Here is a 67,345-nt window from a genome sequence, read left to right as displayed (position 1 = left end):
GGGTGCCAGCCTAGTAAAAGCACTTTTAAAAAGAAACAACTAAATGCACTATGAAGCAAAATAATAAGTAGAATTCGACACATTACAAATAAAACACCAAACAATCTTATTAAATCAGCACTTAGATGCTAGAGCTGAATGCATTCAAATTAGATCTAAAGCTTTGATATTGCAGTCTCAGCAGACGTGTGAATTCCCTGTTACAGGTTCCATCACATGAAGGCTTTTTGGATGGTTTTCTAAAGATGCTGTTTCACCTCAAAATCACCACCCAGAGCAGCCCAAGGACATCTGCATTGAGCCAGTGGATAACTTTATGGTACGTGCCTTGACTCTGTGAATGTGCTGCCATCGCTTGGTAGGAGGGGGACTGGAAAAATGGGATGAGAAGGCTGGGCTGGAGTTCAGATCATGTGGTTTATGCTTCTCTCCATGGCAGGAAGTGGCTGGTGGTTGTTGCATGAGCCTGGGGAGCCCTGTCTGTGGATGTTTGTTTAGAAACACAGTTGCACCAGTAACACCACAGTGCTAGGTCAGTTACAATGGAATTGGCTCCAATGGTTTCCTTTTCAGCTCAAATGTACTGCTCCAAACTGACCTGTCCTCTCAAACCCTAAATCAGGCTGTGCCCACTCAGTATTTTCCAGTGCTTTTAGGAAAATCATACTTTGACTGATGGAAAGCAGAGCTGAGGAAACCTGTGTGGACTGAAGACCATTAGTGTCTTCCCCTCTTTCTGGGACACAAGAATGTGATTCGTGAGGCTGTTCCTCTCTGTGATGAAGAACTACTCAGAAACAGGACAGTCCTGATAGTGCTGATGGGCAGGAACTGAGGATAAGGCTGCTAGTGACTTAGGAACAGAAGGAAGGAATGACCTAGATTTAGGCAAGATGGTTTCTATAACAAGTATAAAATACTCATCCAGGCTCATTCCCTAGTCTTCTATTCCCCAATTTTCTACGGTAGGTCTGTATTCAACACTGTAACTGTGAGCCTATTGTACCTTAAGTGTTTTCATAACTTCTTTGAGCAGAAGGATGCAGACTTTGGCTGTGATTTTATTTGGTCCAGCTGGTGAACCTGTCCTTGGCTTGTCAGGAGACAAGGGAAAATGCTCTATTTAGATCAGTAGAGATCCTTCAGGGAAGGACTGTGACATAAGACATCTGGTTACACTTGGAATGCTGCCGTGAAAATCACGCTTATTTCCCTAGACAAATCTCATCCTTCATCCTTCCCTCCAATTCCCCACATGTAAAAAAAAGGATAATATTGCCTGATCTGTGGATGTTGGGAAAATGAATCCACAAGTACTTGCAGGGCACTCAAATGCTGTGGAAAAAAGCTCAAAGAAAAGCCAACCAATAAAGAGAGTGATGAAGAACACAGGCCAATGTAAACCATTCCTTGGCCGTGGTACAGCTCCGTTTTAATGACTCATGGTCTCGTGCAGTGTAAAACAACACCTCGCTTTCTGATAGAACAATAGCTTTATGTTGCATCCTGCATCCAGTGCTCCCAGACACGCACAAGGAAAGGCAGTTTTATGTTTTATACATGTTTGCTTTTCAACCTTCAGAAAGATTTAAGGGGGGTTTATTCCAAATCTGCAGCAAAGCCAGTGTTTCTTCCTGAAGATTAGTAATTAGATCCTGTGGCAGCACTTAAATATTTTGGTGATGGGTCCTTTAAAAGCATCTTAGATTAGATAGTCAGATAGGAATGCATGATAATAAACTGAGCAGACAGGGCCATGTGCTGAGTTACTCATTATCACTTCAATCCAGGCTGAATTGTGTGAACATGCCGACACTAAAAAGGCAGAAAAGTAAAGTGGGCTTCTTAAAAATAATGTTATTTTTTGCTCTCCATAATTGATTATATACACATTACTCTAGAACAATCCAGAAGACAGGACAAGGAATATGTCATATTATGCTTGCCTGTCTTTTGCTGGCTTCCTAAAATATTGCAGGTTTGAATAGACATGATGATACTCTGAAAGTCTAAATTATGTTCTATTAAAAACTTTTTAAATGGGCCCTCCATGAAATAGCAGCTCTGACGGCAGCGAGGCAGGCTGTGTTTCAATGGATGTTAGTGGGAGCTCTGCTGCCTCCAAACACAGGATTGGGCACTTGTAGAGTGGAACCTGATCCCAGAAAGGCCCTGCAGGATGCCATTCACAGTTATGATTAGAAATGTCCCAGGAATGTGTGGAGAAGGATGAGTGCACAGCCTGCCTGAGATAGTGCCAGCATGGTCTTCAGCTCTCTCCGGAGGAGCCAGATGGCATTGTCTCTTTTTCCCAGTGATTTTGATTCGATAAGGTTGCCTTTTCCATGTGCTCCCTCAGTCTGGCTGCAAAGGACCTGGGAGAGGGGGAACATCTGACTTTACTCTTTGCTGTGGGATTCTCTCAGAGTTTGCTGCCGACCCCACTCCCCAGTGCTGGCATCCAGTAACCTACTGCAGCACTCCAACAGCACAGGGACACCACGCAGGACCTGCTCAGCCTGACAGCCAAATTTCCATTCCCATGTTTTTCCAGGCTCTCTGGCAGCTAATGAATCTCTACAAGAGGTTTTCCTTCCTTTTGTCGGTGTAATACATTTAAAGCCTTGAGATCACTGTACAAAGACCTAACAACACTGCAGCACTAATAATGTCGTTCTGAGGGCTAAGTCAGCCAACAAGTTACTGGCTGAGTATAATTTCTTTGACTATTTGTCATTATCTCCAAATATGCTTTGATTGCTTTTTTCCTTGACATGCAGACTTGGTGATTTGTCTGACATGCTTTGAGCTTTATTTAGAACGAGCCTTGGATTAATTGAATATCTCAATTTTTAACTTAAATCCTGTTTTTAGAAAAGACTTGCAACTGCAAATTTTACCAGAAGGTGGAACTAAAGCTCCATCTCCCAGCAGCTGCTCCAGCATAACTGACAGGCATGTACTTAAAAGCCTTGGATTCAGTTAGTCCTTTCTCTCTTTCTCTCGAGGCAGCTGCTGGAAAGAACTCTGTCTAACATTGCGAGTAGATTAATTATTCTATTAGATCTGTTTAACCAAAATCTAATGTTCTGAACATCATATTGGGTCTGAAGGGACTTTTAGTACTTGTTTAAAATCATGAAGATTTTATTATTCCAGATACTTCCTGAAAAAACCCTTTTTTTGTTCAGTCTTCTGGTGCTTTAGCTTCTCAGCAGTTAGAGTTTATCAGGCAGAGATGTGACTATTTCTAGTAACACAACTCAGGGAGCTGGTACTTTTAGTGGAGTGTTAGTACATTTTGCAATGAATTATTGGGTCATATTATTCCATGAGAGCCCATTCCAGAGGCACTGATCAAGATGCAGGCCCCGCATGTGAGGTTGTTCCTTTTCAGCTGTACACAGAGTTCTCCAGAGAGCTGTTAAAGCAAAGAACAGCAACAAAAAAAGGTGTGTTGCAACTTTCCCGAGGTCACAGTGCTGGCAAGTGGCAAGAATTGCATCCATCTCCTGAAACAGAGTTGTTTTCAGACAGCACTGTGCCTTCCCAGGGCAATTATAATTTACTAATTGTTCAGTTTAGCAACAGATCCATTATCTGTCCCTCCTGTTTTTTCCTTCTCTCTCCCCTCCCTTCACCCAGAATCTCAAACCACAGCCAATTCTGTACCTCTTTTTGGGGAAGAGAAGTACTCAGAGAGACTCATAGCCTTAAATGTAATGGAAACATTTGCTAATGAATGAGCCCTCGTTATGCGTGTTACAAGGAAACACTTAATTGACAGTGGCCACCAGATAACAGGGTTTAATTAATAAATCTATGTGGCGTCACATACACCACAGGAAGGGATTACAGGGGTTAAAGTGTCTGCCTGGTGGACTTTTATGGAAGAGTTGTGTTGCCTGTCTTTTAACATGAATAACCCGCGTGTCTGTGACCCAGCACTTGCAAAGGGAGGGTCAGTTGGTTCTGAGAACACAGCAGCTCCGTCTGGCTGTTTGAACATGGCTTGGATGGCATCTGAAGCACACCAAAGGCACATTTGTTTTATTGCCTCTTCAGCCAGCATCTGGGTTCCTGTGCTGCTGTCTGTCCTACTGCACACACGGCCCTGAGCAGGACAAACAGGCATCTCAAACTCAGCAGTTAATGACCGGGTCATTAGTGCCTCAGACAGGCTGTCAGCACCCACCTGCCCAGCGGCAGCAGGTTCCCAAAACAGGGACTTGATAACTGTATTGATAAACTGATGAAGCTCTGCTGACCTTCCTCTACTCGTACAGTGACTCCATACCCAATGGGGAGCAAGGCTCCGGAGATCCCACTGCAGTCTGTTGGGGAGGATGGATTACTGTCACTCTGACCTGCAGAGGGTTCTCCATGTTTGCAGTATGATGTGAAAAGGTCACAGAGAGTCCAGAACTCCTGATCAGTCTGGCCTTTGATAATACTGGAAGGTTCCATGCCAATGGCAGGGGGTGGAACGAGATGGGCGTTTAAGGTCCCTTCCCAACCCAAACCATTCTGTGAGTCTGTAATTGTCATCCTCTTCTATTTGCACCTCATTTTAGACCTGGAAGTGTTTGGTTGTGACAAACAAAGGGGTAACATTCACAACCACCAGCAGCCCAGAAACACTCACCTTTAGCCACTCTGCTCCTGCTTGGATGCACATCACTCTCAGAAATCCCTGCAGAGGGGACAGAAAGCAGCAGCTGCCCACGTGAACCTTTGCCCAGGAGAGCTGAACCTCCCAATATCAGCTGGCCAAGCCCTGTGGAACCAAACAGAACCAGCCTCATTCATCCCAGCCCATGGGCCAGGCAGCACATCTCCTGTTCTTGTGCATGCAAAGTGATAACTGGGCAAGAGGGGAACAAAGGCTCTCTGCCTGAAGTGGTGCCTCAGACACAGAGAGCTCTTTGGGACATGGCAGAGTTGTTTGTTCTCCTGCACACAAGGAGCATCTTGGAGAAATGTGGCCATACCAGTTCTGCTGAGAACAATTAGGGACAGAAAACCCTTTAACCTGCTCTTTGCCTTGCCAGCAACCAGCTGTGGCTTACCAGTACAACCCCAGTCACCATCCTTTGCCTGAATGAAGATGTCATTGTCCTGCCTTTAGTATAGATATTAAAAAATAAATAAATAAATCACACTAAGTTGAAAGGAGCAACTTTTCTCAAGGATGCAGGTCTTTGTTGTTAACCAGTTACTTATTCAACTAAGAAAACAGTTGGACCATGGAGACCTAATTAGCTGGTAATTATTCTCTAGCTTTGCCTTATCTGGATCACAAGACAGATCTTTATCCTCTATCAGTAAAATCCCATTGCAGGCAATGGAACAGGAATAATCTGTTAAACTGGATCCTGTTCACAATCCCAATATTCTGGAAGAATGGGGGTTTTCACATGCAGGTCCGCAGAAACATCTCACTGCAATTACTTTATTACTATTAATCACTACCAGGCTATGAAGGAGTAGTAGTAAGTTGAAAAGAAACTTGGTTTACTATGAAAAATTGTGTATTTTGATTTATTCTCTAGCTGCAGCGGAATCATCTCTTTCTGTTCTCTTAATAGGAGACTTTCCATAAGCCTTGACTCTTCTTCCATGTGTTAATGTACAGACCTACTTTTAATGCTTCTGTATTAATATTCTTCTGGACTTAGAGCTACAACTGTGGAAACCATAATTTTCTTTAATACACAAAGCACAGAATAGGACACAGAGAAGAATTAAGACTAGGGAGTCTCCAAGTGCTCCCTGACCCCCATAGCTCATAAGGAGATTTCCTGCCTACAACAGGGATCCATAGCTGGTGAAAATAAAATTTTGTGTGAGCTAGAAAGACTTCAGAAACAAAGTCTTAGAACATTCTTCTTTCTGTGCTAAAAAATACACTAACGGGAAATTTAGAATTGAGAAAAAAGAGCTCTATATAACAAAGGATGAGCTATAATAATATGCCCTTACTATAAGAGCTTGGACCTTTTTTTTTTCTTCATGGCATCCTTCTAGGCAAACATTGTGCAATTATAACTTATATAAGCTCATTTTACATTAACCTTGCCTATTTTAACAGTTAGAACACTTTATTTTCAGTTGCTGAGATTAATATTGAGCTACTAACACAATATAAGCAGCAAGCAGAACTATTCCAGCTCTCTTAGATGGTCCTGTGCCCTTCTCACAGTGCAGAGGGTACTTAGCACAATGACCCCTAGTTAGTGCTTGCAGGTGGAAGTGCAGGGACATGGACATCTTACAAAAAGGGGAAGATGAGCTTTCCTTCAGTTTATTTCTTTTTTTTCTTCTCCTCTGTATAGCAGGAAGAGTTTCACAGCAAAACATGAAATCGTCACTGGGGAAGGAAGGTGTTGCCCCAAAACGAGAGCATAAAATGGAGCTAAGCCATGAAGAATTTAAATGTAAAATATTAGTGTAGTTAAGTAGGAGCACATCTGGAATATGAAGAAATGTTAATGGTAGATTGGTGGCAGACAGGGAGCAGGAACAGGCTTTCAGGCTGGGTCTAGAAACCTTTCTTCCCCGTGTTAAAGATACTCTTCAATTGCTGCTGTTGTTTCCTCCAGCAAGAAAAGTGGAACTTTGTCTGCCCCGGGAAGTCTTTGAATGGGTGGAAGGCAAATGAGAACAATTCTGCCTTGCAAACAGACACGATGAGGATCTGTGCAGTCTGGGTTAAGCCCTGAGTGAAAGACACTGCTCAGGTACCAGCTGAGACAGCCCTGATGCTCCCAGGAGCAGTAAGATCCCTGGCAGTAGGGATTAAAGTCTTTCAGAATGCCATGGGAAAAGGACTGGGGAGAGTGGGCAAGGAAATAGGTACTGGTGAGAAGAAAAACAGCTCAGGGTCAAGCATAAGGCTGAGACTATGAGCAGAAAAATGGGACAAATGAGTTAAGGGACCTGGGGGTGCTCCTTAAATAAGGAGATTGGACACCCTGGACACATGTACCAGTTGTTTGATGTTCTACTCCCCCCTTGCACTGATAACACAGTGAAAGCTCTGGGGCTTAACTATTGGCACCAGGGTCTTAACAGCTACATGTATTTGAACGTCCTAATTACTGGGAATGGCAATGGAATTAGAGCTGATTCCTCCCTGTTCCTCCCTGGCTGGTTTGTCTGATCCCGAGGCTGGGGTCAGGGCCTGTCTCTGCGTGGAGCTGAGATTACCCAAAAATCTGTCTGTGTTGCAGGGAAGGGAAGTGAGGCAGAGCCTGGAGCCGAGCAGTGGCACAACCTGATGGATTGCAGATTCCTGTGAGTGCCTCGGTGCTGTTAAGCAATCTAGAGTGTGACAGATTTGCTTCCAGAGCAGCACTGGTGCAGTCAGGTTGTTGTTCAGAGTCAAACCTTTTAGTCCAGGGTTGCTCTGAGGGTTTCAGTGTTCTGAGCAGTTCTGACTGAGCTGGGGCTGAAGAAGCTGAGTGCTCTGCAGGCAGACCCGTTGTCGTGCAGAGTGTCCTCTGCAGCATTCCCAAACCCCTGGAGCTGGATGCTGGCTCCCAGCTGATGTTGAAATACCCAACTGCTGCAACCCAGGCAACAAATCCTTCTGGGAATGGCACAGTTCTCCAGCTCTGGCGATGAAATTGATTCCCAAGCTGTTCCACAGGTAAGGATTCTGTGACTTTGTGGAAGGTCGAGGAATGACACAGAGCATCATAGGGAGCTAAATTAGGCACTTTTAATAGGAGAGAGACTCTCTCCTCTGTGTTTCAAGCCCCAAACCCTGCCTTGGCTGGCTTCCACGCACACAGCCAGTCCTCTGCCTGCTCCTCAGGAGGGTAGATTTGGCCAGGACCTCTGGAAAGCACTTCTCACTGTAGCTGAGGTTTTCCTCTTTCCTTGTTTAGAAGGAATTAATCTATTTATAGGCATGATCAGGCTCTGCAACTCTGTCCTTCCCTTAGCACTGGGCAATGAAAGTCCTGGCTTTACCTGTGGATGCAGGAATGCTACAGTTAATTTTGGTATGTTCTGTTATTTATTGAGTCCCAGAGCCCCTGTGTCTCCTTGTTCGTCCTTGTATTAATTAAGCACAAGTTTATCTACAGCAGTGAATTGCAGCAGCACAGCACCTGGGCAGTGAAGAGCAGGTCCTGGGCTGTTCCAGCATACTGGGATAACTGGGCTTCTGGCTGGCAGCTCCTGCTCTCTGCAGCCTGTTGGGAAGGGAAGCCTGAGCAGTTCCTGTAGGACACTCAGCCCCTGGGCTCTCTGGGAATGGTGGTCCTGGTTTCTCTTGGGTGACTGTGCAAAGATCCATGGGCAGGTTTGGAGTGGGATCTTGCAGAGCCCAGAATGATGAAGGCTGTCTAGAAACCATTAATAAAGATCAGAACTTGATGGCATCAATAACTCCCTTTGGGCTTCTTGCAGGCTGAGATAGTGGCAGATTGTCAAAATTACTTAACATCCTGGAACACCACCCATTCCAGTATGAATAGGTTTCTTGTGTACAGCTCACATGACCCTGGTGTTTTCCTGGTGTCTCTATGGAGACTGGAGACATTCTTCTGGTCTATTGGTTGGGGATCTTTGCTGCTTTCAGGTAAATTGTCTTGTAGAAAAAAAAGCGCAGAGATAATCCTCTGAATAATGAATAAAGCATCAGTCACAGAACACCAAAACATCCTGGCTGTTTTATAGAAGGAGTTGCAAATATTTTGATTTTTCCTTTTTAACACGCTACCAGCTTGGCAGAGATTTAGCAATACTTGTGCAAAAAATAATTGGCCTTAGGCAAAGCTGGATGAAGCAGTGAGCATTCACATGTGGATCCTCATCCAAATGAGGCTGGAGCATGGATTAAAGAGTGAAGCAGTGTTAGATTTGGGAAGCCTTCCCTGCCAAAAATTGGGGATGCTTTTTGAAAGATGTTCCAATTCCAAACACTCTTATTCTCATGAGATTAGATACTTCCCCTCACCATTGGCTTCAGTCCCTCTAGAAGAGTAAATTAAATGAGATTTTTGTTACCTTGGCCATATTCAAACAGTTGTCTCTGTTTTCACGGGCATTCTGGAGAGGACAGCAATGTGGGTAGGAGGAAGATGATGGTTGGGTGCTTCCTTCCCCTTAAGGGTGGGTTGTCACAGCAGTGTGGAATTCACTGGAGAAAGGGGGCAAACACTGTTTATTGTCCCATGAATATTTGGGATGACTAGTAGGGGACCCGGTGCTTCTGTCTTGCCCAAACAGAACCCTCAGGTGGCACAGAATGCTCCTTTGCATTCCTGGTTGCCACTCCCAAACTCCTTAGCCCTAGTTTATACGTCCAGAATGTAGCCTCTTAGCCATAGCCTGGAAAAACAAATCCCACTTGCTGAAAGATGGGCTCTGTTCCTTGGCATAGCCTCTGGTGTCTGCACAACTCCCAGAAAATGAGAGACACCCCATAAATATCTCTTTAAATGCCCTCAGTTCTGCCAGTGGGTCTGTCTCAGGATCCATAGTGATTTATTACTTCTGGTTTGGTTCCTTGGTGCCCTCTGTAGTGGCCCAGCAACGCCCTGGGAGCTCATGGAAATACTCCAACTCCAGTGCCAGAGCCTGGTTGGGTTTTGGTAGCAGTAGTGCCTCGGGAAGGAGAAACTGCTCAGGTGCTGCTTGCCCTGCAAAGAGGTAACTGGAAAAAGTTAACACAGTCTCACAGCCCCCAGTGTGCTGTGGGGGAAAAAATGAGGTCACAGAGGAGAATTCTGGGATTCAGATTCTGCTCTGCCTGGAGAGGACGTGATGGTGAGTGAGGTCTGGCTTCTGTCCCAAGCATTAACAGAGGGAAACTTTGCCTCAGTTTCTCTGCATGTAGATCTGAGGCCATATTGAGATCTCCTTTTTAAGGGATTTTGCAACTGTGTCATGAGCCTGCCATCAGCACTGATAAAAATGGTTATTAGCTGTACTATTACTTTAAATCAGAGCATCTTTTAACTAATTTGGGGACTGGCCAGTGGCTCCAGTCACATGATGAATACCCTTATACTCTATTTCTAGATGATTCAAAGTTGGCTCTAGGCAAGAGAGATTAGGTTTACGACTTGAGGCAGAGCAGGAAATAAAACAAAGGTGTCCCAATTGATAGTTCAGCTGTCAGTATGATTTTATTGAAGAAAGTGACTCAAGCTTTGGTTTATTCTGAGCACATCAAGGACACCTTTGTAGTGTTGCTGCCCTAAGCCCATGGCTGTCCATTAAGGGACAAAACCTGCTGGTGGAGCCAGGAATGGTTTGGAACCACACAAATGCTGCGGCACAATGGGGGGGATAGGGAGTAGGAGGAGAATCAGTTGGACTTTACAGGGGAAATAATGTAATTGAGTATTTGAGACAGCTTTGGGGGCTGAAAAAGAAATTCAAATGAAACTGATGGACTTGGAGCAGTCTTATTCCATAGTCACTTAGGCCAGGAGTGAAATTTGGTTGTAAAGATAAGCTGGGAGCAAAGAGCCCCCTGAAGGTGATGGGGTGTGTGAGCTTGTGCAGTTGCTGCTCTGCAATTTCTGTTTCCTCGGCTGCCCAGAGGTATCATCTTCTCATCTGCAAAGGGGCCAAGGTAAAGTTCAGGGCCAACAAACACTTCAGTTTCTTTTCCATCCTCTGCCTTTACAAGGCTTTCCAGGAGATGGGGAGGAGACCCTGCTCAGAGGTGCCTTTCTCTCAACGAGCATTTCTGTCAGGGGAATGTACAGGGCTAAGGGTTCACTTAGCCACCCATCAGGTGGCTTTGCCTTCTATTTGCATGTGTGGGATGTTTTACACTGTCCCTGGCTTAAAGAAAACATCTTCCTGGGCAATGCCCTTTTCTCTGGCATGGGGCAGATACTCAAAACTCACTTTATTTATGTGAAGCAGATGCTGAGATCTTTTAGTCAAAGGGATTTTAATGCACTGAGACCTTTCACGCTGCGAGGACAAAGCCTCTGGATTCCCTGGAGCGAAGTACTGGCCCAAATCGTGCCTTCCTCTTTCTAGCCACACATTTGATTTTTCTATACTAGATCAAGTATCAAGCCAAATATCTTGCTGAAAAAGGCATACACTTGAGATCAGAGTGTCAGTGTTTAGCAGGATTGATTATGTCTGTACAGATCTGTTTCCAAAGGTGGTTGGATTTCACTGGAAAAGGGACTTTTCTAGTGAAAAACGTGGTAATGTCAGGGGCTTGTGAAAGGTATCTTTGCCCTTTCGATATGGAAACAGGAATTCAGACTGAGAGTCAATGCACTTTCAGGTCTGGCACTTTAGTTTGTTCTGTCCATTCTGTCAAAATGGGCTTGCATCTTGAATTCTTGTGGAAACTGGTGAGCTGAAAACCCAACAGACAGAATTCTTCTCTTTAGGCAAACAATCCCAGTGTGCTCAGCAATGTACAAATACAGCAGCAAGTGATCACCACCAGCTGACTCTGCCCTAAGCAGAGCCAGGTACTTGGGTGCTACCTAAACCACAAATTTAGTAATACAGCAGCAGCTTAATTCCTCTTGCTTTAATCACTGTCTCTTATGGTAATGGTTGTGCTGGGACTGAACAAGTCAACTCAAAGGTGCTTAATCATTTTCCCAAGATGCGCCACACCTGTGGGTCTCTGGCACTGCTCACAAAGGGCCTGGTAGCACAAATTGACTCCAAATTAAAACTACTTGTCTCCAGAAACCCCAGTTTAGAGAGTCTGCTGCCGTATCTCTCCTGATTGAACACAACTGCCCTCCTGGACAATCTATTTCCAGCTCTCTGGTGCCGGGCTGACCTCCCCGTTTTTCCTTGGAAATGACTTGTTACTGACTGACAGGCTCACAGCAGTGCTATTTTCCTCCCCAATTCTGATTGAAAAAGTGCTTTAGTCAGTGAAATGCAGGATTGTGTCCCTTGGATTAATTCCCTCTTGGAAAAGGGCAGAAATCCTGGTCCCTGGCTGTCCGGCTGCCGTTTGTGCTGTGCAGGTGCCGGCCTGGCGTGCACAGACTGCGTCAAGTCTGCTGCCCTCCAAACCTTCCTGAATGTGCCTTTCACTTCCCAGCCTCCCGTCCAGCCCCAGCTCTCAGCCACAAGAGAAACCTCAGGGAGAAGAACTTACCAGCGAGGCTGTCCTACATGGGAATAGTCCTGGGACTCCAACAGCTGCTCCGGGTTTGAGTCCCCTTGGCAGATGTTTGCTATTCCAGCCACTTCATTAATTTTGGAAACAAAACCCCTGATTATTCCTGACCAAAGCACCCCTTTTTGATTGACAGCCAGTGTGTGTTTCATACAACATAACCCACCGTATTGCTCTGGCCACTTACTTCTTTAAAAAACATTAATAAAAAGAAATAAAGTGTCTAGAGATGTATCAGTGTGGGCTAATGCCACCTGCCAGTTCATCTGCTTGGGCTCAGGTGAGGGCATCACATTTCTAGAGTATGGGCAGAGGTGCCAGCCACACACCTCTGGATATTCAGCCCTTTGGATGTGAGAAAGAAACATTTAAAGACAAGCAGAGTCTCTTGTCCCGCCATCACTTGTGTGCGAGCTCGGTGAGCCCATGGTTTGCTTTCCCTCTTGATTTCTGGGCTGGATCTGGTCAAGCTCCTGGAATACTCTGTAGGAAACATTCCTCTGCTGCATCATGGCAGGTTTTGCAAAGGCAGGAAAAGCAGGATAAATGTGAAGTGGGGGTAGGGGGGCTGCAGCTCCTGCCTGGACCCCGAGGAAACACAGAGCAGTAAAATGCCATTCAGTGCTGCTTTGGGGCTTAAATCAGTGGCTTGCTCAGGCTGTTGCTTCTGAAATATTCTTTGCAATACTTATCAGCAAGTACTAATTGCTGAAGTTAATGTAGCTGGTAATTACTTTGTTTCCTAAAAAAAAGAAAAAAAAGTGTCTGAAAAAGGCGAAGAAAATGTGCTCCTGAAATGGTTTATGTCTGAATGAAGAGGTGAGTACTCATAAAACTACATTAATAACGAAGTCAGTTCATCTGCTTAAATATCCGTAGTTTGTTTAGGAATTAATGCAGCAGTTTAAGTAATTTTTTAAAAGTTATATCATCATGGACGAGAGACATCCTTGAAAACCTTAGTTGTTATTATTCTAGTTAAATTCCTGATTGTAAGATCACTTTAGTTTCTCAAAATAAAATGAAATAAAACCATTTCCAAGCAATTTATTTTAAATGAGAATTTTGTCCCAACGGTTTAAAATGAGCAAAACATTTTGCTTTACATTTCTTTTAATATAATTTTCTGTGCCGTATTTTTTAAAAAAATGTAATGAGGTTTTAAGAAAAAAAGTTTAATGGATATATCGAAAGTCTGATATATCCTTGCATCTGCCTTCCAGTTTGGACAGTGTGTGGACAATGCAAGTGTCTTATTTTGATTTTGAGTCTCTATAAATGAGAAACTTTATTGCTGAAGTTAAAGTCAAATGAAACTGTGAATTGAAAAAAGAAATAGTGCTTTTACAAAAGAGGTTAAAGATAGCTTATAGTGTTTTGAAGGCTTTTAAAAAATACAGTTGAAAAAATAAAAGTTGTTCAAATCATTGATGAAAGTTTGAGATGGTTGTTGCCTTTTGCAAAAACAGATTGAGTTTTCTGTTAATAAAATAAGAGTTTGCTGCCATTTGGATTGCCAAAGCATGAGAACTGAAGGACAGCTGATAACTTTTTGCAGATTATATTTAAATCCTTGTGTGAAACCTGCAAATAATATTGGGGGGGGGGGGGGAGGTGGTAAATCTCCATAATGAGCCTCTCTTTACCCATTTAACGTTTGTGAGCTGGCCGTGGGTTCTGGAAAACCTGTAGCAACCAGTTAATCCAAGGATTCCTCCCGATACTCCTTTCCCTGAGTAGGGTGTCCTGGTGATTCCTGTCGGAGGCCAAGGAGACGAGAAATAAAACTCAGACCTCAGCCTGGAAGGAAAACTTCTTCCAGAGGGGGAAGTCTCAGCACCCCTCATTAGAAGGGGCGGAAAGCTCAGCTTTGCAAATATCCAGCTGAACTAAGCAGGGATCCACCAGAGAATCATCTCAGACGCGGGGTCCCAGTAACGCTGCTCCGGAGAAAAAGATCTTCTCTACAGTGCTCCCACAAGGCACCTATAAATAGGTAAATAGGATTTTTTCTCCTCTGCCACTCTCCAGCACTTCGCGGCTCGGGAATAGGTTTGGTGCTGGTCGGGGAAAGCTGTCAGGGCCGGGGATGAGGCACTCTCCTCCGGCAGCCCGCATTTTAATTTTTTTTAGGTAATTACAGTATAGAGAACAGGAGGAGGGGGAGAAGAAAGGAGAGAAGCAAAAGAAATAAAGAAAAAGAAAAAAGAAGAAAAAGAAAAAAGAAAGAAGCCAGCCCCAATCTGGAACCTTTCACCAAAAGAAAAAAAAAAAGCCAGCCACACACCCCAGTATCTTAAAATAGCGAGCAGGGAGGGGAGAGGAGCGGCGGATCCTCCCAGCCCGGCGCAGGGTAACAATGGTGCTGGCGGGGAGCAGCGGGCGCCCTGATTGACAGCCTGAGCCTCCTAAAAAGGCCGCGGAGCGATGGGAGAGATGCTTATCGGCGGCTTTATATAGCGGGGAGTCGGCGGCGCGCAGGGCGGCGGAACCGGCGGGCACAGCGCGGGCACAGCGCGGGCACAGCGCGGGCACAGCGCGGGCACAGCGCGGGCACAGCGGGACGCGCTCGGGGCGCCGGGCGCCCATGCGAGCCGGGCGCGGCTCTGGCCGCCCCGCAGGGGTCCCGCCATGCACGGCCAGCCCCAGCCCCAGCCCGGCCCGCAGCCCCCGGCGCGGCTGCCCGCGCCCGGCCGGCCCAAGGCAGGCAGGAGGCGCTACAAGACCTTCATGATCGACGAGATCCTCTCCAAGGAGACCTGCGACTACTTCGAGAAACTTTCCCTGTACTCCGTCTGCCCGTCGCTCCTGGTCCGGCCCAAGCCGCTGCACTCCTGCGCCGGTAAGCGCGACCCCGGCGATGCCGCAGCCAGGATGCGGCGGGCGCGGAATCGGGGGGCTCGGGCGAGCTGCTCCTGCATCTCATGCATTCCCCCGAACCCTGCCTGAACGAAGCCCGGCTTCACACCCCATCCCCACGGGAGGGATTGCTCCCACTCCCTGGGTTTGCCAGCGCAGGGATCGTTGTTAGTTACTATCGGTAACTAACAGCTATCGGTTAGTTACTATCAGTTTTTAGTTACTATCAGTGTGCCGTGGTGGGGTTCAGCCTAATCCTCGTCGGGGTGTTCACTGGAGCCAATACATACCCAGGGCTAATGATCACGAGTTAAGGAGCTCTGCAGGAGTCCAGGTCTTGTAGAAATCGTCCTTCATCTTATGCTCATTGAAACCTCTGGTAGTTTTTTCATTACGTCTGAGTAAGTACAAAGAAATTAATAGAAATATTGTGAAAGGAAGAAAAAAATCTATAGAGGCACAGTTTTGCTACCCTAAATTCTCATTTCCTTTGAAAGAATGTAGGTTATTTCTAACAGCAAAGATGGGAAAATACTTGTAAAGATTTTGCGAACACCACAAATAAATACACACAAGCGGCTCTGCCCTGCACAGGCAACACGATGAGCGATTGCGTCTTGACCATGGGCATTATAAAATTTCACAAGCAGACTGGTCTAGTGTGCGTGTTTAAAAATCCACATTAAAAATAAAAATAGTATTCTTAGAATGCATTCCAGATTTTAAAAAATATTTTTAAAAATCCCTCTTTCTGCTGAAGCAGGCAGTTTTCCTGATTTCTGTTCTTCCCATAAGGCCACCCTTCCAGTGGTGACACATAGCGTGTCAAGAGAAATGAGACGATGAAACTGCAACTTAAAAATACATTCTTCAAAAAATCTTAGATACTGAAAAATATTTGTAAAGGACTAATTACCAATAAAAATAATATCTATTTCAAGGTCACAGAATTCTATTTTTCTTCTTTCTCTTTGCTGGAAAAAGTTCATTTTGCCTTTGTATTAGGTTGTGTTTAAAAACTCAAGGCCTGTACTTTGGCTCAGGTTCGTTGGTTTGGTTTGTGGTCTTTTATTGCTGAATATACATAAGAAGGATCTTTTCAGCTCTTAGCAGAGCTGTGCTGATAGAAAACTTGCTGTTAGGGTACCCTAAGAGTTTGAGAAGTAGAGTAAATCCTTGGTCCAAGCATAAATCTTCCTTCAATCTCAATATTTATATTGTAAATACCAGTTATTAGAGATCCAGAAGGGATTAGGAGGCTGGATCAGAATTAAGACCCATGATGACCAGCTTTTGGAAAGAAATTGCGTGAGCAGTGTGATCCTCCACCAACATGTATTTCTTCCAGCCGATCTCTGCGTGACGTCCCTTGCCTTCCCTAACTAATTGCTGACATATTTTATAAAAGAACCAGTTGTTAATCAAGATATTGCTGACAAGGGAATTTTTGAGAGCTGATCTCTCGCTACTGCGTAGTGAAATTCAGTGCTTGGCCAGAACGTGCCAAAGGGGTTTGGTGTGTGGCAGTGACGCACAGAGTGCCCGATTCTGCCTGCAGACCTCAATCCATGTGGGCAAGGAAAGATGCTTTCCTCTCTTTCTGTAAAGAAAGAGGATGAATTAGAAAAGAAAGTCCCTTTAGCACCCAAAAGGAATATTAACCTGGATATGATCAATGTCCAGAAGCATGTACAACTACCTCGGCATAAAATAATACAGTCTGAATGTCACCTAATAGATCCTTGGGATTTTGGATGGGTGAGGCACTCCCCAGCAGCTGGTTTGACACTCACCACCCACCATGGGGAAAAAAGGAGAGAAATTTTTTAGATACATAGTTCTTCATCAAATATAGCAAGCATTGTCTCTGCAAGAGTAATATATATTCAGTAAATAATCACTAATAATCCTCGTATGATTCAGCAGTGGAGTCAGAGTGATGCCAGTGAGTCTTTTGTGGTTACTCTTCAGTTAAAGCCTTATTTTCTCGTTGTGCTTGGGATCTTTAATGAATTCACCCTCAAGGTTGTGTTTCTAGCCCAAGCTCTGGCCTGTCCCTGTGTCAGGCTGGATTGTGAATATCTGCTTCTAATGGACTAAGCTCTATGGAATTGCAGTGCCTGTGAAGTGAAGTACAGAGAGAGATTTGCTTGTGGGATTAAAATCATAGAGGAAACCTGCTACCAAAGTCCACACTTCCAAACTGTCAGATTCTAAGGTGTATAGGCACAATTAAAAGTCTTACAAGTATTAGGCAATGGGAATGGTTTTTTTATGAAAGGAAACTATTGGCTAAGAAATGGATAATACCACAAAAGATACCTGAATGTGAAAGAATTTGAAAAGTACAAAATAAAACTAAAATAAAAAACCAAACCCACAAAGACCCACAGAGTGAAAATAAACAAAAAACCCCCTCCCAAGCTACTTGGGGACTAAAGGCTGCAGAAATATAGCACTATAGAAATACTGTATTGCACTTAACTTACTGCCTGAATTTCCTTTGCCTCCAGAGTTAATCAGGAAGGGAGTGAGCACTTAGTTTCTTCATGATCTAAGAAAATGAATCTTAACCTAAACCACAGAGATTTGTTACTGTACCATCGTAGCTGGGACTTGGGAGCATTTGAAACAGCTATGAGTAATGAGTTACTCCAGCTGAACATCTTCTCCGTGGCTTTTTCTCAAGGCAGGAGTCAGGGTTTGTAGGCGTTTTCATGGGCTAAAGAGTTAATATTTCTTTCATCTTGGGTGAAGTCAGAGAAGACTGATATGCCTTTATAATTTATTTGGAGCTGAAAGACATAAGACATTGTACGTGTGCAGCATGTGTGTTCAACAACATCCCTGGTTAAGTGAAGAGAGATCAGAAAACTTTGGTAACCCGATAGAAAAGAGTTTTTCTTTTGGCTGTGATGAATTGCTGAATATTTAACTGGGTGCAGCTGAATTGGAACAAAACAGATTTGTCAAGTAGAGGCAGAAGGAGGTGGAAGAAGCATTTGAGACTTTTCTGGTGCGTCTTGGGGTCGAAGATTGACGTTTTATTTGTGAGTAGCGTTTGTGAGGTCTCGTGCAAAGCTCACCAACGTCGCCGGGGAGATTCCTATTGAAGAGAGGTTGGAATAAGCCCCAACCCAGTTTTGGTTTTTAGAAAGAAAACTGCAATTGCCTGTGAAAAGGTTCCATCATTAGTTTAAAGTTTGGTGTATGAACATGTATTGTGGTGTTTCTTGAGCCAAAAAAACAAGGCTGAACCTTGAATACCAAATCTATAATGAAATGCTAGTCTGGGTTCAGAGCCATTATGATTAAAATTAAAAAAAACTAGAAATATTTTCTGATGGTGATTAATGCCACTTTGATTTATGATTTTTTGGGCTGTGATGGCTGAGTGAAAATACTATTTACCTTGTTTCATGATATTTATATTTTTATTGGCTTTTCATATTATGTCACAGTTAATTAATTTGTAGAAGTAACGATACAGTGTTCATACGCTTGGTTTGTTACAGTGATTGCTGACAGCTGCTTTTTGACCTAGCAGAGTCCTATAGGAATCATTTTTCAAGTTGCCTTTATATCATTTTTCAATTAAAAATATTTGTAGGCGAGCCTATTCCTATTCTAGTTTGTTTCCTGTATTTTTCATTATCTTGCTTTAGCGATAGATTTAAAATCCTGTTGCCTTATTGGTAGCGTTGGGCATGATAAAGAATCAAAGGACACTGTCAGTGTGCGATGTTACAAGGTCAAATTAGAAAAGTTTCTTATTTATCACAGGAACTAAAATAGTTTGAAAATGAAAACCAAGCTGGGGTGTGGAGGGGAGCTGTGTGCCATCCCTGGTCTTAGTGGAATTTGTGACATTGTGTATTAATAATCAATAATACTGGTCTTGGATGGCCTTTTTAAACTCTCCAAATGAACTGAGATGGCTGGATTAAAAAGAATCACATCGCCTTCAGTTGCAGAGTTCAGTTATTTCAGCAAAGTCGGTAGTACAAATTGTTGTCTGTGCCATGTATTCATTTGTACCAGGCCCTATTCCAGAACTTATAAAAAAAACTCAAATTTGAATGTGTCTTAGTGATTTATAATTTAAATCCTAATGAGCAGCAGAGTAATTTATGTCTATTCTACGCCAAGGTTTTTTACTAGTCCATATCTCAGGTAGGGCTGATTTCTCTTTAATTGCTATACCAGAACACCTTGCAAGGCAAATATATACGTGGGATCAGTGTGGCCTTGCTTGTTCCTGAGACAATTGTCTGCTGAGACATAAAATATTTACCTATGTTTTAGGGGAGTTGTGCTGAAGAGGATTCTACTGCTCTATGTACATTTAAAAGCGCTGCAACTTCGGGAAGTGAACTTAAGTTTGTCCACTTGGTTTTTTTCGTTTTTTAGAAAATTTACTACTGTGCTTGCTGGTCTGTGCAAAAAGTTTCCTTTAATGACCATCAATAATTATTATTATTTGCTCCCTTGAAATTATTATTGGGATTTTTGGTTTGGTGATTGGATTTTTTGGTTTGTTTGGTTTTGTTGGGGGTTTTTTTTGAGTTCAAGACGTTCAAGATTTGTGTGATTGGGATTTTAATGTAGGCAAGTGTTTAGTATAGAATTGCTCAGATCTTGTATTCTTCTCTTCCAGTTCTATGTCTGTCTTCTGTTGTTTTATCTTAGGATGAAATTTTGAGCTGTCATTTTCCTCATTTAAAATGATATTTTCTGGATTAAACTCAGTGGTACTTGCAGCCGCTGGGGCCTTTGGAGAATCATTACTTGGGAGATAAAGTGTGAGCTTTGGTCCTTCTGGTCCTCACCCAGTCTCCTCAGCCTTTTTAGGAAACCATGGTGAGAAAGTAGATTTTTTTGTGACTTAAAATAGCTCAGTTTTTATGCGAGACCTCACAACAAGATTCCTTCTGATTCTCTTCCAAAAGGTCTTGATATGGCTTGATGGCAAGGCTTGATTTTGCTGTGGGACATTACTGAATATTGATGTAGAAGCCATTTCTTTTGCTCAAATACTTGCTGAACCTTTTCCTTTAAATTGAACAGATATTGTTACAATTCCTGGGGGAATTCCTGGGGGAAGGCAGCACGCTTGGGAAAGGAAAAGGGAATCCACATAGTGCGTGTGTTCCAGCACAGGGAAAAATGAGATGGCATCCATTCATCATGTTTCCAGTCTGAAACATGACAGCTGGATAAATCCCATTGAATAAAGCTGATGTGCAGTGGTGGGTGCACCTTCTGCCAGACTCCCTCGGACCTGAGTGTGTCCCGCGTTCCCTGCGCCGGGCGCCTGAAGCTGGGTTTGGATCGTCATCCCCAGGACACCGCCGGGAATGCAACGGCATCCCAGGCAATGGCACAAGGCCTCGGAAAGGGTTTTGCTCTTGTGCTGTGTGAAGTGATTGCTCAGGAGATCTACATGTCTTAAATAGCTCCCGAGTCCGTGAAACACCTGTATCCCAAAATGTTGAGGAAAGCAGGCCAAAATGAATCTGTGTGTTTATACAATAGGTGCCAACCTAAATTGCAAAGCTGAAACTGTCTCCATGTAGAAATCTGCATTGCTGCAAGGCTGTTTGGGATTTTTGCTGATTATTTGTGCAAACATATGAAGAAAAAAAAGATACTTTGAAAACTGCCTGTATTTATTTGGTTTAGCTTACAAAGATCAATAGAATTCTATAGGTGAGTAGCAAGAAGTAAAGGCAAAACCAGAAAGGAATTTTATTAATCCCGAGAAATACAAAGTGCTTCCTCTGTAGATGTCTTTGATCCAGTATTAGTGAAGCTACTGAGTATTTTTAATAGATATAAGATAGTTCAGAGACAACATTTCTGCCTAGAGATGGCAGAAGGTGCAGTCACAGTTACACTGCTGTCTCTGAGCATTTCTCTGAAAACCCAGAAAAGTCAGGATTTGCTGTCAGGACTGTGTCCCTGCTCCTGTAGTGGGATTTATTCAGCTGCAACATTGGGAAAAATCTGAGTTTTCTCAAATTCTCCATAACTCTCTGTCCATTTTAGCCCTACAAGGAAAAGCCTGTCTGTGGACGAGGAGCACTTTATCAACCGAGGTAAATAAAACAAACCTATGGACTGAAAGTGGATTCCTCTGTAACTGCTGTAGATTGGGCATAACAGTTAATTTTAAAGAGCTTAGTGTTTTTCAGGGTGGCCACCTTGGGTTTTAAGTGTTTTGATGTCTTTAGTAGAAAACCTAGTTCAGAAATGCCCAAAAATGGCATATGGGGGATAATAACGGGCTGGGTGGTGATAAATAGATACTTGGAGAAGTGCCTGTTAATTTTCTTTGCTGGATTATATCCAGTACTAGACATGGCATTTCAGAAGGAAACTCAGATTTGAATCTGGATTTGAAAGCAGATCTCACTTGGACTTAGCAGACAAATCTGGCTCTAAAGAAATTTCAGTGCTAGATATTAAAATATCTGTAATAAAGACTTACTTTTGCTGTCTTATCTCAGTATTGTTAATAGCGAATAAAAGGAATTAATGAAAGGCAAAACTACAGTGAACAAACCAGAAGATCACACCCCAGTGATTGCAATAAAACCTACTGTGGCAAGTAATCAGCATTGTGGTTGTGGTTGGGCATGAATAAGCATTGTGGAGGAATGCTATAATGGGAGGCATTAATGAATGTGGGATTCCACTGGGAAAATTGACACCTACGCCTCATTTTCTAAAGCTTCAAAGCTGGCACTGGAAGCACAGTTTAAATCCATCTGCTCAGTGATTTAGGTTTAAATGCAGCACTTCCATAAGAATTGTCCTCCATTTGGCCACTGCTCATGGAGACTGTGCAGCGCAGACCTGGTGCCATTATTATTTTGAGGACTTTTCTTTAACTTGCTGCTCTAAAATGCTGGAAAAGACCATCTCACCCTGTAGACTCAATGACCCCCAGCACTGCTGCCTTCAGGACAAGCTGGGCATGAACAAAGGCAAAAATCCTCACTGGGGAAGGTGAGGAAAAGGAATGGAGAGTGTTTGGAGCTGATGTGTTGTGTAGAGCTCCTATCATCCCACCAGGCTCAGGGAGCAGAGCAGGGCAGTAACTAAGGAGACTTTGTGGTTTTTCTGCTGTTTCCTTGTGCTGAGCAGTCCATTTATTTCCCATCTGAGCATGGGGACAGACAGCTCCCTGCATCACAGCCCTGTAGCGTGTGGATGGGAGCGTTGATCCACCTTCAGGAAGGATTTTCTGCTGATAGGAGTGGAGCAGGTTTGGGTGATGGAACAAAATCTGTGCCTTTCCAGCTCAAAGCCACTTCCATGCCCTCGGTGGAGGCCTCTGAGGAAGGAAGATTTGCGTGGAATGCGCACAATGGATGGCAGAGCTGGAATTGATCTTCACATCAGGAACCGAGCTCTGGAGGCGCTTGCTCAGACAGTGGCTTGAGTTGTTTCTAAATCCACTGCTGGGTTTGAGAAAGGCTCTGCTCTCGTTGCTCAGATGATTTAATTGCTTGATTCTGCTGATCTGTTTCTTCTGCTCAGCCCTTGGTAACTTGTCCAATGTTAGATGTGACTGCGGCCCTGCTTGGAGCCACTGGAAACCTGGGTTTGCATTTGCAGGCCATGTACAAAATCTCATCACATCCAAGTGAAAATAGGAGAAGTCAGAAAAATTGGTGGTTTGGATTGTTGGTAGATTGAAAAAATAATCATTATGTGTCCTTTTCAGTTCAGAGCAAACCAAAATGTTATAAATTAAGCTTGACAAGGGAGAAGTTTAAAAAGTGTGTGTATGTGTAAGATCAGAGAAAATACTCGATCAGGAATAAAATACTGAAAACTTATCTTCTAAAGGCTGAAGCAAAACTTTATAGCACTTTCCTTTTAATAGACATTTGGCAAAGCAATGAAGTTGCTTTCAGTATTGCAAAATTTTATTTATTTTTCTTTTTCAAGGAGAGAAAGTTACAACCAAACATTTTCAGTCATTTCTATGTAAGAATTGCTCCAGCTGGATTGCAGAACCCAGGACATGTAAACAAGAGCTTCACTTGCTAGGAAATAACAGTTCCTTGGAAAATTTGGGATGTATTTTGTGATCTCAGTTGTATTTGTGTGAAGTCTGTAATAGAATAGGATCACAGTGACAAGCTAATGGCAGCTGAGCAGTGCAAGTCTGATGTTATCCATTATTTCTTGGGTTCCCAGAATTGTGGGAGAATTTAGCTGAGAGGTTTCTATCCCAGAATTCCCAAAGCTACATTTTAATGACATCTTTAAAAATACAGAGATTTGGTATTAGGACTTGGCTGACACAGGAATACTTAATATTTTCCAGTTTCCAGTATTTTCCCTTTTCCTTTAACGCACCTTTACATTTTGACCCATTCTTGGCCAGAACACAGCTCAGAACAGCACCCTGTTACCAGCTGCAGGTATTTCAGGTGTTTGGGAACAGCTGAGATCCATTTAAGTGACTACAGAGAAGGGTAAAGAACAATCTTTCAAAAAAAGATCCCCATCTTCCCAAACATGGACCCCGGCACTGATATTCAAAATCTTTGGACTGCAGGCAGCACATCCAGAATATTTAAGCTCTGTCTAAAACACAGAGCCTGAAAGAACCTTAACAGATAAATCTGCTTTGTTTTTCATTTTCTGTTTTAAAAAATCACACCTTTTTTTTTTTTTTTTTTTTTTTTGAGTGAGAGGAAAAAAAGCAGTTTTCCAGAACTTCCTATACAACAAAATTACAATTCCCTTTGGAGATGTGTTGACAGAAAATTTACGAATATATGGTCTTTTTCTCCAAGCAACAACCTTCCAGCGACCTTAAAATGTGTTTGGATGTGTATGTTCAGGTCTTATCTTGTAAATTCTTTGACATGCCAGTGGTTTCTATTCATGTAGCTCGCTGTCTGACTACAGCAGGATTACTCATGCAGAGAAGGGATTGAATTGGAAGTATTTATATTTGCCCTGTATTTTGGATAACCTGACTACTCAGTTTTTGGATTTTCATCAGAATAAGAGAGTTTTCCATGCAGTCACTAAGTCAGTTTTAAACACTTGGCCACCATTTGCCTTTGAATATTTCTTTTAATGATTATTTTGCAAGTCACAGAGCAGTTAAAGGCTACTTTTCCTGCCAGTGCAAATTTTTGGGTTTTTTTCAAACTGGGATTTCAGCTTACAGGGTTGAATTTCATTTGAATTAAATTTTAATAGACATCTTGAGAACTAATGTTGGAGCAACAAGTTCCTGTACCTTTGAGTGTGCAGGTGCCTATTGCTACATCCAGTGTAGAGCTGCCTACGTTGATTCATTAAAAACCAGAGCTCTGTTGTGTAAGCACAGAAGGATTGAAGCTTTAATAAAAACACGTCCTTTTCTTTTAGAAGACAGAGAAATGTGCGTGATATGTTTGTGGTTACTTAAACAGGGTATTCTATGACAGATTAACCTGTCATCTTTGAAATAAAATTAGCAGTGGTGGTACTTTATTACGGAAAACATCTCCTTGCATGTCGCACATAACATGATATGCCTTATGGAAGGCCAAGTGCTCTGGGTGGTGTTTATTCCTGTGGCTCAACGAGGAAAAATATGAAAAGGCCCCCTGAAATAGAAACCAGTAACATAATCATTGATACAATAAAATGGTGAGAAGTCTGAAGCAAATGGGGGGTTTTTTCGGCCAAAAAAAATTAGCAAGTGTTTGTGAACACATTTCATTTCACCTTCTGCCTGTTTTGTTCCAAGCCTCCTCTTGACAGCTTTGCTAACAGTTCATTTTGTTCCTGTGGTGACTAAGCTGTGGAGGAGCTGATATTTGGAGGTTTCTGTGCATAGTACCAGGCAGTTTGGGGCTCAGCTGTGTTGTGCTCATGGCTTTCCTCAAGCAGGTCTGGTTTAGGTGGCTGCATATGGTGAAATTCTCCACTGAGGGTTAAGAAGCTGTGCCAGAAGTTAAAAGGGTTGGTTTCACCTTGTTGCAATAAATTACAAAGCAATCATAAATGATAGGAAGGAGTTTGATGAAGTGGGTGAGGAACAATTGATGGATTATTTTAGTTAAAATTACTTAGAGCCCAGTCCAACTCCCACTGAAGTCAATTAAATTGTAGCTGGATCAGGGCCAAAATGAGTCAAATTCAATTATGCCTTAACTGTAAACATTTTAAAGCTCATCACTGTAAGGTAGTTCAGCACTTAAATTGCATTAAAACAAAAGCATTTATGAAATCCCGACTGATTTTATTTTATTTGTACAGCCCTACTGAAAGCCCTTTTTCTTGTGGCTGCAACAGAGACCTCTTTGGCTGGTGCCTAATCCCCAGAGCACTGGTCTGTTGTGAAGAGATGTCACAGCCATTGATACTGTAGATGAATTTGCCCATCACAGACTCGCTGCTGAAGTGATTGCATCAGAAGAGGCAGCAAAGATGACTGAAAGGAGATTGTAGAAATCCCACTGCTGTTTCATCTAATTGTCAAGATTTAGAGAGCTTACTTGTGTAAGTATCAGCTCATAAATTAATGAAACTTTTTCATGAGCTAATCCCAGAGCTGGAATGCTTATGGGTATTCATCTGTTTCTCAGCTGAACAAAGTACAGCATCCAACATATTATTTAAAAAGAAATAATCTACATGATAAAAAGGTGGATTTATAAATACATTCAAGTATGGTGGTGTTTTCACAAAATTGGGCAGGTTATCTTTTAAATCATTATTGTCTTTTAAATTGTGATTCACAGGCTTCCTTTAAGACAATTTATGTATTTTTAATACATTCTGGATTGATTCTTTTTGTTCTGTCCTCAAAATTTTTCCTTCCTGTCCATTCTCCAGCAGAGCCAGGGAGCAGCTCCAAGTCGCAGATGTAGGGTTTTCCTGGCTTGCATTTGTCTGACTGTCTTGGGAGGTCAGAGCTCCACATCCCAAGTGCCATCCCATCAAAACCTTGGGTTATGGCAAGCTGTGCAGACAGCAGGGAATGTCTGCTCGCTGGGATCATTCCGTGGGTGAACTAAATTCATCTCTGCACAGATGATCTCCCAGTCCATGCCAAGTGCTGAGAGCGCTTCTGCAGGTGTGGGATTGGTCTGGCTTGGCTTCTGTCTTTGTAGCAGTGGTGCGAAAATGAAAGATAGGGCCTGATCCTGCTTTTAATGGCATGACATCACTTTGGCTCTGTGAGGTTCTTTGTGGAGGATGGAGGTGCTGGACACGTGTGGAAATGGAAAAGATGGATTTGACTGCATGCCCGGCTGGCACAGGAGTGCGGGAGTGTCTTATTGCTGTGTACCTGGCTCCATGGACTGGGTTTTGGTCTGGAAAACTCAGTTTGGCAAATCATTTCCTTTTCTTTTGTGCTCTCACAGTTTTTGTAATTGTTTTTGCCTTTCTGTTTTCCATGTTTTCTCTTAATAGCAGGATCAATTAATAGCTTCCACTGTCACATTCTGCAGAGCTGGCAACTATGAAAGAGAAATCTGGCCTTCGGAGAAGGGGAAAAATTATACCCATCCAACAGCTTTAATCAGGAAAAGGGACAGAACTGTGATAAATGTTAGTACAGGACTTCTGTGGCACATACTCACCCAAGGAAAAATATAGTCCCTTTTCTTCCCTGTCACTGAGCAAAACCACTACCATGAGAGCAACAAGACACTTTCGTAGCAATTGGTGACTCTGTGGCTTTAATATGTTTGAAAAGGCTGATTTCTGTGATCCAGGCCTTATTTCTCCCTTTTCAATATTAGCACAATTAGTCATGATAAAACTTGTAAAAATGCATTAAAATCAGTTGGCAGCTTTTCAAAACCTGAGCATTGCTGTTCCCTCCTCACAGACACTGCTCAGCACAGCCTTGGCGTGGGGGTTTGACTCATTAACTCACGACTGAGCTCAGCTTTGGGGGTGCCTTTGAAAAAGCAAACCCAGCAATAAAGTTCTTACCTGCTGGTGGTTTTTATCTCTGAGCTTCCACCCACAAAATAAAACTGGTGCTTTCCTGTAGTTAATTACAGGATAGAAAATCCTTCTGGCAATGAAGGATAATGAGAACCCTTTCATTCATCACAGTGTCTCGTTGGTGATTTTGGTCGAAGAAAACCCTTCCTTTAGAAGAAATACCTTGGGAAAACTCCTGATATTTCTTCTACTTCTAGGAAGTAGAGCCAATGCTGAATTTCTGAGTATTTCAGGTGTGATTTTGAGGGTTGCCCTGTGCAGGGCCAGGAGTTGAATTTGATGATCCTTTTGAGTCCCTTTTAACTCAGGATATTTTTTGATTTTAACTCCTTGCTGATGATTTGCTGGGACATATCCCACTTTACTCTGAACCACTCATGCCTATGAAGTATTTACTGAGTATTTCTTACATATGGAGTAAATTATAATGGAATTGCTGCCACCACCCATTGCTGTAATGTTAATTAACTGAAAAATCCACCCAGAAGAAAGTTAAGTGTTCATTTCCAGTACCTGGTGTGTAGCTTTGGTGTAATTTGAAATGTGATGGACTATTAATTTGTCTTCTCAAAATGTTTGTTTTCCCCAAAGTCAATCATGGGTCATTTGCCTCCAGTAATTGATACTAACATTGGAAATACTTGTCCAGTTGATGACAAACTGAAGTGTTTGACAAATTACCAGCTCTGGTTAACCTGGGGCCAGTTTACACCTCAGGAGAAAATTCAAATACACACCTCATCTAGATTTTCTCCATAAGAATTTTCTTCATTCAGGTGTCTCACTTGTTACAACTATCAGTAAATAGTGAGGCTTAGGTATTTTTGCCTGCTGCATATGATGTCCAAACATTGCTTTTCTCAGTACCTCTTGATTTTCCTCCTGTCCTCACTTATTTTCTCCTTGAAGTCAATAGAAGTTTTGGGTGTGTAGAAAAAGAAAAGGAATTGCATCAGACTGCAAATAAATTACCATTTTCTGCTGAGCATTCATTTATCTGGCAGCTTGGGACACACCGTGTTGGGAGCAGGGATGTCTGAGTGGAGCTGGGTTTTGCAGAGCCCAGAGAAGAGCTGAGAGCTTTGCAGGCAGCGCTTGGTGCTTGGGCCATCCCTACTTGGCTTTGTCCTTGACTTCATGTATGACATGGAGCCAGCTGAATTCCTCATCCTTCCCATTTTTTAGAGAAAAGTGGTGCTTCATTACGCATTTGTGCCAAGTATTTTAAAATTCTTTGCTAAGAAATGCAAGAGAAGCCCAAAGTCATATGGCCAGTGGGGACTGTGTATGTGTAATTGTGTGTGTGTAACTGTGCTCTTCATGAGTATTAATTAAGTACAAATAAAATCCTGTTGTTTTCTCCCAGCAGAGAGAATTCTGTAGGAAGGAACAGACTTCTCCACAAACCACTTTAAGATAGGTATTTATTACTTTGCAAGAGTTTCAACTCTTTCATCACCAATTTTTATCCATCCTTTGGTTCTTACTGGGGTTTTACACCCTGTCTATGCCCTGTAGGGTTCTTCAATTTGCTCTTTCACTGTCTTCCTTCCCTTATCTCCCCATGAGCTCTTTGCTCCCTCAGCACAAACTGCACCTGAGAACGTTCAAGTTCAAGTCGAACTTTTGAACCCATGATGTCAGGTTGGTTTGGAATTAGGCAAAACCAGTTTGCCCATCCCTCGCTGTAAAAGGGTTAATCCTCTAAACTATTGAGAGACAAGGGCAGGGAATTATGAAAGGAGCCCCTGTTTTATAAGCATTTGTATTGCCAGTGCTTGAATGCCCATAATAAGCAGGTTGTGCTGTGATTAATGACTGTGTTTTACATGCTGGCGATGGATGATGTGTCTCATTGGAGAAGCCATTTATTTTTATTCAGGCTCCTCACCCCAGCAGCACTGGAAATGAGATGTTAACGTCCTGGTGGGAGTGTGTTTCATTCTCAACAAGTTAATGAAACGTGACCCACTGAGAGGAGAAAATAATTTAAATGGTGCCTTTTCCTTGCCTCTTTTTAATGTGTGAGAAGGCAACTTACAGGATTATTTTTTCATACGGGATTTTTGTTTTTCCTTTCAAGATTCTTACTTTGTTCCCTCCAAATTGGAAACAAGTAGGAATGTGTTGTCATTCTGAAACTTAATGCATTTGGAAGGAGAAAGCTATTCAAATGCCTTAAACTTTGTTTTCTTAATTTATTTTTAATAAAGGACCGAAATAATTTGAAATCTTTAGGTATTTGAGCCAATTTTTATATCAGATTATAAGTTCCTTATTTTGCTGCAGTTTCAACTGCACTCTTCCCTCCACTTTGTCATTTTGTACGTGTGAAGGATGTGGTGGTAGAGTGTTTGTGGTGGTTGGAATACACAGAGTAGACACAGAACTCATCTTTTTATTAACCAACTATATCTTTATATCCATATGGATTCAACGTTGTATCCATCTAACATCAAGGCTTTAACTTCTGTGGAATGGCTTTAAGAAAGGAGGAAAAAGACTCTAAAAAGCACTTTTTAATTAATGGGAGAAGATCTATTTCAAGGCAGCGAAATGGGCTGCAGCGTCCAAGCAAATCTTTCAAAAGCTCTACATAAACTGAAAGTCCTTGGGTCTCCTTCCCAGCAGAACTCCTGGGATGGAAACTGGGACAGCTGTGGGCATGGCATCAATACTTCAACAGAGAGGAAAAAATGAGCAGGATGTTTAAAAAAAAAAATTTAAAATTGAAACCGTTTTTCATATATATGGTTCATATTAAGGCTCTTGTGGCTCTAAGAGTATAAAAGCTCCCTCAGAACTATCACACCATTGCTGAGCAGAGCAAACCAATTCACGTGATGGGTCAGCAGTGTTGGGTGTTTTCACCACAGAGCAGTAAATGCCAATAATTGCCTAAATTCTCTGGACAGCTTAATAACATTCCAGGTGGGATACAGCCCCTATTTCAGAGCTTAATGCAAACACTGTCAATGTAAAGATTTTGTCTGTTTGCATGTGGAAATGCCAAATCTAAGATGAGCTTCATCCCAGCAGTGCCAAATCAGTCTGGTAGTGGTGAGATTTGGGAGATACATAAAATATTCCCTGCAGAGTTATTTAGATCAGCATCATGTTAAAATTGGCAGCCACAGCTGATCCTGGGCAGAATGTCTTTCTTGGGTGAGGAGAACTTTAAAAAAAGTTGAGCTGGAAAAGGCTATTTTTGTTGGAAAAGCCACACGGTGCTGTTATTGAAGGAGTTCCCGTGGAAACACTGCTGCTTGCACAAGAGCAGGACACATGCATTGCTTCAAAATTAACATATATATTAATGGCACATTAAGGAATTTCATAATCGTATGACACAAAGAGAGTTCTCAGCACAGCGCTCATGCAATCTATTAATGGGCAATGTCTGCAGGGAGCTGGGAGCTAACAACACCCTGCCTCCCCACATGGCTGCTGCTGAGTCCTTTCCAGGCCATACAACTGGTGGGGTTGGTGTTATCTCCCTTGTTTTGCATGTGGGGAAAACAGAAGTCCAGTGGGGTTCAGGCAGTTGGCTGAGATTGAACATTAAGGCAGTGCCAGGGGTGGAAATACTGGGCCTGAGGTCGTGTTTCCCCAAAATCTACACCTAAGTGAACAGAACTTCATTCTTTTGGTGCTTTATGGGACAGAGTAAAGTTGGTGAGAATGTGACAATATTCCCATCAGCCCAGAGCTGTTTCCTATGCTGGTGGGAATGATACCCCCGCCCACGTGTGAAGGGAAGAAAGGGCTGTGTTGCTTTTTGCCTATTGACTTTTATAACTGGCATTGGAATGAGATTAGGAAGCCCCAGCGTCCCTGTGGAACACAGCAACACCACATTCCCCAGTGACAGGGGCTGTAGGGAACTCAGAGAAGAATCCATGGGTGATGAAACCAGAGGTGGGTGATAACCAAAGCTTTGACTCCAAATTTTAGATTGAGGGAGGGTTCTCCATCTGGATCCCTAAACTTCCCACTTGGATCCCTAAATTTCCCACCTGGATCCCTAAATCAGAGCGTTTCCAGGGGCATGTTTGTAGTTCTGGATTGGAGCTGTTTGGAACAGTTGTCCTGTTTAGAACAGTTGTAACATTTCTGCCCATAAGGGCATTAATTCACAATTAATGCTGAATTTGAGCACCGTAGAAACTTAATTCCATCCACTATGACTAATTAGGGCCTTACCTCCACCCAAAGTCCAATCTAAATTTGTCTGGAGATGTGGAAACCGTGTCTCCTTGGCTGACTTCCTATCAGAATGGAAAAAAATCACACAGATCAATGTTGGACATGAATGAGGGTTTGCATTTGGAGATCACTGAATCATGGAATTCCAGAATGGTTTGGGTTGGAATCTCATCCAGTTCCAGCCATGGGCAGGTATCATGGTATCCCGCAGTGGTGGGGAGGAGGAGAGAGATCCAGCAGGCAGGAATTGTGCAGCAAGATTGATTCATTTAATTATTTTACAACTCTTTTATCGACTTTTTTCTTCATGGTCTAATTGGTCAAAGGATCAGCCACCCCTTGGAGTGATTGGCTAAAATCCTAAAACATCCACTGTCAAAATATTTTCCTACTGTACCATAAACAAAGCTCTGCAAGGTCGCAGGTGTTCATAGCTTATAGAACTCTGCTGATATCTTCTGTGAGAGAGAAAAGTATCCCACGGGACTGGAAAGAAGCAAGAGAAATTCTTGCTAGCAGCATATTTGTATCCACAGGCAGGGACACCTTTCACTATCCCACGTTGCTCCAAACCCCATCCAACCTGGCTTTGGACACTTCCAGGGATGGGGCAGCCTCAGCTCCTCTGAGCAAGAGGAGGTCAGGACAGCTAGAGCTCACCAGCTGGAATTTCTGTCTCATCCTTCTGTCAGGGCTTTGCTATGGACAGCCTGGTATCTGGGAAAACGTTGTCATCACTTTTCTGGACCATACCTGGTTTCAAGCCTCCAACGTGCTTTGCAACTCTGAGGCTGACATTTTGCTCATGGAACTGCCTTTTCTGGATGTGTCCATTTGGGGACTGCCCATCCTTGAGACATTTTTCATCTTGTTTTTGAGATTAGATGAATTCCTGTAAGAGTGAAACTCACTTTGTGTTTCAGCTGAAAAACCCCAATACGCCACCGACCCTGGAATGAAGACACTGGGTCCTGGCTCCCATCAATCAGTTTGCTGGGAGACTGGGGTGTAACTGATGGGAGCATCCACCTCCCCATGTCCATATGGGACACTCACAGCTGCAGGAAGAGGTGGAGATGGAGCCATGACTGAGGGTTCTTACAACATCTTCAGCTCATGACTGACTTTATATAATACGGAGAGTCCTGAAGTCAAGGAAGCTGCTTTGGGAATGAAGTTGCCAGCGCTGGTTTTTATGTTGCAGAATGGCTGGCAGTGAAAAGTTTCTGTAACCTGGAAATCCAGCTGTGTATTTTCCCCCATGCAAAAAGTGAAAGCTTAGCTGTCCTCGATTCATTCTCTTTTGGTTAAGATTGGATCTGTGAGGTGACATGGGTGTGCTGTTACTTGATGTGAAGAGGATAAAAATAGCCATGCCCTGTGCTCATGGAAGCTGTGACATAATCAGCTTATTCAAACAAAAAGATCAGGTTTGGAGGAAATCCTCTTCCAGGGTGCTCTAGATTCTGTTAACAGGGTTTCAGCTTCCTGGAATAATACTGGGATGTGCATTTTGCTTGGCTTTGTTCCCTGTACGTGTCTCTCCTCCTTACCCCAGCCACCAGAGCTGGGTTAAGACCACTGATCTAATTGGCAACCACAAAGGACAAGCAGGCTGTGAACAAAACCTGCTCGTGTATCAGTTGCATCCTTCTAAATTGCATTGTTTGTGCAGCTGCTCAGCCAAATCATCCACAGAGTTTATTTTTGTCCATAGAGGAAACAGAGATGGGTTTTCTCTGTGTTAGGGCAGATGCAAGATCAAAGAATCATATATGCAGCTCAGAGAGACCAAGCTCTCTGCTGAATGTGTCCTGATGGGGGAAAAATTAATAATAAAGCAACCCTTGAGATTGTAAGCCACAGCTCTAAGAGGCAGAGGCTTTGCCTCTATGACAGGTCTGTTTCAGGTTAACACTGGTACTTGCTGAAGTCCCCCTTTCATTTCAGTTGGGAAGAAAAGAGAGAGATGTCTGTGTATTTTAAACACTGATCCACTATTCTCCTGAGAAGGAAAAAGCGTTTTCCAAAAGATCCATCAGGCAAAATTTACACAGTCTGGTGTTGAGAAACAATTGCACTCTCTTTCTTCCCATGTGTCACTCAGCAACATGTTTTAGAGGCTCGGGGCAGGAAGAGGTAGTGATATTTATGGCCAGCTTTCTGCTGCAGCTCACACAAGGGTGGGCTTGAGAAACCTGAAAAGTGCTTTTGTGTGCATGGCCAGTCAGCTGGCCAAGGCTGGTGTTTGCTTATGGATGCAGTGACAATAATTAACAGAGCAGGAAGTGAGGGACTGATTGATTTATGCACCCATGGCATTATGTGTTTGAACTTGGACAGAAACTGTGAAATCCTGAGAGAAGGCACAATCATTTGTCAGATGTGTGAGGATATAAGAATGGCCATAATGTGTTGGCCCAAGGTCCATATAGACTCAAAGCTTTGGCAGTGGCCAGGGAGAGATGCTCAGGGAGCAGAACAGAGCACAGGACAGGACTTACCCTTTTATCAAACTCCACCCTCTCAGCTAGGACGAGCTGTTTCTCCATCAAAGTCCAAATCTTGCTCCTTGACCAGTGACACCATCCAGACAGAGGAGTCGGTCTGGCCTCTCCCAGTGTCCCACTATGTCTGGTCATGTCTGTCATTGGTAAACTGTTGCAACTTAAGCTGAGACACCCTGAGAGTTTTGGCATCTCAGTGCCAATTTCCTCCTCCATCCCCAATAGCCAAGACCAGAAACTTCCTGTAAATGCACTCCTTAGAGCTGTTCCATTCTCTCATCCTTTGGCTGCTCCACTTGTGAAGTCTGGGTGCAGTGGGTGATGAGCTCTGGTGCTGACCCTTCTCAGTGATGGAGGGAACTCTTGGCTGAAGTATTTAACATGACTCCGTTCAAAAGAAAGAGTTACAAGCTGAAGTTGGCTTAGTGGAGCCGAAGTGTCCCTTGGTGCAGATCTGGGCAGGCAGCTGGTGGATTGTATCCCAGGAACTTCCCTGCACTGCAGGAGTGCTGTTGTTTATGGAGATGTGCTGGTGTTTCCTTCTCTGGGATTGATGTGGTCTGGGCTTAGAATTCCCTCTGAGTCCAAGCAATAAGGGTCTGGAATGGAGGTTCCCTTCCAAACCTGCCTTCCCTGGGGAGCTGTTTGCAGTCATGATGGCCTTGGGCCCATGTATCCAATAAATATTAGGGCAGATCTGCTTGTGTTCAGAGCACCTCCTTTCCCACTGAGTAGAATTTAAAGGAATCATTTGCTAAAGATGAGGAGTCTCAGACAGAGTTCCTTTTGCTTAGCCATTGACAATGAGCAGGGCCTCTCTGAGTCATGCTCAGTTTGGCTGGAGGGGGTGGGTTTGAGTCAACGGGGGCTCCCATCAAAAAGGCAGGTTGTCCTTTGAGTACGTGAAGCAGAATAATTCAAAGTACAGAAGTGGTGTCTGTTCTGATTCATTTTCTGCTGATGAAGCCACAGTGCCATTACATTTGCCACAACGAATTTCTTGAGTGCTGGCCAAATAGATTCTCTAAATGCTTCTTTAAAACAAAATAAATCTTCTTTATATATAAATTTTCCTCTTCACTGAGGATCTGACAAGGTCCTGGCACACTCCTCTGCTTCACTGACAGCCTGGAAGAAAGGCTGCTGTGTGCAGGGACAGCAGCCTATCACACCAGGTGGTGCTGGCTCGTGTCTTTCCAGCAACTGGGAATAAACTCGGCAGCTGGGCATTGTTATCCCAGGATATCCCAGTGATCGCCCCAGGACACCACAGCCAGGCCTTCCCACTCCAGCTTCAAGGTGCATTGCTACCTCCTCCCCCGCTGAACGCCCCGAACAAAGCCAGTTTGTCAGAATGGTGATCACCAGCCCTGCCAGAAGATCCCTGGTGCCATTCTTCAGGGATCTGGCATTCCTGGAGACACTGATGCTCTAGGTGAGTTTTGGATTGTGTTTTTAAGATGCATAATTGCCCCACATCCAGCCCTGTCCAAGGCAGTGTTCCTGTGGCAACAGGGAGTGAGACAAGTCTTGTTCAGGGAGGCTCCCAGGCTTCTCAGCTGTTTAAGGCCAATTACTTACTTAAACATACAAAAAAGCACGATATGAATATCAACTATCATTAATAAGTAAGGATTAATTATTTTTCTGTTGGTTTTTGTGGAGACCTGCAGCATGCACGCCTTGCATCATTCAAACTTATTAATTGCTGTTACTATGGAGAAGTTATACAGCAACTGCTAATGGGGACAGACTTGAAAAGGAAAACCTGGATCCTACAGCTCCAAGAGCTGAGGAAATTTCCCCTGTGGCTTTGAAATTGGGCTGAACTCAGCCACAGCTCCAAGTGTCCCAGACCACAGGGAATGGAAGCTGGAGCTGTGTCCAGCACCAGTCATCCCTGGGGAGTTGGACTGGGATTTGCAGAGTGGGAGATGCTTTGAGGGGGAGCATCTTTTAAGTCATCCTCTAGCAACATCAGTGTGTTTGTTTGCAACAGATTTAGCTAAAAACCTGCTCCCCCCAAAAAAGTGATTGAAGAGAAAAGGAACTGTTCTCTTAGGGAAGTTTAAACATGACTCCTGGATGAGCCCACATTTTCTCCCATCTGAAAATCTGAGGTCAAAAATTGCCATTTGATCAGATGCCAATTTTTTTGCCCACTCCCACTTGGCTCATATGGAGGTATGGACTCCTGAAGAACTGGCCTTCAGTCAGAATGCCTAAAAAAAGGTTCATTTTAGCTGTGCTAAAATTAGCTGCACTAATATCCTTTTTTTTGTTTTATTTTCTGTTTTCTTTCTGTGGGCCCATGCGGGTGAAATCCTGGCTCCACTGAAGCTGATGGGCATTTTGCCATGGACATCAGTTAGGTCTGGATTTTTTCACAATGAACAGAAGCCATTTGCTACACTTTTTGCTGTGTTGCTGAGTTGCATTTAATGTCTGCAAGACTCATGGTCCTTGTCAGATTAATAGAGTTACTGAAGTGGCAAAAGAGTCTGGTGTGAATGTACCTGCAGTCTTTGGTTGAGGAGCAGTTAAACTTTGCTCCAAGGAACCTCACTGGTGCTATTTTGGAGTACCAGCAGTGTCTGTTTGTATTCCAGCTCTGCACTTAAGATTTCAGGGTTGATTGCTCTGCTTTCCTGTAGTTTCCGTGACACAATTCCTATGGAAATTTTGTCTGTGTGCATTTGGGCTGAGTCTTGAAACTATTTCTGGAAGCTTTCAGAATGTCCCAGAAGTGCCCTTCGCCTCTGCTCTTATGCAGAGACTTAACAACTTTGGATACAACTGATTTCCACATGTATCCAAAGAAAGAGAGCAAGTAGAAAAAGAAACCAAACCAAAGACAATTCTCCTCTCCCAAAACAGGGCTAACTCTGTCACTGAGCTTTGAGGTGCTGGAGAAGAAGAATGGCAACAAAGAGCATTTTCAAGCACTCCCAGTTCCAGGATTTCCATTTAATGTCCAATAGTCACAGAAAAATCTGCTTATAGAGCTGAGCTCTGGCACTTGTAAAGGCTCAGAGGATTATCTGCAGGTTTTCCAGCTCTTCCAATACTGAAAGAGGTATAGGAAATGTAAAAGAGTATCTGAGGGTTGTCTTACAGAAAGACTGGAAAGGATGAGAAGAGAATCAATGCCTGAACTAGTTGATACAAAGGGCTTCTGACAAATTACCTGTCTCCACCTCTCTGGCCAAGCTTTGTTTCTAGGAGTGCTAGAAACATCTAATTCCATACTTAGGTACCACCTCTAGGCTCCATTGCCTTGCTCAGGGACAGCTTAGGGAGGCTTTGTTGCTGTGGCTGGACTTCCAGCTCCGAAGGACCGTCTGTGCCAGTGTGTCCCAAGGGCTGCTCCGTGCACATACACGGACTCACGGCTGGGAAGTGCCAAGCTGCCAGCACAGTGATCACAGCCTCATTAGCCCACCTCTTCCCAGGCCATAATTGGCTCAGGAGCAGTCATCCCCTGGCATGGCTCTGCTGCTTCCCATTCTGGTGACAGTGGAGGGATCTGTTCCCACCATGCTGCATGGCAGAAACATCACCCAGGTCCTTTTTTAAACTTGGGATTCAAGTGCTCATGACAGTGCTCCTGTGGGCCAAGCATCTTGGAAAGGGCTGGATCAAGGATGTCTGGGACACATGGAAATTCCCCTCAACCCTCTCCTAAGCACTTGTTCCTGGGAGGATATGAATTTTTCTGATACATGCACAGCCTGTTGCTGTTCTTCCCTTTCCTCTTGCCTTTATTTATGTCTGTCTCAGGGTGCTTGGTGGAGCACAGCACTGGTCTTGGGAAGAATCCAATGCCTTCTAATAACTTCTAATAGTTAATAAGGAAGAGTCTCCCATGTCTGGGGAACTTCTCAGTACCTAAGCCTGGTATAAATGGAGCAGAGAAGGTTTAAATCCAATGTCACCAAAAATAGATGGGGTAAGGTCTAACCTGAGTGCAAGAATTGCTTTCCTGCACTCAGTGGGGTTTCTAATAGACAAGAGGGGTGCTGCAGGTCCATGTGCTGCCTGAGGAAACTCAGCAGAGGTACACAGCCCTTGCACAAGGGTCAGGTTTTGTCTCTGGTCAGCTTTTGGCAGCTCTGGCAACCATGAGGCAAAGTAGCCCATTCTGACTGAGGGGATGTCCTGTGTCCTGCAGCACACTGTGAGTACCTGGACGTTGTCTTTAAGCACTTGGCACTTTAAGCACTTGTTTAAAGCACTTGGCTCCTGGGCCACAGTGAGTTCCTGGACTGTACCAGGTCCCTGCTCAGCTCTGGATGCGGTGGTAAAGTCCAGCTGAGATCCATGGAATTGGTATGGTTGGAAAAGCTCTGCTTTTTGGGATCTGTGGTGGAAAAAGTCAATGTAATGCCCTCCCCACTAAACAAACTGTGTGTAGTTGAACTAAAATTCTCAACGTTTCCATGCTTCTTTTATTTTCCTTGCTCCAATCAGGGTTTGCTTATTCCTTTCAGTAGGCTGCCTCCTCCTTCAGCAAAATACAATTCTTTCCTAAATGAACTCAACTCCTTCTTGGTTCCCTTTGTTTTGACACTCAGGAGATGAGAGATTTATAGACCTTCCTGAGTCATAAATTCATTTTCTTTCATTATTTACCTTTCACTGCAGCCCATTCTGAGTGAGATTTCATTCTGCCTCTGAGCAGGGCTGTCCTGCCAAGAGGAGCTGATCCATAAATCTTTCCTTCCTCTTTCTTTCTTGCCTTCCAAAACAACATTTGGAAACTGAGTTTCCCTGGGAGGAAAACTGTTCTTCCATTGCCGGCAGTCAAACCGCGCAATTAATTAGTGCTTTCCCTTTTCCTTCTATTCTGTGTCTGCTGGGCTTGAAATTAAGCCAGGGAGGAGGGAAGGAGGGGGTAAATAAGGGGAAAAGATTTGTTTGAAGTATTTATTTTTAATTACAACTTCTGCAAGGTGATCTGGTGCAGTGGTGGTGTATCCACTGTGTCTTACGTTGTGGTCAGAAGAAGTTTAAAATAAGTTTCTTAGAAATGTCCCAGCAGATGAGTAGAGATGGCTTCAGGTTGGTCTTCTTGATGTAACATCTTCTTGGTCTTGCTGATGAAAACAAACGAGAAGAAAAATCTTTGGATGCATCAAATCATGATACATTTGTAGCAGAAATATTTGACATATAATTAGGAAACAGGAGTCCAGACTTCTCCCAGACCTGTGTGGCTTGAGTAAGCCAATTCATGCCAAGGTGGAGTGGGCAGTGCTTACTGCAGACCTGTTATTCACTGTACAGTGGCTGCCAACACTGATTTAAATAGCAAAGCAAAATGTTTTCAGATCATAGAAAATGCTCTGCAGATCCAGTATCTATTTTATTTTTAGCCCTTGGTTAGTTCTAGCAAGAGTGGCCAGATGTTTGCTTTCTGGGGTGGACAGAAATAAGAGCTTTCTTGCTGCTTGAGATTATTCAAATCCTTAGAAAAGAACTACAGGAAAAATTCTGTTGTTTAGGCAGCACTCCTTCAGTTGTGCATGGTATGAAATATGGAATTATGCTTCTCAAGTATTTGAGAAGTATTCAGCAGCAGAGTGAGGCCGAGACTACCCTAGGCTTTGAGGTGATTAAGATTATTCTAGTAGATAAAACTGGGACTTTTCTGTAGAAAGCCACATAGTAGGGGACCACTGTCCCTGTGAAGAGCAGTGAGATCTCCTGAGTCCTAAACCACTGGTGATTTCACCATTGGAGTGTGGGTCCTCTTGACAGTTTTAGATGGAAATAGTAAAATGCTTTAGGTGTGTTTCTGGGGTAGAAAATTCCTCATTACCTGGTTTATGTGGGCAGCTTTTGGGTTTTCATGTGCAAAAGAGCAGTGGTTCAGAAAAGGTGCTCACACATCAGCACAGGTGAGAACGCATTTAGTGGAACCATTGTGAAAGACAGGAATGGAAAAGAAAGAGCTCTTCACTCCCGTTCATCCCAATCTGGGAGACAGTGCATGTTCACAACAGTGCTGAGCAGACAAGAGCTGCTTGCCAACATTTAATTTGTTGAAGATCAGGAAATTATTCCATTATTACAATACCATGTCAGTCTAGAAGTACCTTTGAGCTCTGAGGGATGTGAAGTTTAGATCTTGCCTCAGATTTCGTGGTGTTTGGAAGGCAAGGCTTTATCAGGGTGAGAACTGTATGGATGGTTTAAGGGGAGTCGTTAGCAGTGTACCTAGAGACAATGGACTGGTTCAGCTTCAGCTGCTTTGAACTTTGGGACAACTAGATCTAGAGCAGGACACTGAACTTGGGCTTTTTTCTCTGGGATCTGAAAGCTGACTTGTGCAATGCAGAGGTCAGTTATTTCTGGTTTGCTCTGCATGCAAGGGGCTGCTAAAGCACTGCCCCCTTTCTGACCTGTAGCTTTCCCCCCAAAATATCTGCAGCCTTGAACCCCATGCCTTTTCTAGATGCCATCCTTATTCCTTACTCCATGCCACAACCATCCTGTGTCCTCACCAAGCTGAGGGCACAAAGCTGAGCAGTCTTGTATAAGCTGGGCTGATCATGATGCTTTCATTACTTACGATGGTTTCTAAAAGCACTGTCACAACTGTTGGTGTCAAACCATAAGCAAAGGTTTCTCTTACAAGCACAAATGATAAGCAAATACATGACACTTAGTGTCAACAGCCTCACAAATCTGTTCAGCACCTGGAGCTCGAATCAGCTTGGCAGTTGTGAACCACAACTTGTGCAGAAGCAGCACCGCGGTTTCAGAAGGGCTGTAAATAAATTTGTGTCCTGACGTGAGCACCAGAAATAAGCATGTGCTGAGCTTTTCTGACTGTTTGGTCAGGGCACAGCTGCTGGCTGCTGAACATTTTGGAAAATGTATCCCCTCATTCAGGTGCTCAGCACTTGAAAACACAGACCCAAACAACTCTGGTGTCATCTGCTTCTCTAATAACCACTGTTGTACCCTGCAAAAATAGCCAAGGCCTTGCTGCTGATCTGGGACAGCAGTTCCTTTAATCCTGATCTTACTTGACTGTAGATACAAAAATGCTGCTAGAAAGGATTTTCTTGCTGTTTTCTAAGTCCTTGAGAGACTTTTCTCTCACAGAAGATGCAGCAGAGTTCTGTAAACGACCAAGCCACCTGCAACCTTGAAAAGTCTTGTTTATAGTACAGTAGAAAAATATTTTGACAATGGATGTTTTAGGATTTTAGCCAATCACCCCAAGGGGTGGCTGATCCTTTGTCCAATTAGACAGTGAAGAAAAAAGTCTATAAAAGAGTTTGTAAAATAAATAAATAAATCAATCTTGCTGCTCAATTCCTGCCTGCTGGATCTTCTCTCTTCTCCTCCCTATGGCTGCGGGACACAGTGATATACCCTAGGGCCTAGGCCTGCAGTAATACTTGACTATTAGAAAAATAGCTTGAAGAGACTTTTCTCTGTTTGATGAAGGCAGATCTTAAGCTCTGGGACGATTGTAACCATCCTCCCCTGCCTTGAAACCGTCCCATGTGCTGCTGCCATGCCATACAGGAAAGCAAATATCCCTGGTTGCTCTGATATCAAATAACTTTGCTGACCTCCCTTGAAGAGAGTTCCCTGTAAAAATCCTTTCATCCAGAGGTTTCAGTCACTTGGAGTCTTGCAGGGGCTTCTGAGCTCTGGTGATGTATTATTCATGAGTAATTTTGTGCTTTATGGAGAGCCCTGCTGGAAATATCTGGAGGTACAAAAGTACTGATTAACCAGTGCTCTGGTGCCAAAAGCTACCCATGAGCGAGGGCAGGAATGGGCTATGGGATAAGGCTTGGAGGATGAACCTGTAGAGGAGCAGGAGCTCTGTTATGGGCAGGTTTGAACCAGGACCGATAGCAGCGGGATAAGGGGAGGGAATAAGGCTGGACCCACTCCTTTCTGGAGTAAGCTTATGGACTAAGAACGGGTATCAGTTTTCAGTCTCCTCATGCAGAACAGGGTGGAACTGGGATCCAAGAAGCCTCTCGGAGCCTGAGTGACCAAGAGCAGTTGTGTACAGGGGCTGAGTCCCAGGACTGCTGCAAACGAAGACATCAACACATGAACTCATGGCTCACCCAGGAACACCTCTGATGGTGGAGGTGGCCTCAATGTTCCTGCACAGGACTCTAGAAATGGAGGGACCCTTCGAGGAGGCAAGAGGGGATGATTTTTGGACAAATTTGGCTGAAAGAGAAGAAATCATCTGTTCTACGGGTGGGTCAGCAAGTTTTTGTTATCCCACAGTGTCAGAAATTAACAGTGGTGGGTTGACAAGGAGGACATAGGCTGTGGGAGCAGCATCTGCTTTACCTTCTGTGTAGCTGGGTGGTGTCAGAGGGTGCATAAATACCAGCACAGATTTAGTGTGTAAAGCAAAGGACAGCACACTCTGTCCTAATTTATGATCTTTGAGCAGCCACTGAAGTTGTATATCAAGGCAGAATTTCCACCAGGTTACTCGGTGGTGCTGTAGATCAGCAGAGTCTTCAGCTGGAAAAAATCCACAGAAAGGAAGGTAGCTAAAGCTTGACACAAGCTAAAGGTTGGCTTGGCAATTCTGATCTCATCTCTCAAGTGCTTTCTTGGTGGTTTAAGTGGACAGCTTTACATTTAATGGCAATATTTTGATTTTTAGTGTTGCAGAGTTGTGGAGGAGAAAGCAAGTCTGAAGCCCCGGTCTGCCTAAACCCCAGTCTGTAGTCACAGCTGTCCTTACATCCCAGTCTGTTGGGATTTGGGGTTTTGACAATAGTTTTCCAAGCTTGCTTTGTAAGTGGCTGGATTTTGTACGACTTGCTGTGGTTGAGGAGAGAAGCGACGATCAACAACCTTTGTAGTTCTTTGCTGTACCTTGGGCACCAGAGCTCACCTAGGGCCTGGTTCCTGTGATCCCAACCCTACACTTGGGGAGAGGGCTGAGGAATACAGGTCACCAGCAGGCCAACCTGGCAACTCCTTTCTTCCACTGTGCAGTTACTCACCCCAACACACTCATTGAGGTCTAGAGATCATTATTTTCATTAGTGGTGATTCATGTGAAGGGTTTCTCAATCAGGCCTGCTGGTGTAATATGTTCCTTTCTACGGTACCGTTTATCTAAAGATCTCCGAATACTTTGTGTACATTAAATTTTAATCCATGTTTTACCACCAGTGATGTAGGCAAGGAGGATTGTTTCCATATTGCAAATGAGGTAAACTGAGGTACAGAGCAAGTGACTTGCCCAAGACTCTGCAGGTTGTGTATCTCATCTTACAGTGAGTTTACATTTCTCTTATGTAGCTCAATTTCCCTGCCCAGACTTTAAAGGAACATTCGATTTCCTGGGGCTAAGGCTGAGCAGGAATTTGCTATAGCTGTAAATCAGAAGGCCTGATGTGAATCAGAACTTCCTCTAGTGTTTGGGAATATTTGGATTTGTCATCCCAGAACAGCCCTGACCTGAAAGGATTGGAGCAGAACTGGTTTGTTTTTAGGGCTGGTATCAACTGGTTGTGTAAGATGCAAAGTTCAGTCAGTGAAGAACTCTTGGGATCTATGCATCCTCATCTTCCTGCATGGTCAGCGGGATCAGTGTGAGCAATGGAGGATGAAAGTGGTTCTGATCCAGTGGCCTGTTAGGGGATGGGATGAATTGGACTGAACTGGACTCTGTTGTCTGTTACCTGCAAGGAGAGGGGAGGTGACTGTCTCAAGTGAGCCCTGTCCTAGTTTCCCCAGGGAAACAAAGTTGGGAACAGAATGGGGATAGATTTCATCTTCTGCTTGGAGTCTAATCTCCTGCAGTAATTAGACAGATGATTTCAATGGTGTGTGCTATAATAGCTCCTAAAAAAGGAGTGGAAAGGCAGTCCTTCCTTTTCCTGTCCTAGGGTTAGGGTCAGGGTCAGGATCAGGATCAGGGTTAGGGTTCCCCAGCCCAAGGGAAGCTACGCAATTTGGGAGAAGGTAGCAGGTCCAAAGCGTGGAATATTCTGCCTTGTGGTCCTTTAACAAGCAAATGGCAGACCCAGGAGAGCTATTCCTGTCTCCCTGCTCTCCCCAGCTCAAACACATCAGCTGACCTTCATCCACCTCTGCTTCCTCCCTGCCAGGGTCCCCTTCTCTTCGGGCGTATCCTCTCATCTCTGTCATCACCCGGCAGCCGCCCGTGGTGCCCCAGCTGCTCCCAGCTGCCGGCAGCTCCCGGGTGCTGCCAGCCCAGCCCTGCGTGAGGGTCACAGGCACAGAGGGTTCCCCCAGCGAGGCCCAGGGCAGCAGCGAGTCGGAGGCAGAGCAGCCCCTGCCACGCTCAAAGAAGCCGCGCCGGAGTAGAACCATCTTCACCGAGATCCAGCTCATGGGCCTGGAGAAGAAGTTCCAGAAGCAGAAGTACCTCTCTACCCCTGACAGGTAGGTGGGTTGCTCACACCAGGAATAGGGATGAGCAAAAGGGCTGTTCCAGCCCTGCTCAGCTGTTCCACACTGAACGTTCCCTGGCTGGGGGGTGCTGCCTATGGCTCCACCGAGGTGCCTCTGCCATTGGCCGCGGCCATGGGCAGGTAACCAGATGCAGTTTCAAGGCTTCTTTTCCTGGGATCAAAGGTGACACAAATAGGTCATATCAATGGAAATGCCAGATGATGATACACGTGCCTGGGAGCAGGTCTCCAGGCTCAGAGATCTTCTCAGAGCAGAAGGATCTCTGCCTTTCCCATTCCTGCTGCACACTTGAAAAAAGACAGAGCCTGTCTCCCCCGGGATCTGCTGGTGGATGGCTGTGTGTCCATGGCTGCTGTGTGTCCATGCTATCTTCAGCTGGCTCCTGAGCTGGGTTTTGTCCAGCACCTTGGGCAGCAATGCAGTGGGAAGGTGGTGGCCTGTCCATCAGCTTGGAAAGCAGAGCCTGGGGTTGAAAGCTGCCTTACAAAGGCACAGGCAAGTTCTTAGGCACTACTTGGTACTCCATGGGCAAACCAAACTGAGGGAGGTTTTAGCTTTTTTAAGGGCTTTGAATCCTACTCTGCAAATTTAAATTGTAGAAAAATGATCCATCCAATTCCTAGGAAGTTTGTAAACCTGGAGAAGGTTTGAAAGGTATCAGTCCCTGCATTCCACAGAGGGCAGGGTCCCAATATTTAAATTGATTTTGAAGACGGCATTTTCTGCTCCTACTGCCTGTCACCAAATTGCAGCAAGACCAAATTTTCTGGCCATGGCCAGCCTGTCTCATGAGTTTCAGAGCTCCTGCTGTGCCTGCACTGACTCCTCACAGCTTCACATCACCAGATGGTTGACACTTTGCTGAAGCACTCAAGGCTGGTAATTAACAATCTCGTATGACTGTTCCTTGGCTTCATTGGGGCCGATGAGCAATTCCTGCCCATGTACCACTTCCCCTGTGTTTGTTTCCTTGGGTTTCCAGGCAGTGCTGGTTGCACTGAAGTGTGTGGCAAGAGATGGCAGCTGGGTGCAGGTAATCCAGGTGTTACCAGACATGTGCACTGAGGCACGAAGGGTTGGCTAAGCTGTGCTTCTCTCTGCCAGCTCATGGCTGGAAACGTGGTGGCAAAGCAGTGGACTGTGGTCTGTGTTCACTCCTGCAGCTTTTGGCCTGGATAGGAGATTGTACTCCTGGGAGGGCACCTGAAGGCCCTGGTTTATCCATGGTGAGGGAGTGCAGGACATCAGGGTAATGACTCTGACATGTTCTACTCTCAACAGTAATGGTGTCTTAAATCAATGGCTTCAGATGTGAGGTAGTGGCATAACAAGCCTGCAGGTCCAGAGTGAATCCAGAACTGGGGAGAAGCATGAATCCTTGAGTGTGAGGTGGAGCCCAGAGAGCTGGTGTGGGGTATGTGGGTGTTTACAAATGTAATGGTTGCCCAAGGAGCCCAGCTGTTACCACGGTTTTATTATGAAAAACTTGGCCGACAAACGTGTTCCCCCATCCGAAGGCAAGGAGATACTTGCCAAAAAGACAGAGAATCCAGAACACTGGAATGTGGCTCTGAGTTGGAGCTGTCCCACCTGCAGGACTTGCATGACTCTGAGGGGCACTTTCCCAGCATGGCTGAGGATTTCCAACTCCATCCCTTGTGCTACTCCATTGCAAAACTGCCAGATGCACGGTGCTATCACCTGTGGGGAAGGATCAGGAGCTACTCTGAGCCGCATTTGCTTCATATCCTGGGCTTTAATACAGAAATAATGAATGGGTTCACATGAACTTGCATGGGTTGGAGATTTGTAGAGGATGAATCAGGGCTGTCTGCTACATATACCCTGCAGCTAAACATGCAAAAAATAAATTCACTTAGAAGCCTAAATTGCCTAAATAGCAGAATGTATATGAAATTAATAGATTTAGACATACTACTACTCCATGAAAAATGAGCAAGTACCATGATCTCCATTCTGAAGGTAGTGACAAAGAGTAGCACTTTCAAAGGCAGGCTGATGCTGGGTGTCTGTTCCTACGTGTTTGCTTCAGACACCAGAGACCTGTTTTCCACGTATGTGTTGTACTAGTAGCACCTAACTCACGCACAAACATGGAGTATCAGCAGTGGGAGTGCAGCAGGTTCATGTTTCCAAGAGGGCAGAGAAACCCTGCCACTTCCAGGAGGAGAAAAGATAATAGAGAGCTTGCAAACACCTGCATCTTCCATAGGAGCATCTTTGCATCCTAAATTCATGGGTTTTACCACTTTTGTGTGACTGTTCTCAAAACAACTGATCACAGAGACACTGCTGAATGCTCTTACAGTGTTGGACTGCCTGGACCTGGCACCTGAGCTCCTCTTGGCTTCTGTAAACCTATTTTGTTATCTGGTTTGTCTCCCAGGCTCGACTTAGCCCAATCCTTGGGGCTGACTCAGCTCCAGGTGAAGACGTGGTACCAGAACCGCAGGATGAAGTGGAAGAAAATGGTGAGTGGGTCCTTGTAATTTCTCCATGGCTCTTAAAAACTGATTGCAAAGAACAAATTTGGAAGCTGAACATAGTGGAGTGACTTGTGTCTATTTATACCAAAATTTGTTTTATTCCTGATCACTTCTCACAGAGATGGTCTCTTTTTTTAAAGTGTTCATACTGCAGCATATGTGGTGGGCTAGAGGGGATCAAAGGCAGTAGGAGGAGAACAAAGCAAAGGGATGAAAGAAATGAGAATAAAACTGAGAGAAGAACCAAAATATCTCCTTCTGCATTTTTGGCATTTGTGTGATCTCAGTGCTTCTGGGATTGGTTTGATGCACAGACAAAAAAGACTGTGTTGCTTTATGGAAACAGAGCAGTTTTGAGTGCTGATATCATTAATTTTTGCTTCTCATATCTTCCTTTCACCTTTCACTTATTCTCATCTTCATGGTCCTTTTCCAGTTAAAATGCTTTTTATAAAGGACAACCACCCAGTAAATGCTGGTGGGAACATGATGATGTGACATTATCTAGTGGAGGTGCCCATGTTTTCTGATCTGGGAGAGGGGATGCAGTTCCAGGCTGTTCCTTTGGTGTATGTGGCACCTTCAGAAGTTACTGTCACTTCAAACAAAGTTGGTATTGGCTCGGATACAGATCCTTGGCTGGAGTGTCTTGTTGCTGCAGGGATGGTATGAAGAGAGAGGGAATTAGACACAGGAACAGGATGCCTGAGACCAGCAGAGTTCAGGATCCTGACGGGTCGTCTCTTTGCTCCAGGTGTTGAAGGGTGGACAGGAAGCTCCAACGAAGCCCAAAGGCCGTCCAAAGAAAAACTCCATTCCCACCTCAGAGGAGATCGAAGCAGAGGAGAAAATGAACAGCCAGGCTCAGAGTCAGGAGCTGGAGGGATCTCAAGCGTCCGAGGAGCCAAAACTGACGGAGGAGAAGCCAGACGAAGTCCTGCTGGAGACAGAGAAGTCTCCAGAACATCTACCAGAGCCTTCCTCAGAGGAGACTACACCATTAAGTTAAAAGGGAGAGAAAGGAGAGGAAAAGAAAAGCAAAAAAAAAGATAAAAGAGAAAAACCAAAACCAAATATATATATGTATATATATATTTAAATATGTATGTAATGGTGTGTGTGTACGTATATATATATATCTCTCTATATATATATATATGTAGACCTTGTGTATAAGTCTAAAGATTGGTCACTTTGTGCCTTTGGGACTCAGCCATCACGGGCCAGGTGGAACAAAGACACCCTGAGGGAGTGGTGCCAGCCTGTTCCTCTGGTGGGTGCCTGAGCCTTCCTGCAGAGAGGGCCAGGGTTGGGATGTGTTTCCAGGGAAAACCACACCTAGAACTCCAAGACAGCTCCTTGAGAAGCCCAGGGCTCTCCCAGGCAGTGGGAGGCAGGTGTGTGGCTGTGTTGGAGGATCAGTGTGTTCCCTTGGCTTTATCCTTGCCCTGTGTGGTGCCAGTGGACAAAGAGCTTGGCCTGGGCTCAGATCAGGGACAGGAATGGGAGCTCTGACAGCACCATTTCCTCTTGTAACCAGCACTTCATTCTGTTAGGGATGGGCCCGACTTCAACCATTTTAGGAAATGGTTCAGACCCCCAGGTTTGCTTTGGCCCAGGTAAGATCAAAGCTTCTGAAGGGAGATCCATACCTGGGTCAGCTCCAATTGCCTCTCCTCAGGTTGTTTGGGTGCCGTGTCTGAATTTGCAGTGGTCTGGGATAAAACTTGGAATAAGATGAGCATTTGGATATAAGTCTGCTCCAAAAGCTTTGGGATGCTTGGATCTGGGACTTTTTCTTTGGGCCCACTTCTAATTTTTGTAGGGATTTTTTAAATGAACCATTAAATGTTTTCAGGGTTTGGGGGAAATGATGGATCTCCAAAGTTGCTGCAGGAAGTTGGCATTTGTTTAAGATGTGTGCCAAGAAAAGATGGGCATCATGTTTCATAGAGTCTTGTTAAGGGTGCATTTTGCCCAAAGGCTGCAAGAGATGTATTAAGATAACCTTTATTTTTTAATTAAAAATAAAATGTATAAATCAAACAGTTGTTGCTGTTGTTTCTCTTCCAGAGATTCTCATTTCAGAACATCAGGCAGGGGCTTTTCTGGAATGGGTTTTTCTATTCCAACAAAATCTGGAGAAAATGGAAGTCATCAGATTTTCCTTAACATCACTGCACAACAGGCTCTGTGTAAACTATTTGTAGCACTTGCTAAGGGAGGTGAGGGTGTTGTAAATGCCACCTTGTCACTGGGTGAATGTGTCAGAAGGAGGGCACTATTTTCTGTCACCTCCTCCAGTTTTGGACACACATTTATTGGCTCTTTGTGGGCCTGTGAGGATGATTTCTGAATATCCCCCTTTTGGGGTGGCAAGGATTCACATGCAGTGTTGAGTGGGGAAAAAGGGATTCTTTTTCTCCCAGTTTCTTGCTCAGTGGTGTTTGGAAGTGTCTGATTCCAGCTCTGCATTAGCTCTGTGTTGCATCAGGTAACTTAAAATAGGCATTTGGTAAAAGATTTGTGCAGTTTATTTTCATGGATGAGTGTCCCAGCCTGGCAAGACTCTTTTCCACGGCTGCCATGCATCAAACCCTTCCTATTGTTTGTTCTCCATCCTGTCAGTGACTGAAGATGTGCCTTGAAACTTGAAAATGGCTTTCAGAAAGGCAAAAATAAACAAGTCATATAAGCCACAGTGATGTTTGTGGGACATCCTGTCCTAGAGCAGTGCTAATGTTATAAAAGGTGGGTAACTCCTGAAGAAATGAATCTGTATAGTCCTGCCTGGGGACTAATTTTTGAAATGGCTTAACAGAGAAATGCTCTCCAGGTAATCCTCTCTGTGCTACTCTCCGTGTGTATTTACAGTGTGGGAGACAAAGATTACAGCTTCATGTGGGGAAACTCTAGCTTTAGCCAAGCCAGGGTGGGACATGCTCCACTCCCTGTGTGTCCAACACACAAGAATCAACTTGGAAAAGGCAGCCACTGGTTTAAGTGCATCCACAGGATTGCACCTAAACCTAAACCAAATCTGCCAGAACTGGGCAACACTCATTTGCAATGAACTTGGAAACTACCAGGTATCTGCTACCTTTTAGCTCCTTTTTTCTGTGTCACAGTGAGCTAGAAATGGGATGAAACATTTCCCTCTTGCCTGTTGTGTTAGAAACACAGGTTGTGAGCTGCAAAGTGTTTTCTCTGCCATTAAATGCATCAAAATTTAGTTGTCTTTGAACATTTTTCTTTCCCCAGAGCCCTGACATGCTCGTGACACAGCCCCAGTGAGAGGCAAAGGTGCTGAGGCACGATTTTGCTGCTTGTCTGGAGCTATGAAACAATGTCTGAGTTGTTGCACATTCTTTATCTGTGGATGTCGGGTTTTTTTCCTCTTCTTTCCAGAACTGTGCTGTAGTTCAACCATATCTATTGGACTAGAAATGACATTTAATTTAAAAAGGCCTATGGCCTGTTTATACAGGAATTAGATTAGATGGTCTATGAAATCTGTAATCAGCCTCTATTGTTCTTGGGTAGTGGCATCAGCACTCTTATCTGCACAGAAGATGTTTCCACAAGCCTTAAGTGCTGCAGTACTCAGGGAGAGTGAAGAGAGCAATTGACTGGAAATCATTTGTCCAATAATGAGTTTCACCATCAGGTTGCAAAAAAACTCTGCAAGAGTTTCTACTTAGTTGATTTGTAAGCCTGAACAGCTGATTATATCAAATTCTGTGTGCAGATCATTCTAGAAACGAAAAGCTGACTGTCAGGGAAGGCATCAAAGATATTTCAACTTGTCTGAGCCAAAGTGAAATATTTTGTAATGAATCTGTTCTCTTCCAGGCCAGGCTGGACGGGCCTTGGAGCAGCCTGGGACAGGGGAAGGTGTCCCTGCTCATGGCAGGGGTGGCACTGGATGAGCTCTAGGGTCCCTTCCAACCCAAACCATCCTGGGACTTTTTTAATTGAAAAAAACCCCCAGGCAATCAGAGATGTACTGTGAGCACAGCATTTGGAAACTTCAGTATTTTCTTCAACCAAAAGGTTTTTCATAAAATGGACAATGGAAATGCATTTACTGGGTTTTTTTGCATTTGGTACCCAGAGGATTTGTCCAGCTTGAGGAATTCTGATAGATTTACATAACAGGGTGGGGAAAGAAAAGTAGAAACAGGAAAAAATATCCCTTTCTTGCCCTGAGATAGGAAGTGGTGTGTGGTGTTTCTTTGCTGTCCTAGGAAATAGATAAATATCAGAATAAAAAATTTCCAAAAATTTTAATGAGAGGTTTCGAAGTCCCAAGGAAAGCAAAGCTGGCCATTTTCCAACAAAGGGTAAAGTAAGTTTTATGAAATGACATTTCCCACTTCCCAGATGCAAATAATTGCTTCTGACTCAGCCCCACTTTACAGTGGGAACAGTTCCAGTGATTTTTTAATTTTTTTCCCTTGTTAATCCCATTCTAATCACTTATGAGTCAATCTGGGTAAAAATGCAATTCTCTTACTGTCTGGGCTAGTTTTTAATGAGTCCATAAGACACTGAAGATGTTTTTGTTCCTCTTTTGGCTGAGGCGCAATCTTAACGTCTTATTTTTCAATGTGATTATTTAAGTGCAGAATCAGCTCTCAAGATGCTCTCTGCTGCTGCTTTTCTGAATGACTTTCACTGGTAATCTCCTGAGTGATCATGGAAAGCACATTCAGAACGTGTGATTGGATGGAGGGAAAACAGCAGGGAAGAAACGGGGAAAATAATGGAATTACTTGTTGGCCAAATCCTTTCATTCTTGTCTGTTGCATGCTACGTCTGCAAATGGAGTAAAATTACAAATTCTAGAAGGACTAAACATAGGGATCCCAGCTACTCTTGGGAGGCAAGGGCTCCTTTTCCTCTTGCTTTAAGGTTTTTCCTGCTTTGGGCTTATTTTTGGTCTGGTCACTGAAATGCCAAGAACTGAGTGACTCTTCCACTGCTCTTGGGCTGAGCTGAGTTGAGTTTGAAGGCTGGGTTGGGATTTAGCCCTTAACAGGGGCTGTGGGCTGAAAGTTGTGTTTGCCTTGTGCTCCTAAGACCCAGAGGAACAGCACAAGCCTGACTTCTGGCACCTGGGGCGCTGCTCCCTGAGGAAATCTGCACAAACAGTCCCATCCTCACCCCAGTGACAGCCAAGGGCTGCCTGGGGGCCTTTGGGCCAGCTCTGGAGATGGTTTCATTCCTTTAAAAGCCTCTTGACTGTTGTGCCTCCCAGGATCTGCTGTCCCAGGACTGCTGGTTGCTCATCCCAGCAATCTGGCCGGAGACAAGAACCTTCGGGATTGAGCCCTGATGATGTTCAGGGGTATTTGGCTCCCAGTCCTGACAGAAGGGAACAAGCCCTGATGTCGAAATCCCAACTCCCCTACAGGGATGGGAAGTGCTCATATCCGGAGTTCTGGCTGGGACCCACCTTTTATTGTACCCACTACTGAGATAATTTTGCAAAGCACTGAGCTCATCCTGCAGGATGGTTCCCCCAGGTCCCAGCAAGGATGAATAAGGAAAAAAAATAGTCTTTATTCATTTAACTTCAGGCCAGTACAAAGAAATTTGGTGTTTTTCAGTTTTCCCCCTCTCAATCATCTTTTCTCAGCAGCAAAATGGAAAAAGTACAAAAGAATGGACTGAAAAGAAGAGGAGAGAAGAAGGAACTGAAAGAAAAAACAAAGGGGAAGAGCTTAACTGCATCAACCTACATGGAAAATAAAAACCAGAAAGAAAAATAATCATGGTGAAAAGTCAACCTCTTTTTTTTTTTTTTTGGACAGATGAAGCTCTAGTTCTGTAAAGAGGTATTTTTCTGTGGTTTAGCTCTATGTGCAAGGATGATGAATGACTGGTTTTTCATAAGTTTCCTTTTATGCAGTATAAATTAAAATATAGCTGGGTAAAGAACAGTTCTTGGATTAGACTTAAGCTACAATACAGGATTTGGGCCCAAATCTCGACAAAGGCAGAGGTTTGGCGAAGTCTAGATCCTGTAGAATCTTAGATGTTGGGCATGAATATCCTTTAAGAATCTCACTCCTCTTTCTTCCCAGGGTCTGGTACTGCCAGGTAGGATTTATCAGGTTTTATTGTAAACTGAAGAATAGGTGGTTTGGGGGCATCAATCTTTGGAGCACAGTAGCTTTCCATTATTGTATTGTAGCTGCAATTTAAATCTCTTAAATTAGTGATATTTGGTTTAAATTACAGTCTATAAACAGGCTAAAAAAAACCCCCAACTTGTCCCTTGTCTTGTGTCTAGGAATCCACAACTGGGTACAAGCCATCGACCTTGAAGTCCTGGACTTAATGTTCATGAGGGTGATTTTCAATGCAGGGATTTGAACCCTAAAATCTAAATATATTTTTCCCTGGCAGAAATAGATCAAGTCTGGTTGTTGCTTTTGTTTAAACCAGACACCCTGTGGTTTCTAGGCTTTCCCCACTAATTCCAGTCCCCTCCTGTATTATAAACCTCATAGTGTCCCAATACAGTGGAATTACAGTCACTGCTCAAAAGGAAGCCTCTGGATCTGCTGGGATCCATGGGTAAAACGATCCTGTCCCAAAGGGAGAGTTGTGGACAGCTGCCAATGCACAGGGAACCCTCTGCAGGCTGCTCTGCCAGGTCCCTTCACTGCTGGAAACACTGGAGCTCCTGTTTTGTCAAACAATTGAGAGTAATAGAAAGTGTTACTCACTAGGAGAAGTTCTGAAATCATAGGCAGCCTGCCTCCTGCACGCAGGTGGGAGTGGGGACTTTCCCTCCAGAGATTACCAAAGAACAAATCTATCAAGGAGAAATTTCAGGAGCCAAAATTTCCTGGGGAAGAAGGTGGTGGAGGCTGCCGAGTGCTAACAAAAGCAGAGGAAGTGATGGTACCCCTTGGGCAAATGCTTCTAATATTTGCATAAACCAAAGGAACCAAACACTCGTAGAGAAAACAACAGTGAAATATTTCAGGCCTTCTATGCTTCCCAATGGACCATTAATGTCCTTCCTAAGCAGGAGTCAGCCTTGTCAGGTGGAGAAGGTTCCAATTTCCTGGACCCTTCAGACTTCACCCTTCTCACCACACCCAAAGCCAGCTCTCACTTCGGCCAAAGCAAAACCTTCATTAGCTGCAATACCCAGTTCCGATGCTGATCCTTGCAGACCACGATGAGTTCAGGTGGGTTTGGTGAGGACAAAGAGTACAAGGGACCCTGAAGCCCAGCAAGGTGTCACAGAGGCTGCTGCAGAAAAGGAATTAAGTGAAAGCAGGTCTGAGAACTGTCTGAAATCAGTCAGGTCCTGCTATTTATGCTGGAAGGAACTCACTGTGAGAAAGCTTTCAGCAGCATTCCTTCCTGTCCCATCTTGGGTGGCTGTTCCAGCAGTGTCACCTTGTCATTACAATGCCATGGTAGTACTCTTAGTTACGCTTACTCTTATAAAAATAATGAGAAAAAAGAGTAGTAAACTGTCATGAAAACAGCAGGGCTCCCTCCTTGAGGCTGCTGGATACAAACCCTGCAGATTTGTGTGGCTTTCAAGAACTTTTTAGCAAGCCAACATTGAGGGTGGGGGGTTATTTGTAAAGCCAGATCACACAGCTCCCTGTGGCACTTTCCTGGTGCCTCTGGAAAATTCAGATTCTCCTATAGATCTGGTAGCTCAATGAGGAGCAAACAAGCTGAAAGTGGTGGATTAAAAGTGATAAATTCACAAGTAGGTCACAGGCTGGGAGTTCTTGCTCACCATGATTCTGCTGAGAGATGGTGGCACCAGATCAGTGAGGAGAGATTTCTCCATCATCCATCGCTGTCCTTGGCATGTCAGTGCATGCACAAGCCTTGGTGCCCTGGGTCCAAGCTCCTGCCAGGAGGGATGGGAACTTCCCTCTTCTTATGGACCTTTGGATAGCCCTTAATTCTGTCTCTCTTCCCACCCTTCCTACCTTGGACACTTCCTGATCAATGTTGTTCCCACAGGAGGTCCTTTGGCAGCTGGGGAATTGCACCTCCTGGGATTCCCAGAGCTGTGACCCACCAGTGCTGCCAGGTTTAGAGCAGCAGACACCCGAGTGTGCTCCCAAACCACAGGCTGCCACACCAGGGCTGGTTTCCACATCCAGAGCAATTGCTCTCTTCTTCCTGTGCTGTGCCCATCCCTGGGTTGGTGTGGGAGGATCAGGAAGCATGCCTTCGGTCTCAGAGGATTGATCCCTGCCAAACAAGGGATGCAGAGCATCAGCTCTCTGCAAACCTCAACGAGAACAAAGCTCTGGAGTCTGGGCCACCTCAGGAGGGACAGCAGCTTTCTGTGCTGGGATTTGCACACGGAAGCTGCTTCATGGTGAAAATTAACAGCAGCTAACCCATAACGTCACCTGCTCCTCCACATGGAGATATTTCTATTATTTGGGTGGGGAGCATGACTCAGAGAAACTATTTCCTCTCCTGTCCACGATTTTCATTACTGGAAAGACAATGGCATTTTCCCCCGTGTTTCATTTTGTGTTATTTAGGATAATGATGCTGATAATAATCCCTGATAATGGGATTAGAAGCCCAGACTGGGAGTTACCTGCCTTATTCTCCATGTGCCTCAGCGAATATTTACCCCGGAGGTAATAATTAGATCCGTTCCTGCAGTGAAAAGTCACCGTCTTGCGCAGTGAGATGAAGATGTCAGAGAGCAGAGGATGGCTTGGCGTTTGTTCCAAGCTCTTGTCAGGAGAGAGGGAACAGCTCAGTTTTGAAGCATCAGCCAATCCTTTACCTGTTAAATCTGAGGTTCATTGTTCCCCTTCCCCAGGCCCTGCCCCTCTCCTTGTGCCATGTTACCACCCTGGGATAAGCGAAAGCCCCTGAACTTTATCCTCCCCTTGATAGGAACTGATTAGAAGCTGTAGAAGAGTCCCTACACCCTTTCCCAAGGAATGCTCAGCTCCCTGGCTCCCAGCCCTGGGCTGGATCAAGCCAAGCGTGCTGACCTTTCGGGCACAGCATGGAGCCCATCTGCTCCAGCAGCAATTTGGGAGCCCGAGGCAGCAGAGTGAGATTTTCGTGATTTATTCAGCATTCTACGCACCTCGTGTGGGACATGGGCCCAGGACAAGAGCCAAGATAAGGTTTCAAAATCTGAATTTGAGACATTTTGGAAGAAAAGCTGATTTTGAAGCAGCAGACAATGCTCCCTCTGAAGGTGCCAAGCTCCTTGGAGCGTGTCACACACTTCTCCCTTAGCCTTGGTCCCCCAAAATCAGGAGTTACTGCACATCCAGCCCCTTGCCTGCAGAGGCAGGATGGTTTTCTTCCTTTCAGAAACCCAAAGCTTTCTACATTTTAGCTCTTTTTCAAGATCTGCTCTTAGCAAAGAAACTGAGCTCTAGTTGTGCACAATAAATCTGGAGCAGGTGAACAGGGGAGTGTTGCCAAACCATTGATGCTCCCTGAGTGCTTCCCAGAGCCGGGTGTCCTCCTCCTTGGATCGTATTTGGATCAGTTTCATTTCCTGCTTGTTCTTCCTTGCAGCGAACATTGATTCAACTCGGTGTAGTTACAGCAACAGCAGAGCAGGAAATGAATGGATGCTTGTGAAACAGAACACAAATATCCCCCTTTTCCCTGTGCAGGTTCTGTGCAGGTAGTGCTGGGGGTGCCTTCTCAAGCTGGGATCATGGCAGGAGATAAAAGTCAGGATTAGCAGGGTTGTTTGGGTTGCAAGACCAGGTTGTTGCAATTCCATGCTTGTTCATACTTTCTCTTTCATAAATATTTCTGTCTCTGATAAAAACAATCAGAAGGGTTTTTAGGTTTCTACTCCTCTTGGTAAGCTGTGGCAGAGGCCAGTTCCTGTGGCAGCCCTTCATTAAATTATCTCTTGAGGTCTCTGTGTGTCCCATTTCATGGCCTTTTTTTTTTCCTGGCATTGTCCACTGCCACAAGCAGTTCTCCCTCTCTGCTTCTTCTCTCCTCAGGCATTTAAAGCTGGGGATCAGATCTCCATGCAATCTTCATCCTGTCAGGCTCTTGGAGGCTTGTCCCATGAGATAATCTCTTTCCCAGGATCACTCCCATATCCTTTTGCTGTTTCTGTTCCAGGCTGAATTTATCTCTCTTGAACACAGGTGATGAAAACCATACACGTTGCTGTAGTGAAGGTCTTACAGCAGCACCACCTCCGTCCCAGATACCGCATCTGGCTCATTTTGGAGATTAAATTGTGGGGTTTTTTAAGGTGGGCCACCTGATTTTGGTAGCCAGAGACCTCATTTAGTAATTTAGTGGTTTGCTTCCACATGGTTTGCTTCTGCCATATCTCTCATCCCTGAATCTCCTGTTTTCCTGTAGGTTGTACAATTCCTTTGGTAATGGCAATCTGACTCAGCTTTTTGTCATCAGCAAACTTTGATGGCTCAACTCTGCTTTTACTGCCCAGGGTTTTAATTAAAGACTTATATAAAATTAATCTCAGCTGGAACCCTGAACAACTCTGTTAATAAACTTCCTTGAGCCCACTTGCCTCTCTCTGAACACGTTTTCCTTTTATCTCCAACCACCTCTGGACCCTCTCATACAAACCCTGCTTTTGTCAGTGAAGATACTAATTCCCTTTGCAGAATTGGAGAATCCATACAAATTTCTGGTGGATGACATTTCCCTCATCTAGAAAATCCTTATTGAAAAGAGATTAGCCACAGCAAACATCTTTTCACATTATCCCATTTCCCTGAATCTCTTCTGCTTTATTTTCCTAAGCTGTTAAAGTCTGTTATATCAAATTTTCTTCCCAGTTCTTAAATATAGGTGACAATTTTTCATGCAAAGCCGGTTTATTAAAACCTTTGCTCTGGGGGGTCTGTGATAAATCATCTTGTTTGTGACATGAGAGTTGTTTCTTACGGGATTGTCGTAGCTCCGAATTTTCTGCCTGAATTTCCCTCCCTGAGTCCTGCTTTCAACAATTTGGGGATTTGCATTCATTTTTCCCATATGGAATCAGGGTTACCATTTCATAAATGCAAATTTTGCTTTCCACGAGTGTGGCGATGCTCTTTGTCTAACCCAGGAGGTGCCAGTGGATGGGGATACTTGCACGGAGAGATGGATCTGCACCGTTCACAGCAAGTTTGTCTTACCAAATACAGAGTTCCCAGACATCAGCCCAGCCCTGTTTCTTCTGAGAATTCAAAGGTCAGGCAAATAGGGAGGGAAATGGGAGCAATGGTGCTCAAACAGTTTTAATGACAATGTCCTTTCATACCTGCCAGTGGGGTTTTTAAATTTTTTTTTCTTTTTAGCTCTCTGCCATTGTTAATCTTTTTTTTACCTCTCGTCCTCTCTGTTTATTTTTATTGCAGATTTATTAGGTGCACAGTTAAGTGCCATTTAGCTTCGCAGAACTGTCATCGCCAGCAGTTTATGAATGGGATCATTCACTGACAAACTATTTAAACACTAAAAGGGGGGGAAATTTACTGCTCCAGGTCACTGAAGAAGCCAAGATCAACTGAAACTCAGCTGTGTTTCTCCTTGAATACAGGAATGTGACGAAGGTGCTCAGAGTTTTCTTTAATGTATTCTCATCCTTAATTTATCCTCACACGTCAAACCAAATGTCACTCTGTTTTGCAGTGCTACTTTTCCTAAAATAATGCCTTTTTTTCTGACAGCTTGCAAGAGCCCAGAGATCTAAAAATGTGGCTAAACAGGCAGTCACACACCTGCTAATTAAGGCTATGAATAAGCTGTGACCAGTCATGCAGGCACTGACAACCAGTTCCAGGCAGGGAAGGTTTTTAGATAGAAAGCCAGGAGAGTTTTGCAGATCTAATGCAATCCTGGATATGGGAGCCTGGGAGCAGGTGTCCCTTCATAATCTTGAAAAAACAATCTTACTGGCCTTTAATATTTCTGACCCAGAGCTGCCACAAGTGCAGAGTGGTGTGTTCTTTCTTCTGCCAGTAGATTCACAGGAATTCCTCCCTGTGAGGGTGGGGAGGCCCTGGCACAGGGTGCCTGGAGAAGCTGTGGCTGCCCCATCCCTGGAAGTGTCCAAGGCCAGGTTGGACGGGGCTTGGAGCCACCTGGTCTAGTGTCCCTGCCCGCGGCAGGGAGGTGAAATGAGCTTTAATTCCCTTCCAAGCCAAACCGTTCTGGGATTCTTGGATTCTATATCAGAGCTGGACTTTTCCCTTGGTCACCTGTTCCACCCATGGAGCCTGGTATTAATTCTATGGGTCAGTGCATGGTTCTTACAAGTGGTTATCTCTGCCCTCCTTCAAGCTCCTAGCCCAGGGAAGTCCTGCAGGACTGCACTTGCTGTATTTTCCATGCTCCTCTTGCAAGGGAATTTTCTCCGTTTTTTTTAGCCTTGTAATGTATATAACCTTCAAATAATGGTGCAAGGTTGTCTGTTTGCACATGTGATTTCATGTGTTTAATCATGTCCTTCACATCCTAAACTTTTGGAGTTGTATTTAATTCCTTGGGAGTGTGTAAATACATATTTGTGTGTGTGTGTGACTCTAGGTTTGCAGAAGCCCTGGACGGGCTCCAGGAGCGCAGCCGGTGGGGACTGTGGGGTGTTGAGTGAGGGACCAAGGTGGCCTCAGCTTTCCTGGCTCTCATGTCTCTGATGCTCTGACCCTTTGAATTCCACTGGTTTTTTCCCAAGTGAAATTTTCCTCTTCACCTGATCTCAGGATATTGCCAGGCTTACAGCTCATTATACATGGGGGGATCAAGCTGTGTTGTAAAGCTGACAAAAGTGACAATTTTATATGTTTTTCTCCAGCAGTTCCACATTGCCGTGGAAGCTTTTTGACTAATCCACTCAGATTTGGAGTTAATCCTCCTGCACTTGGAATATTTGTGTGTAGGTATTTGAGAGATTTAAATGGACACCACTAACCCCTGTGGGGTCTCGTTTCTTAAAATACCTTAGAAACTCAATCTGTGGAGGAAGATGAGACACAAAGGCTTCTTTTTTGTAGAGATCTGCTTTGATTTTACTCTCTTTACAGGGTGAAATCAAGAAAAGAAGGACTCCATGGCTATGATTTTAATGCTTTAGCAACTTTAGTTAATGCAGATCTTCTAAGTTAGGGGAAGTGCCCATTTTATAGATATGGAAACTAAATGCACAAAGAGATGAAACACAGTTCTCAAAATAACAAAGACAAAAGTGGCAGGAGTGCAAGCCCCGGGGGTCCTCTGTGAGAGCAGTAAGAGTATGGACATGAGCTCAGCTGCTCATAAGAAATGTATTTTAATTCCTTTAAGAGGCTTTGACTGGAGTTTCTCATAAATTCTCCCAAATTTATGTGCTTTTGGTGCACTGGGAAATATTATAACGGCCTGTCTTTTTACCACCTGCAATTCAGCAGGTGCAGGATGGGAGCAAGCTGGAGAATCCAGGTCTGGAGCTGGATCATGACACCCCACAGTCAAGTGGAGTTTGCTGATAGGGGTGAGCTGGGGAAGGCACCCAAAGCTGGGTGTCAATAAAATCCCCCAAGTGCTCCTGTGGGACTGTTCTTCAGTGTTGGAAACGTTCAGGTTGAAGCCACCAGCTCTTAATGTCTGAGATTGGATCTCCACCCCCGGCAAAGGCTCGGTCGGCTTTGCTGTCCAGTTTGGGTCTGAGCCATGTCAGGTCCCTCAGGTCCCACTGCTGTGTTGCTGTAACTCACCTCCAAATCGCCTTGTCAGTCACGTTCTGGAGCCTAATGAGCCAATACCAGTGGATTTCACCAGGATTTAATGGATTTAATGTCGTCATTTCTTGATGGAAGTTGCCAATGATTTACACAATTTTGCTTCTCCTCCAGTTTTGGTTGGTAGTTGGTTCACTTTGTCAAATTTTTGTTGCTTTTATGGTGTGCAAAAAATGAGCGCTTTCAGGACTGACAAATCAAAGGTGAGGAAATCAACTTTTTGTCCACTTCTATTTTTTTAAATTAAAGCAGATATTTTTATTCTCATTTTGATAGTCTGTTAGGCAACACTACACAACAGCAGATTGAAACATTTCTTCCTTTGCATGGGGCTCAACACACCTGACTTTGACCATCTTAAAGTTTGCTGTTAAGTCTGAGCTGACCATCTCCTTCCATCTGTGGCCAGTGTGGAGAATGACACAGCTTATCCTGTCTCCTGCAGAGGGGAATCATTCTCTGGAGACACCACTAACTGTACGCAGAGTTAAGATCCTTTCCTTAATCTCCTTTATGTTTCTAGTTAACAGCTGAAGCCACCAGACCTTGACTTGCATGGAAATTGATGCTCACTGGGCATTTTTAGCAAAACCAGATGTCTTAGAGTTTGTTTTTAGCTGAAGACTAGCACAGAGTGGTCTAGGGGAAGGTGTCCCTGCCCATGGCAGGGGATTCAATGAGAGTTTTAAGGTCCCTTCCAACCCAAACCATTCTGTGGGAAAGGAGAACATGGAGCAATGGGGAGTAGTTTAGAAAAGTGGCTGTCCCAAGAGCAGACTGCAGTGTGTCCAGCCTGTGTCACACTGGGTGCCAAGGGGAATACGAGGAGCAGTTCAGACAGATGCAGAGCAACCTTTCCTCCTTCTCCTGACCTCCAGTAGCTGGCTCAGCCCTGGTACATGACACCGTATCTGCCTTCCAAATGCTCCTTACTCCTGGCTGTAATGACCCCAGCTATCGTTATCCACAGAAATTACACTTTGGCTCTTGGGTTTCAGAATCATCGTGTGGCAGGGAGTCCTGCAGCCTCATTAGGCTCTCAGTGCACCCTCCCTCCTCCCTCCTGATCTGCTTCTTGTTCACTGAGGATGGGGACAAGGACGTGCCCTGGACAACCCATCATGTGCCTTCAGGTCACAGTCCTGCCCTCCTTCCCTCACCTGGCACTGTGTCCTTGTGCTGGCAGTGGGTGAGAGGAGAATTGAACCCATCATCTCTGTATCTGTTGGGGTTTATAATTAATAAAAAACAATTTTTATCCAGAGTTCTTTTTTCAGGAGCTCTTGGTACTTAATTGCATTGACAGATGCCACAGCAAAAATAGGTGATCTCACTGAGCAGGTTGTGAGTGGTGATGTTGTGCTCAGCCTTTGTTTTTAACTTGGGGAAGGAGCAGAGAAATCACCGCAGTTGCTTACTGGGGTAATAATCACCTGCTGTTAGAGCCATTGCATTTGGAAATACTCCCCCATGCTCAGGCTCAGGGGTTTTGAATGGAGGCAGAGTTAACATGGCTGAGGCTGTACAGAACCTTTTGGCACAGGGCTGGGCTGTGCCAAGTCCCCTCCAAGCAGGGCATTTATTGTCAGGGAGTTCATCAGCTCTTGGGCTCCAGTCACAAAGAGCTGCAGTTGCAGCCTCCAAAGAATCATGTCTTTGAGGAAGGGTTTTTTTCCTAATGAACATTATACTTTTTTTTTTTTTTTTTTTTTTTTTTTTTTTTTTTTTTTTTTTTTTTTTTTTTTTTTTTTTGCATTCAAACCTGAAATGGCATGCATCTCATTTTTAAATCTACTGGATTTTCCCTAATGGAGCAGAGGGATGATGGAGACATTTTAACAGCGCAGCTAATTGAGCATGGAGAGTGTGCCCGGGATATGGTGGAGTTTCCATTACTGGAAATGCTGATATCCAGGGTAAATTTCTCTTCTTAAGAGACTTCCTTTAGTTAAAATTAATTCTGTGCTTGTATTCTAAGGCAGATGAAAAGAGGGGATCACGCTGGTTCCCCCTCATGGTGTTATGTTGCCTCCCAGCCTGGCGCTGCTGGGATCACAATGACTCTTTAGGAAAAGGATGGGATAACTCCCAGGGGCTGATGGATGCTCTCAGCTGGGTCTGTGGCCAGTCCCAAGCTGCATATGGTAGGGGATCCACGTTTCCTCTTTCCTGCAGAATCGCCTGGAATTGCTGCAATGACAGAGGCTTAATGCTGTCTTGGCATCGCGCTTGCTCCCGGCGGGCCTCCCTGGCAATCTTGCTTTATAAACAGAGGCAGCAGGATTGCCAAAATCACAGGCAAGGAGCATTTCGGGCCCATGGCATGGTGTCACCATATGTGAATCTGCCGAGGATGAGGAACAGGTGGCACAGAACTCCTCTCATCTTCAGCCTGGGGGCATGGCAAACCTCTATCAGGTTTTTGGGATCAACAGCAGGAGGAAAAGAGGGAATGGACAGACATCTGTAGGTCGGGCAGACTGGAATGATGGAAAAAGCAGAGAAGGCAGCATCTGTTATTATTGGGGTTTGTATTTCGCCCCATTTCTATCGACGTTTCCAGAAAAAAACAGATTAATTTATCATTTCATTATCTTGCAACACCCAGTTTCCAGCATTCCCAGCACCCAAGGCCTAGAGTTTACAACTAAAACACTGACAGGGTCATGAAGTTCATCAGCCCAGTTGGTCAGAGCACAGTGCTAATAATGCCAAGGCTGCAGGTTCAATCCCAGTATGGGCTATTTGCCTAAGAGTTGGATTTGATGTTCCTTGTGGGCCCCCTTCCAACTCAGAATATTCTGTGGTTCAAATTTCTTCAGGAACCAGGAATGTTTATCCAAGTCTGATAGGGAATGTATATCTGTGGGGAGTTGTTGTTTTCTGGTTTGTTTGGGTTGTTTTTTAATTAAGTTGGTAATATGCATTCCATTGGGACAGAGAAGGGAACAGGCCCTCATTCTTTTCACCTGTTCCAGTAACTTGAAATTTTTGCTTAGCTAAAATTCCTGGGTTCAAGAGTAGCACAGCGCAGGGCTGTACAGGAACCAAGAGATGTGCTCAAGTTATATTTTCAGCTGACATAAATCAATGGGGAGCCATTTATACCTTCTGAGCATCTGGCTGGGGATTTCATGTGTCACCTTCTGTCCTCCCTGCGAGAGGCTCATCCCATGAACAAGGAATAGCCTTAACCGGAAAATGTTCCCAAGAAAGGTCAGGGTCACACAGAGCAGCTCCTGAAGAGCCACTGAGGGTGGGAATTTGCAGCTCTTGATGCCACATCCATGGGAAGTTTTTGTCTCTCTGTTTTGGAGAGGGAGGGGTAGAAGTGAGTGCTCCAGCAGTGGAGGCAGCGATGCCGTGGGTTTCCCAGGCTGAGGGACAGGACTGGGAACCATCACATGGAGAACATAACCTACAAGAAAGCCGGCGCTGGGGAACAACAGGAGCTGTAATAGCAGATAAACACTGGGAAAGCCACATGAATCACGAGCCTGGGAATTGAATGGTTGCAAACATTTTGGAGAGGAGAAAGAGTCTTACTGGTGAAGCCTGGCCTTGGCAGAAGAAGCTGTTCCCATCTATTATCTTTTGAGGCAGACAAAGGGTGGAAAAAAAAGGGAAGAGAAGGTAGAAACCACATATAAACATTAATTAATGCTCTCCAGGCTTCTTCTTCTTGGTCATGTTAAACCTTTAATCCCTGGGATTTAATAATGCTGTGGCTTTTTATTCATGTCCAGACAGCAAGTGTGGAAAGGGAGTGCTGGGGAAGGCCTTTGCATCCAACTCCTCCAGCGTGCGCAGCCTGCACCCCACTGGCAGGCGGGTGCTCCGGAGTCCTTCCACTGGAGCTCACCTTCCCTGTGCTTTAACCCCTTTCCTTTCCTGTTTGCAGCAGGTTACGGGAGTGTCCACAGTCTGTCACGTCACCTCCACGGAAAGGTACTAATCTTGGGGAATGTATGATATTCCCTTCACCCACACATAGAAAATCAGGGAATCATTACGGTTGGAAAAGCTCATCGAGACCAACCATCCTGACACTCTTCCAAAATCAGTGGTACTCCAGAGGTAGCACAGCTCCTGTAGGGAACAGGGAGCCCCGGATGTGTCCCTGCCACATGAGCAAAGCACCCGATGGCTGCTGGCAGGGAGAGCTGGAATGGATTTCCTCTCCAGCGATTACTGCTGCTCCTTGGCAAAGGGAAATGCTCCCTCTCTTGAACCCTTGAGGTTAAGCCACATCATTCCTGAGTGTCATCCAGCGCTTATAGGTGCTGTCAAGAAGATGACACAAGAATTTGTTAAGAAACTAATGTTTCCCCTCATCCCCTGCTGCCCCTCAGGGCTCATAGGAACCCGGACTCAGGAAGTGGTAATGAGAGGGGAGGAATTAAATCACATTCCAGCTGTCCCAGTGCCAGCAATGGGGACTGGCTCCCACATCTACCTGGGCTGTGTCCTCTGTGGGGCAGAGGGGGAAGGCAAAAGCTTTGGGCACTTTTTCTCACTGTATCCATGTGTTTATCCCCAGTTATTGTAATCTATGGGACCCCAAGAATCTCCAGAGTTTATTCCTTAACTCCATTTTGCAGATGAGTGGCTGAGACTTGACCCCCCAGTATTTCCCAACCCGACTCACTGTTTCAAGTGACAGATAATATCAAGATAATAACAGTTTCAGGAGATAGAAAACAGCACATTTCCATGGATATTTCTAAGAGCTGAGCATGCAAGAAGTGTTCATCCCACCAACAAGTAGGAGCGAGCCCAGGGAGGATGCTCAGCCTGAAAGGGTCTCCTCTTTCAGAAGCTTTGCTCTTTTTTTCATGTGCAGAGCAAACCATTCATTTTCTCCAGCAAATAATGATAGTTTGGGGTTAAGATTTATGGCATGGCTGTTAGTGTCTTGATGGTAGATATGCAAGGCTATTTAGCTGTTGCCAAAGGTGGAAATTCATAAAGATGATGGAAGAGTTTCTCCCCAGACAGCACAAAAGGTCATTTGTTTTTTTACTGAATCTCGTCGAGCCAGCAATGCTGTCAGTTTTTCTCTCTTCCCCTTTCCCTTGGCACACGTGGTGTACATGACTCTGCTTCTCTGGTTTTATGGGTGAACAAAGGTGCAGGAAAAGTACTTCTCATTCATTTTCTCTCCCTCTCTATTTGTATTTCTCCCCTGACATCTCTCACTCAAGTTCAAAGCCTCCAGCCTAAGCACCTTTGTACCACCTTGCTCCCAACTCCTTCCCAGGCTCCTTCCCATCCAACTGCTTCACCCCACTCTGAAATTTTTATGTGGTTTTTGCCCCATTGCTTGCTTAGTCCACAAGTTCCCCATAAAAATAGACATATTATTTCTGTTGGGAAAAAATCCTACAGTGGATATTTCAGTACAAGATGACAACAGTATTAATAAAAGTAATATTTATACTAGTAGTAATGATAATAATGATAACAAAGGAACTTCACAGGAAATTGGCTGTTTTGGCTGAATTTTTCCCACCATCTGGGGTCTCAGGTGGAGCCTCGGCAGGCAGTGCCACATCCTGCCTGTCCAGAGCTCCCCACTCACAGAGCCTGTCTCCAAATGCTTGGGAGCAGAGATAAACATGAGAATGAGCAATAAACAGAGGTGACGCAGCCAAGCAAAATAAAGGAGGAAAAAGCCCCAATAATCATTTTTGTCCTGGAAAAAACAATTTGAGAACATGCACTGAAGAGCAAGAAAGTGAGACGGAGCTGCTGCTCGGCAGCCCCTGGACTTCGGCAAGGTCCCTGCACGTCAGGCGGAAATTTTCTTTCTGCTCCTATCTTTCAGCACTGAGGATGCACACTGGCTTCCCAAAAAACTGATCTCCTGAAAGATAGGAGGCCTCTAGGAAAGGGGCTGAGCCCTATGCCTCAACCAGACCCTGCATCCAGTTTCAGGAAAAGTGAGACTCACAGCAGCAGAATCAAAAAAGTCAGAAGTTCCCCCCTTTTCAATCTTCTTCCGCTCCGGCAGAAGAGCAGCAGGGGGATGGCACAGCCAACCCCGGATGCTGGTGATGCCCCTCTGCCAAAACCTGACCCACAAAATACCTCCAGTATTTGAAGTGCTGTCTGAAGTGCTGTCTCCTCTCTTTTCATAGAGGCTCCTTATGGCTTTCAAGCTCATTTAATCCATTAAATAATTGGAATTGCTTCATGAATAGGCAAGAGAGGGAGAAAATTAGGGTTTTTTTAACCTTTTCCCACAGGCATTGGGTGTATATTGGCTTAGCTGGGCAGAAACCACATCAGAGTGGGAGGGCTGGAAAGCGGGGCCATGTCAAGTGTGTGCTCTGGCACACACTTGGGCACTTGATCCCACCATCCCAAAACCCCTGTGCAAGGTGAGCTGGAAACAGTGGATTGATTTTTCTTGCCCGGTTTCTTGGAAATTGTAGCCAGAATGTGCCATGGAAGATGGGAGAGGTTGGAGAAGACAAGCAGCAACCCAATAACAACCTCAGGTGAGACCTTTTTAAGCAGAATTATTTCAGGTTCTGGCCCCAGCGCTTCAAGTCTCATGCTAGAATGATCTTTAAAGAACAATGGAAGAAATATGCAGTTGACGAGGAAGAAAAAAAGGATTGATGGGTAAAACCTCATTTTGCATCAGATCCGTGAGCCATTGATTTGACCTCCCACGGAATATATTCCACAGACTTTTCTGTGCAGTGACTATGTCAGAAGTTGCCATGGTGGCACTAACTTGGTACCAGGAGTGAGGGACCATTGCAGGTTTCTTGTCCCACAGAACTCATGGTCTCAATGGACAAAGCAGGGGGAGAGAAGGAAGCATGGAAAAATGAGCCCTGCAAAGCCACGCTCCAAAAGAAGGTTCCAAGACATGACCACCCCCAGGTTTGGTCAGGTGCCTGGAGCGTGGGATCAGGAGAGGACACAGCTCTTTGCTGTGTAGGT

The 67,345-nt window shown here is 44.4% G+C and overlaps 1 protein-coding gene across 1 annotated transcript; it reads left to right on the top strand.

Annotated features, from left to right (window-relative positions):
- Positions 1 to 14,705: 14,705 nt before the first annotated feature.
- BARX2 (BARX homeobox 2) lies at positions 14,706 to 47,715 on the top strand. Its single transcript, XM_032133859.1, has 4 exons — positions 14,706 to 14,978; positions 43,812 to 44,109; positions 46,547 to 46,631; positions 47,401 to 47,715. Exons 1-4 carry the CDS (start codon positions 14,768 to 14,770, stop codon positions 47,653 to 47,655), a joined length of 849 nt encoding a protein of 282 aa, XP_031989750.1. The 5' UTR covers positions 14,706 to 14,767; the 3' UTR covers positions 47,656 to 47,715.
- The last annotated feature ends 19,630 nt before the right edge of the window (positions 47,716 to 67,345 follow it).

This window comes from Corvus moneduloides, chromosome 25 (genome assembly GCF_009650955.1).
Source record: "Corvus moneduloides isolate bCorMon1 chromosome 25, bCorMon1.pri, whole genome shotgun sequence".
Taxonomy (NCBI): domain Eukaryota; kingdom Metazoa; phylum Chordata; class Aves; order Passeriformes; family Corvidae; genus Corvus; species Corvus moneduloides.
This window is presented reverse-complemented; position numbering and strand designations above follow the sequence as displayed.

Bases quoted from the DNA above. Each gene is read 5' to 3' on its own strand.
- BARX2 (XM_032133859.1), top strand. From the start codon at position 14,768: ATGCACGGCCAGCCCCAGCCCCAGCCCGGCCCGCAGCCCCCGGCGCGG. The intron at 44,110-46,546 runs GTAGGTGGGTTG...TTTGTCTCCCAG, and splicing joins TACCTCTCTACCCCTGACAG to GCTCGACTTAGCCCAATCCT. The intron at 46,632-47,400 runs GTGAGTGGGTCC...TCTTTGCTCCAG, and splicing joins GGATGAAGTGGAAGAAAATG to GTGTTGAAGGGTGGACAGGA.